The 72,089-nt window shown below is 37.3% G+C and overlaps 1 pseudogene; it reads left to right on the top strand.

Annotated features, from left to right (window-relative positions):
- Positions 1-22,885: 22,885 nt before the first annotated feature.
- On the top strand, positions 22,886-37,522 carry LOC149250090 (uncharacterized; annotated as a pseudogene).
- The last annotated feature ends 34,567 nt before the right edge of the window (positions 37,523-72,089 follow it).

The raw sequence follows: 72,089 nt of genomic DNA on the forward strand, positions 1-72,089 counted from the left end.
TGGTCCCAATCCTCTCCCTCAGGCAACGGGAGGTCTGGATCTCCAGTGAAATCAGTGCCCGCATAGGGCCAGTCCTCCACAAAAATCATCTGGTGTTGGAGCCAAATGAAGAACTCGGGCCTCCAAGCCATCTGCTGGCCCCCACCCCCTCTGGGCATAAGTGGTGCCCATCGAGCCAACCTCGGCTCCCATGGCACTGGATCTGCCACTATACCTCCTGGGATTCAGAATATCGGTAGCCACTCCAGGAAAAATGATACTATGATGGATCCATATCTGAACTGTTTATTGCCATCACGCTTACATTTGGTAAGCTGCCTCTTGATATTTGTTGTTACTGCCGTGGCCCAATCAAATAATGTAAGGTGTAGGCACTCAGTTGCCAGCAGCAAGTGATTCTTGCTGGCCTCGTGGGGTGCCTATACCCCAACCGTCCGAGTGATAGTGAATAGTACCACTCGTAGCACCAAATCTGGGACAGTGACAATGTCCACCTTGGCACTGTTGGATCCAAAATGGGCCCCAAGACAAACTCTGGCCATTACCTCCCCTATCTTTTCCCCAGAAGGTCTGCTACCGGTCAAGATGGGCCATGCACCCCGCCGTGATAATCCCGTAATAAAGTAGACATCAAGGACATCCAACTCCAATATCTGGTCCTTCAGGCGGAATACCTGATCGTCTATGTCCCAAGCATCCACAATAAATCTCAGTAACTCAGGTTGTGCTCGTAAGTATGAGGTAAGGAAGAATTTTTTCAAGCCGCAATCTCGCAGAGCATCCATGCATGCGTCATCTTCCAACGCCAAAGCATCTATGGCCTCATGTTCCCTTTCTCTCCATTCTATAGCCATTCTGACCAATCCTGCAACCAAAACACCAAAATGTCATCATAAGATCAATGGTGAAACCAAAAATCAAGGAAAATTGTAGGTTCAATGGTCAAAATTATGTGAAAATTGGTTCGCGCAATTGGCGCGACTGTTTTCCAAACAGTCGCGAAAATGGCGCGACTCCTTTTAGGAAAATAGCCCATTGGCGCGAACCCGCGCGGGAAACTCGCGCCAATGGGCGCAACCCTATTTTTTGCAATACCCCTTGCAGAGGATCATTCTGTGGATAGAAAACTAAATAAATGGAATAGAAATGGAGCTACAGATGAGGCCTCTTACCTGTTTCAAATGGCGGCTCGAATGGTCTCCTGGATTGGTCGCAATCAGCAGTGGAAATTTGCACCCAAAACCCTCCAATGGTAAACTCACAAGGTAAAAAGTGAAAAGTAATTTTATTTTTTACCATTTCACTATTTATAACTTCTTTTGGCTTAAAATATACATTAAAATCATGTTTTTGTGAATGTTTTTATGTCAAAGTAGGGTTTTACGCTGTTTTTGTATGTTGACAGGGATTAGTGCCACTCAAGCAACATAACGAGCTCCTTTTTTCGGTTTTTCGAGCTCGGTAAAACACGAGAAAAGGTTACTTCAAGGTCCGCTTTCAGCTCTTTTCTGACCATTTAAAGAGGAAAAGATTGCCGAGTCATTCCTCTTGACTCGTTAAATGTTAATAAGGGGCGGTCGTTTTAAGTTCTTTTTGTCGACCGTTAAAACATAAAAAGATTACCGGGTTTTTGTCGTTTCAAACTCGTTAATGGTTACGAAACGACGTGGTTTTGACCGCTTTTTTACTTTTTCATGTCGAAATCACTAATTATGAAAAGTACTCCTCGATCGTGATGATCAGGCGGTTCTTTCGGGTATTATTTTATACTTTTTCGGGCCCGAGAGACACAACTTTACGAAAAAGGACATCCCTGGAGTTTCCTTTTCTGCTGTCTTTTCAAACTCTCTAAACATGAAAAGGCGCCGAGTTCTTCCTTTGTCAGACTCGTTAAAACTTAATGAAATCGAATTTTGTCACAACACAAGCATATGCTATCCCCATCAAGCTTGTTAAAAATAACTGGGGTACTCGCCAGAAATGGCGGGGGGGGAAAAGAAAATTTTTGAACCATAATTATTACCGTAACGGAAGTATGTCGCTCTTGAACATGGCACTTTTTGCTTTCGTGTCCGAGGTGGGAATATTTCATCTCATATCTTTCACTTGCTTCCATGGACTTGGGTACCCTATTTGACCTCTCATCCACTCATTGCCTCGTCATCATGACCTTTGATACATTGATGTCAAATACTGCCAATTCCGTTAATGTGCCGCTGATATGTTCAAGAGAAGTTGACCTCTGCAAAGAAACAACCTCCCTCTGATAGTTCGCACAATATTGATTCACAACATTATCTCTCTGTCTCGTGTCGATGATGTGGGAAACATTATGGCCCACCTTCGATCAAGGTCACTCCCTGTCGACTTCAACTCATTATCCAGGAAGTTGATCTAGAGACTCCTTTCTGGTGCCTTGGAGCCTGCATGCCTCAATGGCAGGTTCTTCATGTTCGACGTGAGGTTTTCATCATTGGCCTCCGATCGAATGATTCTACGGGTGTTCGACTTCAGATCATTGATTCACACACCGTAGATTGTACCTATAAGTACCTTGAGGGCCATTTTCATTATTGGTGGTACCTCTCGCGTCTGTTAACAGTTTCCACTATTGACTGGTAATCAGACGATGTTCATGCATGTTCGACTTCAGCTCATATATTCACATGCTTGAACTTGTACTCTTGTTCGGGGCGAGATGGAGCGCAAGACCCTGGATTATGTCTGTTGTAATCCAGGCGTGATTCTTGATACTTGACTCATTCACTGGATGGCTGCGACCATACCTGAGTCAATTCATTGATCCTAACCAGATGGCTGCGTCCATACTATGGATCTAGATTATTTATGTACTCTCTTATAGATGGTTGCGACCATACCATGTACATCATGTAATTGAACTATCAGTCATGTCTCTTAATACAGATCCTCGGCGGCAGTAACTATATGTGCTCTTATGTGTTCTTGTGTGTTCTTGTAAATCATTTCACCCCTCTCCACCTCTTGGACTTCATGCTTTAGGGGACATCTGTTACACAGTAATTTGTCACCATCCCTGTTACTCCTCTTGTCGTACCTTGGAGGACTCATCCCGGGAGTTATAAGAAGTGACAAAGTCTAAAAACACTTACATTATGTTCCCCTGAGTATGTACTCCATGTTCCCTGAAGACACCTTCTGCAGATTATCCCTGAAAAGTGATCTTTTTCCATTGGCGCAAGTCCACAGTATATTACCCGCGCCAATCATGGATATCCTCGAAAGAGGGCGCGACCATTGGCGCTCTGTCTTAGAGCAACAGTCGCGCCAACCAAGTTTAGTCATGCTTTTTGCCTTAATGCACGTCCGACTGTTGTTTCCTTCATTACATGGAGCTTTTCTGAGGATAAAAAATCAGCTTTATGTCGAGCTCTATCCTATCTCCATCTTTAATGGCTTTTGGGGATAATGTTAATCCACAAAAGGTGTCCCGGTTCATCGTATCCTCCTCCTTTCTTCATCTATATAAGCTTGTCATTATGCATTGGACAAGCTAGTGATAGTAGTGATAATCGTTAGTCATGGAGTGTTAGATGTTGAGTTCTTGAGTTCTTGGAGGAATGCTAGTGAGTGCTAGAGAGGTTATGCTGCTGGAGAGGAGATGCATTGCAAGACACATATAGTTACTCGCCCAGCCAGGAGAAGGGTCAACGTCAGAACAATGGTTGTAACTTTTCCTGTTTATTATTAATTGATGAGCGACTGCTATTATAGTTCCAATCTCATTGTCTATTATGGTGATGTGTTGATTTATTTCCTTTCTGACTGAAATATAGTTGTGCCTTGGTAGTTTTTATGTTGGTATACGTCTCTTCCTTTGCATGTGCAGGTGTTCGTTTATGATCTGTTGGAGCGAGGGAGCGGGGATATCAACTCTGCGTCAATCATAGCGTTAGACTCCAGGTTGGTCTTCTTGATTCACCTTTGATGCATAACTAGGAACTTGAGTAGCAGCATGGTCTGATTGTGGCTAGTTCTGTTATAGGCTAGTGGGATCGCCTCTATCCGCAGAGGGGATTTACTTGACCAACAGTCACAACAACTTTTCCAAGTGAAATACTACAAAAAATGAGCAATCTTATGTTAACCAACTAAAAACTACTAACATAAATCACTAATTTAGTCGTGGGTTAAAATATATGACTAGCTAATAAGAAATACAACTAAAAATGACTAACATGAATGTTAGGGTCCCACCCTAACCCCCTTATTTATGTCTTGGGATCACGTCATAGTCAAGAGTCAATAAAGCCCATATTAATATTTGTAAGTGGTTAACTCGCAATTAATGACGGGACCACAGTTAGTTGCAAATGGGCGCAAGTACTAGATAGATGGTAAATAGGCGGTAGTATTAGATAGATGGTATTAATAAAACCCACGATATTGGCTCGTGGTATTGCATGTATGAGTCATATATAAAGGATAGAGACTCCCTGCGAGGAGCATTGTGTCTTGTTTTGTAATCGAGCTCTGCTCTATTGGAGGTTGCCCCCTCGAAGAGGCCTGTGAACATTTCTCTCTGAATAATAAAATCATTGCTATTCTGTGTTTTGGGTATATTTTCTTCGCATATTCTGTGTTCTCGGTATCTTTTCTTCACTTGGGTATTGCTTTGTAGGTTAAGAGCATAACAAGTGGTATCAGAGCACTTTCCAGGGCTCGGTGGGATCTCCAAATTTTAGCAAAATTTTGTTTTTGGCTAGAGACGTGTTCCGGCATCTTGAAACCACAAGATCTGTCGCTAAGCGCATAAACCTGCAGATTTGGGGAGGCATGCACGTAGGAAATACAAGAGGTGGTCACGTCTGTTGGACTCCCTTGTAACCCCTGTGGGTACCCCTTCGAGTAGTAGCGCATTAGACAGAACTGCGCATAGACTGTCTTCCACGTACCCTCTGGGTATATAGGAAGCCCCCTAGCTCCCTTGAAACCTCGCCCTAGATAAACCTTCGGCCGTCTTGTGGCTACAGTACACCAAGAACAACACTCAGAGAGATTACTCGCCTGTACGATAGGGTAGTCGGGTTGTACGGCTAAGGGTACGGTCGATCCTCCTTAGTTAGAGCCCTGAAACATTGGGCCGAGTACTACTGTCGGACCCTTATGTATATTGCGATCTGTAGCACCTGACACTCCCCAAGACCATAGTTCCCTTTCTATCGGGGGATCACACATCATCTATTCCAGATCAGCAGCAGCAGTTGTTCCACCATTCAGATCTCTTAGATCCACCAGATTAGATATTCCAGATCAGCAGCAGCAGTTGTTCCACCATTTAGATATCTCAGATCCACCAGATCGGAGTAGTTGTGAAGGGTTCCTGTACCTGGATATAATTTTCGTAGGAATTTTGGCGGCATTGACAGTTTGAGGATTTGGCGACTACAGTATTGATCAGGAAGGCGTAAAACTTCGTTAGGAGTTTTCCAAAAAAAAAAAAAAAAAGTCTGAGATCTTCCGAAGTGCTTATTTGTGACCTAGCCCATCAGCATCATGACAACGAGCTGAGCACGGTGGTACCATTCAATTTCTTAGAAAAAAAAATTTGGCGGTCCCAATTTTTCATCAAGTTGGTGTATGGTAGAAACTAGAGCTCAAGCAATGGCCAATGAAAGACTAGACAAACTTGAAACAGATATGAACGAGCTCAAAAATACGCTTGATGACCTATCGAGCCTGGTACGGCAAGCACTTGATAAGGGCAAGGAGCCAGCTCTTGAGGTACCCTATAATGACCATATACACCATGAGGGTGAGTCTAGCCACTCTCCTCACGTCTGGTACACCCATCCACCACCTCCCAAGTTGGATAGTCAACGACCTCCCAAGTTGGATATGCAGAAATTTGATGGTTCTAACCCGTTCGCATGGCTAGCACAAATGGAACAATATTTCAAATTGAATCGTCTCCAAGATGATTGGACTAAGATTGGAGTGGGGACCATGTACTTGGACAATGAACGATGGCAATGGGCGGAATGGCATCAACGTCGCAATGCACCTTTTTCGAGTTGGGCCCAATTTGCCAAAGCTCTTCGAGATCGCTTTGAACAGGGAGACTCCTTTTTGGGCCATCTCACTAAACTCCGACAGACGGGTACAGTGGATGAATATATCACGGCTTTTGAAACCTTGGCCTTCTGCACTCAGCATCTCTCAGATGAGTTCTACACGAAATGTTTTATCAATGGTCTTAAAGAAGCCATCAAAGCTCAAGTTCTACTCCACCACCCTCCCACATGGACGGAGGCTTGCCAGGTAGCCCGTAAGGTGGAGCGTGCCATAACAGCGCAATACAGCTGCCCCAATTTCCCCACTAAAGGTCGTCCCCCACAAGCTCATACCACGACTCAGACACTTAAGGTCCAAAAGGTGTCACCTCAGGAAATGGCCGAGAGAAGGAAGCAAGGACTATGTTACTACTGTGATGAAAAATATTCCCCTGGGCATAAATGCAAGGAGCCCAAGTTTTTTCAAATAGATGCCACTGACTACAGCTCCACCGAGGAAGATCCACCTCTTGAGGAACCAGAGGCGATCGAAGAAGACAACCAAAAAGAGATTGTATCTGATGACCCAGTTATTTCGCTCAATGCGTTGGCAGGAATCTCTTCCCCTCAAACTCTCAAAATCAAGGGTTTTCTTAAACATCGCCCAGTAATAGTCTTGATTGATAGTGTAAGTACCCATAATTTCATCCATCAAAAAATCGCCGAAGCAGCGCATTGTTATGTACGGGCAGTCTCTAACTTCCAGGTCCAAATTGCAGATGGGGGCACAATGAAATGTGAAGGCCGCTGTGAAAATGTCAAACTTCAAATGGGGGATTATCAGTTGAAAACCCACATGTTTGCCATACACATGGGGGGATGCGACATTGTCCTAGGTGCTGAATGGTTCCGCACCCTTGGGCCAATCACAATGGATTTCCAGGAGTTATATATGAGTTTTAAGCAGAACAACTCCACACATACCCTCCGTGGACTTCAGGCAGGAGCCCCCTCTATCATCAGCTCGCATAGGATGGAAAAATTGTTAAAAAAGGGCCATCATAGAGTTGTAGCTCAATTTAATGCCATCCAGGTAGTAGACACCATGTCTCCGCCAGTTCATTCTGAGATGCAACAGATTTTAACTAAACATCGGACGGTCTTTGACAAGCCTCATGAGCTTCCACCCTCGCGAGGGGAACATGATCATAGCATCACATTGGTTCCGGGGGCCCAACCCCCAAATGTGCGGCCATACAGATATCCGTTCACCCAAAAGAATGAAATAGAAAAAATCATCAAGGAATTGTTGGAAGCAGGTGTCATTTGTCCCAGCATTAGTCCTTATTCATCCCCAGTGGTCATGGTCCTCAAGAAATATGGGGAGTGGCGGATGTGTCCCGACTTCAGGGCCCTCAATAAGTTAACAGTCAAAGATAAATTTCCCATCCTAGTGGTTGACGATTTGCTGGACGAACTCAATGGGGCTCAATTCTTCACTAAGTTGGATCTTCGCTCAGGCTATCACCAAATTCGCATGAAGGAAGTCGACATTCCCAAGACAGCTTTCAGAACTCATGAAGGCCATTATGAGTTCCTCGTCATGCCATTTGGTCTCTGTAATGCCCCCTCTACTTTTTAGAGCCTTATGAATCACCTCCTCAAACCATATCTCAGAAAATTTGTCCTTGTCTTCTTCGATGACATCCTCATCTATAGTGGCACTTGCGCGGCACATTTTCAGCATGTAGATCTACTCTTGCAACTGCTCCGAACACATAAATTATTTGTCAAGATGTCTAAGTGTTCGTTTGGCATGGAAGAAGTTGAGTATTTGGGCCACATTGTGGGGCGCGAAGGTGTCAAGGTGGACCCCAAAAAGATCCAGGCAATGCAAGAATGGCCTCAACCTAAGACCTTGAAAAGCTTGAGAGGATTTTTGGGTCTCACAGGCTATTATCGTAAATTTGTCCGCAACTATGGCCGCATAGCGAAGCCCCTAAAGCAACTCCTAAAGAAAAATTCCTTCTTCTAGAATGAGGAAGCACAACAGGCATTTACCGCTCTAAAAACCGCCATGTGTTCCACTCCTGTCTTAGCACTACCAGACTTCACCAAATCATTTGTCATTGAATGTGATGCTTCGGGAATAGGTATTGGAGCGGTCTTAATGCAGGAAGGGCGACCATTGGCCTTCACCAGCCAACAACTGAGTGGGAAGAATCTGGGCCAATCTACCTACGAGAAGGAAATGATGGCCATCTTACATGCAGTCGAGACCTGGAGACCTTACTTGTTGGGGCGACGTTTCCAAATCCGCACAGATCATCACAGTCTTAAATATTTTTTGGAGCAACGCCTATCTTCCCCTCAACAAAATAAATGGTTAGCTAAAATGCTGGGATATGATTATGAGATCATTTACAAGAAAGGGAAAGACAACAGGGTAGCAGATGCATTGTCGCGCCAATTTGAGGAGGAAAGTACTTTGCTCGCAATTTCCCTCCCCATTCCAGACTGGATTGAAGAGGCTCGCAGGGAATGGTTTTCACATCCAGGGCTCTACCAACTCATTTCTCAATTGCAGGTAGATCCTAATTCCAGCAAGGGCTACTCGTGGCAGAATGATATTCTTCGCTACAAGGACAGAGTCGTAATATCGCCAACATCCACCCTCAAAAGTCGCATTTTGGCAGAATTGCACTCATCTCCCATTGCAGGACATTCGGGCTTTCAGAAGACGTATGCTCGCACCAGAAGATTATTTTTTTGGACCGGAATGAAACAGGACATCCTTACTTTCGTAGCAGAATGTGACGTCTGTCAACGCCACAAAGGGGAAACCGTCAACACACCAGGCACATTACAACCATTGCCCATTCCGGCGTCAATTTGGACAGAGGTTTCCATGGATTTCATTACAAGTCTTCCAAAGTCTGGGAACAAGTCAGTCATCATGGTGGTTGTGGATCGACTGTCAAAGTATGCTCATTTCTGTGCCCTACCCCACCCATTTACACCAACCTTGGTTGCTCAAACTTTCATGGATCAGATCTTCAAATTACATGGCATGCCCACTTCTATTGTAACCGACCGTGACCCAATCTTCACCAGTAATTTTTGGTAGGAGCTCTTCAGAATACAAGGCACTCAACTCAAACTCAGTACTTCATATCATCCACAAACAGATGGTCAAACCGAAGCCGTCAACAAATGTCTAGAAACCTACCTTAGGTGTTTCACTTCAGAAAAGAAACACCTTTGGGTACAGTGGTTACCTCTGGTGGAGTGGTGGTATAACACCAACTATCATGCCACCACCAAAATGACTCCCTATGAAGCAGTCTATGGACAACTTCCGCCTTCCCCTACTTCTTATCTCACGGGGTGCTCCAAAGTACAAGCCGTGGATCAACTCCTACAACACCGCGCAACCATTGTTGCCCACCTGCGCGAGAATCTTCATCAAGCTCAGAACCGTATGAAGCAACAGGCTGACCAACATCGCTCAGAGCGCCAATTTCAAGAAGGGGATCAGGTCTTTTTGAGGCTGCAACCATATAAGAAAACATCACTCAAAGGCAGGGGTTGTCAAAAGCTCTCCCCAAAATTCTATCGACCATACCAAGTACTTCAGCGCATTGGAGAAGTGGCTTACAAGTTGGCTTTGCCACCTACAACAAAAATCCACCCAGTTTTCCATGTATCGTGCCTCAAGAAAGTGATTGGGAACAATTTCCGAGTTCAAACCAGTCTACCTGAATTGGATGAAGAAGGGTCAATCTGGCTTCAACCTAAACAGGTTCTAGACACACGAGACAAGCACCTGCGCGGCCGCATGATTAAGGAGGTCCTCGTCAAATGGAAAGACACCTCTCCGGAAGATGCAACTTGGGAACCAACCACTATTCTTCAGCAATTTCCGCAGCTTCAGCCTTGAGGACAAGGCTAGTCTTAAGGGGGAGGGCATGTTAGGGTCCCACCCTAACCCCCTTATTTATGTCTTGGGATCACGTCATAGTCAAGAGTCAATAAAGCCCATATTAATATTTGTAAGTGGTTAACCCGCAATTAATGACGGGACCACAGTTAGTTGCAAATGGGCGCAAGTACTAGATAGATGGTAAATAGGCGGTAGTATTAGATAGATGGTATTAATAAAACCCACAATATTGGCTCGTGGTATTGCATGTATGAGTCATATATAAAGGATAGAGACTCCCTACGAGGAGCATTGTGTCTTGTTTTGTAATCGAGCTCTGCTCTATTGGAGGTTGCCCCCTCGAAGAGGCCTGTGAACATTTCTCTCTGAATAATAAAATCATTGCTATTATGTGTTCTGGGTATATTTTCTTCGCATATTCTATGTTCTCGGTATCTTTTCTTTACTTGGGTATTGCTTTGCAGGTTAAGAGCATAACAATGAATGACTAATTTAGTCTAGGAACAAAAATATGACTACGTAACAAGTACTACAATAAAATGAATCAATTTTTTATGTTAGTCATTTTAATTTTGTCAAGCAATTTAAACTTACAAGTGATATATGATTGGAAGGTTGTTAAAGACTGGCTTAAAGGTTATCATTCCTTAAACATTTCTTCACCCTCACATGGTGTATAACTGAGCCAACTTTACAATATTTATCTCTAATAATTTTTAATTTTCAAAATATATATTTTTAATAAAAGAAATAACTGTTTTTTGTATTTTTAAAAAATCTATTCATTGAATCTAATTGGATCTACTTCCAATTTGAAATTAATTTGAAGAGAAATTTTAACTTTTAAGACTATAATATCAAATAAAAACTACTTTAATTTCATATTAACTAGCCTAGATCCATCTTAACCCCGGATCTATCAAGCACCGAGAGGGATCCAATCTCTCAAGGTGCAAACTTTTTTTTTAGTGCAAAACTTGAGGAAAGGTTTGCACCTCAAGATATTGGATCCCTCTCGGCACTTGATAGATCTGGGGTTAAGATGGATCTAGATTGGTTATATAATACTATATAATATCTATATTTGTATTTGTGTCTCTTTTTTATTCCCTCTCTCTATCTCACCCCCCAAACATACACACTCTCCCTCTCCCTCTCTTCCCCTTCTCTCTCTCTCTCTCTCTTCCCATTCTCTCCCTCTCTATCTCTCTCCTTCTCTCTATTGCCTCCCACTCTCCTCTCTCCCTCACTCTCTCTCCATGGATCCCTTGTCACCCCCCCTCTCTCTCCACCTTTATCCCTCTATGTTTTTCTTGTTCCCTCCCTCTCCTGCCCCCTTCAATTCCATCTCTCTCTCCTCATCTCTCTCTTCCTTCCTCTCTCTCCCTTCTCTCCCACCTCCCTCTATCTCTCCCCCCTAATCACTCTCTCTCTCTCTCTCTCTCTCTCTCTCTCTCTCTCTCTCTTCTGTCCAACTCTATCACTATCTCCCTCCCCCTCTCCTTCTCTCTCTCCCCTCCATCTTTATGCCTCCATCTCTCTCCCTTCCCCTTCTCTCCCTATCTCTCTCCTCTCCTCTTCTCTCTCTTCCCTCCTCTCCTCTCTCCCTCACTCTCTCTCCATCTCTCCCTTCTCACTCCCTATCTCTCTATATCCACCTCTATCTCTCTATGTCTTTGTTCTTTCCTCCCTCTCTCTCCCCCTCCAATTCTACCTCTCTCTTTGTGTCTCTTCCTTTCTATCTCTCTGTCTCTCCCACCTCACTCTCTCCCCCCCATCACTCTCTCTCTTTCTCTATCTCTCTTGCTGGCCTCTAAATTTTTCACTATCCCCCTCCCTCTCTCCCCATGTCTCTCTCTCTCTCTCTCTCTCTCTCTCTACCCTCCAACTTTTTCACTATCTCCCTCCCTCTCTCACCCTTCCCCCAACCCCCAACTCTCTCTTAAATTTGATCACATTGTATTGTGTTTAAGAAATTATCTAAATTAAAAAAACTTAATTGGTTGTAAAATATTAAACCGATATTTTGGATCAATCGTGTAAAATAAAATAATTAAAAACTTAAAAAAATCATGCACTATATTTAATCTATTATTGCTAGTCACTTTGCTTTCTCTTATCCCTTCGATCCTTATCTAAGATGGATATGTGTTGGTTCTTTATATATATTTAGCTAAGATGGATCTATATGGTTCTTTAACCAACATAGTTCCATCTTAGCTTAATTTTATTAAAACCTTAATTTAATTTATATGGGAATATTTTTAGTAGTTGTTAGGATAAAGGGTTTAGATATATCTCAAATTGTAACATTTTCCCTTTAAAATTCAATTAAAAAACTGTTATAAAATTAAATTAAAATATTTCTTTTACTATGAAATAAATTTATGGTTTTTTGGCATGTGGTATTGATAAGTCATGGTATTGGTCCATGGTATTGTAACAAAGCCTATTTACAAGTTAATATCCATGGTAAAGTGAGGGTGAATATCCATGGTTAACAATCTTGTCATATAGTTATAAAATATTTCAATTGTAAAAGAAATTATGATATTTGGGAATGTGGCATTTATAAGCTATGGCATTGTAACAAAGCTTATTCACAAGCACATAATATCAATGACAAAGTACGGGTGAATATCCATGGTTAAGAATCTTGTCATATTGTTATATAATATTTTGATTTTGAAATAATTAATGTTTTTTTGGGCATGTGGTATTGATAATCCATGGTATTGACCCATGGTATTGTAACAAAGCCTATTTTTTACAAGTTAATAATATCTACAGTAATGTGGGGGTGAATATTGATGATTAAGAGTCATGTCAAATTGTTATAAAATATTTTGGTTGTGAAATAAGTTATGGTTTTTGGCCTTGTGGTATTCATAAGCCATGGTATTAGACCATGGTCTTTTAACAAAGCTTATTCACAAGTTAATGACAAAATAAAAATATAACAAATTGAATTTTATTATTTTTATCATTAATTGAACCAATATTTAAATGTTTGAACTCGTCCCCAATATCACTTGAAACTTCTTCTTCTTCTTTTTAATTTAGTCTCTAACACAAAAATTTAAATTTCTTATTAAAAATAAATCATTTAACCCCATTACAATTTATATCTTTTATTTTTCTATTATAAATATTTCTTTTATTTTTTCCATTATAAATATTTCTTTTCTTTTTCATTTCAAGTTTAGCATTGGGTTCAAATAAAATGTTCACAAGTTATAACATTACATTTTAGCATTGCATCTGTGTGGAAATGCCAAAATAAATATTTCTTTTCTTTTCCATTTCAAGTTTAGTGTTGGGTTCAAATAGAATTTACACAAGTTATGACTATCTTGATCTGGTTAGGAAGTATCTCGGCAGGGTTCAAATGTTCACAAATTTAGGGAGCTATGAACAACTTTCCAGTAATGGGGTAGTTGGTTGAAGGCCACTAAAGTCCAAACCATGTGGATATCTGGAGATAGATCTGCAGGGGTGGGATAAAGTTCGTTTGGATCAGACTTCATTAAGTCCTTTCTTAAAGGATTCCTCCCTACGTTGGATCTCACGCTCAAAACCTCAGATCCATCACCCTTATGCAATTTTCTTGTTTTAGTGGGCTTGAAAATTAATTTATGTGTGGAAATATGGGTCTCAGTTAGTGTGAATATTCCCATTTTGATAAATCACACTTGTGTAGTTGTAGATCTACGATTAACTCTATGCATTTATAAATGTTGGTCGACTCAACCAGAAGTAGCGGGCACTCAGCTTGATTTGAATGGCAATGGATTAAACATGTGAAGATATGTGGAGTTCTGGTACGTGATTTGGCTAAGGTTTGAGGTTCTTGTACATATATTAATTGTATATCTTCACATTGCGTAATTTTTTACATTCAAAATTGTCAAATATGTAGAAGTTACTTTGCATGTAACTTAGATGAGAAAAAAATTGTCTTAATATAAAATGTAAACTTCATATTACTTACAACTGATGCTATTGTATCTTTCTGTGCATATGTTAATTATATAACTTTAGTCTAGGTAATTTTTTACATTTAAAATTGTCAAATATGTATAAGTTGCATTACATGTATCTTAGATGAGAATCGTTTGTCTTAATATAACATGTAAACTTCATATTGCTTACAACTGATGAATATTGTATCTTATTGTGCATATGTTAATCATATAAATTTAGTCTGGTTAATTCTTTACATTTATAAATTGTCAAATAATGTGAATTTACATTAAACGTAGCTTAGATTACAAAACATTTGTCTTAATATAACATGTAAAGTTCATATTGCTTACAATTGATGCATATTGTATCTTATTGTTCATATGTTAATCGTATAACTTTAGTGTGGGTAATTTTTTACATTTAAAATTGTCAAATATGTAGAATTTACATTATCCGTGGCTTTGATGAGAAAATGTTTGCCTTAATATAACATATAAACTTCATATTACTTACACCTGATGCATATTGTATCTTATTGTGCATATGTTAATCATATAATTTCAGTGTGGGTAATTTTTTACATTTAAAATTGTCAAATATGTAGAAGTTACTTTACAGGTAGCTTAGATCTGCACACAAATAAAATATCATAAATATGGCATGGGAATGAGTAAGAATTTTCACACTAGTTTAAAATTTCCCCTTGGTTGGTGAATAGAACCAATTTAAAACTATTGTTATTTTTGGTGGAGTATTAAGTTATTAACCCAAGATAAAAAAAGGTTAGTCTCTTAAATGATTGAAAAATTCTATTTCGAATGTTATATAGAAGTTACATTTCAGGTAGCTATATCTACCCTGATGTAACTATAATATTCCAACTCCATTTTTTTCACACTTTTCAACATTTTAAAGGTTTGTCTAGTTTAGTGTGATTATGCAATTAAATAGTCGATATTGTTTAAGTCATCTCCTATCTGCAAAATTTTGAATTCTTAAGTGGGATATTGGGTAGGTAGTTTTAACTAGATGGGGTTTTATAATTCGGGCAAGAGACCTTAAGAGAAATCTTGAATTGCATGCTTGTTTCCATTATGCATATAATATTTGCAACTATTTCTAGGTGAATAAATTAACATCCCGTGTTGAACATGAAGAAAGTACCTCAAAAATTGGAGAAGATTAGTTATTTTATTTCCAAAGGGGGATAAATCCATAGAAGGTAGCGAAAACTACCATAAATGGATTTCATCGGGTTTTATTTAATGAGATCTCACTAGAATTTTCTACTGAAGTAAATCAATTGACGAGTTTAAAGCTTGAAGGTAGTGTTGAATAAGTGTTGCAAGGTCTCTCTATAACACTATCTATCTACATGATTCTAATATCATGATATGGTGTCTCAATAAAACTATTGTCCGCTATTGGGTGGTAGATGTAGGTAGATTACTCATGTCCTATAGGCAAATCATATCATTATATTTATATTTTCTATGAAATACAGAAATGTGTTAAAAGTTTGTCTCAGATAAGGAAATATGTATGTACTCGTGAATATATCTATTTTATAATAAGATCAAGTTTAATTTTTTCATTGAAAAGAATTGGGATCTACCATGTAAGTTTTCTTTACTACATGAAATTCTTGATTTGTTAGATCCCAACTAGTTAGGGCTGAATTTGTTTTTGTTGTAATGAGATTAATAATAAAGTTTTCATTTCAATCATTGGAATCAACCATGTCAGATTTATTCACTACATGAAATTTTTTATTTGTTAGAGCCCAACTTATTAGGATTACGAAGGGTCCTCTTTCACGAGAATATTTATGAATGCTCTATTCTTGCTTAAAGAATTACACATTACAGAAAGGTGGAAAATAAATGAGATGCAACTAAAGGGTTTCTGCCTTAAAATACGTGGAGGGAGTATAAAATCATTTTTAATTGCCTTCAAATATTTTGGAGCACCCACTAAAGTGCTTCATTTTCCTCCTAGTTAATTCCCTTTCTACTATCCCAGTGCTTCTAGAAGCCCTTCTCCAAAGTGATCTCTTAACTATCTTGGAGGGAAAGTGATTACTTGATTGGAACCCATAGATTACAATTTGATTAGGACCAAGGGATGAGAAAGATTCATATTATTCGATCTCTTCTGCAAGTTAAAAGCATATCGAACAATTTCCTTTTTGTTTAATTGATATGACAACCACTCCAGCATTTGTTAGGATTTTGAGACCTTTCTCAATGAATTTTTTGTCTTAATGAAAGTTGTGTTCTCAATTAAGGAAATTAAAGAAAAGGTGAAAATGATGCAATGGAAGGATTTTCTGTTTTAGTGCCTAAGAATGCCTTACTAATGTGAAGGGCTTGGTATTTTCTTGACTCAAGATTAGTCGCATTTGACTTCCTAACATTCCTTTTAATTTCATTTTTTTCATGTTTATATTGCTATCCTTGAAGTTGGTGATCTACTATGTGTGTAATAGGAAGTATTAACTATTAAGCACTCTCAAAGGTGATATTGATGGATGACTAACTTTAAATGTCCCTACTTGACACTCTAGTATTACATGATCATGCAAAAAAATTATCAACCAATAGTAAAGGGAAGATGATTAACATGCAATGTTGTTTGGCTTGTCATATAATTACTACATTTTGGCCCCCAATAATATATTTGAGGCTACTTATTGGTTGTTACTTGTGGATCTTCCCTTTGGCTCAGAAAAACATCCAGGATAAATGTCTATTGCATTGGCAATGGAAATAATAAAAGAGGACTTCACCAAAAGTAGTAGGGGACATGGCAGAAATTGGTACAATGAGCGGATAACCACTAGAGAAACACCGATGCACCATAATTTCTTGTGTATTTAGATTCACTCAAAATTAACTAGTCACAAAATTACCTTTTTTCAAATATTTTCATGTATACATAAATGCTCAAAACACAAATTCAGCCTAATTATTCAAACTAATAATTATCTAATAGTCATAATTTTATAATTAAATAGTATAATAGCATTAATGTTGTAGGACACAACTATAGGGTCTAATTGTGAGGGGAATTATGACAATATATGTACACTTCTCATTGTATTAGACAATAATCTCTCAGAGTGTGATATCCATCCAACAAAATGTACTACCAGAGGCCATTGTGGGATAGGAATCTTTTCTTTTAGTTGATTGTGGTGATATATTTTCTTGGGCCTTAGTGTTCTTCTTCCCTAAGGTTTTGACACTACTCATAGCTAGCTCAACCAAGTGACGTACTCATCTTGGAAAGTTAAATAATTTTTCCTCCACAATCCAATGTGATGTTGTATCAATCTCATGATCCTAAAAGCATAGGTCATAATATCCTAAAAGCATAGGTCATAATAGACAAGAAATTTTACCGTGGGCAAGAGCATGTCTAAATTAAGGAACATGACTCTTTTAGGACAAGAAATAACGAGATCTTTTACACTGATATTTTTTTCCATTTGTTTTCACAAGTTATCTGCTATATAATCACTAGTACAAAATGGCTAATTAATTACTAAAAAAGCGTCTAAAATTTGCATATAAACGACCATTTTTCAGTCGGTGACTAGTAGTAGCTAATTTACAGTATCTTATAACGTGACCAAATTTTAGTCGTTTTTAGCTTAGTCATTAATTGGTTATCTCAATTTTATCATCTAGTAGTATATTTAGTCATTGATTTAGTCCTTGATTTATTCATTAATTGCTACAATTAATGACCAAATATACAACAAAATATATTACTATATTGTCACCCGAGAAAACCAATTAATGACCAAAATGCTGGTCATGTTATAAGATACTGTATATAGCTACTAATAGTCATATATATGCAAATTTTAGTCATCATTTGAAACCAATTAAAGACCAGAAAAATATGACTAAATTTTGGTCATGTTATAAGATACTGTAAATTAGCTACTAATAGTCATATATATGCAAAATTTAGTCGTCCTTTGGAATCACAAATTTACCATTTGCAGTAGTCATTTTTTTTTTGTAGTTTCATATTTATTATATAAATGACTAATTTAGTAGTTTATATTCATTTCATTTACTTTCATTAATAATCATTATAGATGACTAATTTAGTCGTATATTCATTTTATTTGTGTTCATCATTAATTAATATTAACTACTAATTTACTAGTTTTAAATTGATTTTATGTGTTCATTATTAATCAACATAAATTAATTAGAATGGTTTTGCAACTAAATTTAAAAATTGTCATACAATGTGCATGTTCATCTAATATGAAAACACAAAGTTTCATATTTTAATTATAATACTAAACAATATCAAGTGCATCTATAAATAATTTCAACCACATAAATTATACTATATGAAATGTTAAAGAATTACAGTATGAGTTTCCAACTTAATTTTGTTTGAACTACAATTTACACATGAAATGATGTTTCATCACTTCAAAAATTAACATTGTGTTTCCAAGGCATTACAGGTGAATTCACCAACTATGAATACTTGACCATCAATCTCTATGTGTGCGTCTGATGTGGGATATTTAATCCAAGAATATCACTAGACCGGTTCTCTTCTCTCTCCCTTGTTGCATTTGTCACTCCAGTTTTATTGCTCTCAACCTCTTTCTTCAATTCCTGCTTCTTAGCATCAATACTGAGTTCATTTTCTAAAAACAAAAGAAGATACAATGCAGAGTGTAAGACATGAAATACAATGAACAATAAAATATAAACTAAAGTAGAATATAAAGAGTTTATATGGCATATACCTCAACATTTGTAATGTCAAATCCATTTTCCCCATACAGCAAGAAACTCGAACAAGTTTTCTTTAGTTTGATGATAGTGGCAGTTTGATGATAGTGGCCAAATGACCTGTATAAACAAAGAAAATAAAATGTCACCATAAAAAATAGCACCTTGGTAAATTAGTATTCAACCTTTAGGGAAAGCTTAAGCACAATCATGCCAACTAAGTTACATGCTAAAAAGTTCAAGCTGTAGGTAACTTGTGAAAACAAATAATCTAAGATGTGATGTTTAATCCTTGTCATTTTATTCGCAACAATATTTGATTTTCTAATGCATGAACTTGGTCAAGTATATAAACAACATGTGCTCAAATAACAACATGAATGTAAAATTTTCTGATATTCATGAAAATCTTTTAACACAAAATAGTTATAAGGATTCCAATCAATATCATGTAATACTAATTTCATCTTAAAGCTTTGGTTGTTGTTTAAATTGACATGATACCAAGTATTTTCAATTTCATAGTTAAAAGAAAAAACAAAATCATAAGAAACATTCAAAATATAATCAAACAATAAACAGAGGATATCATGGAATGGACACTGTAATTATAAAAAAATTGTTTACTTATCTAGTGATGTCTTGTCTAGAATTCTTAAAACATTTGCTTTCCCAAAATAACCATGAGGTGAAAGAATCACAAGATTAAAAACCATATGAATCCCTACTAGAAACATTTCCAAAATCGATGGCTCAGACACCTGGAGGACCTCTAACATCAAATGAATCATATCCAATACATGCTCTGCATTGTCTCCCCATCCTTTTTCCAATCACATTTCCTGTAACATGCCCACAACAGAGTCAAGTAACAATCAAACAAAGACATTGACATTTGTTTTTATATTTTCTATCTATAAAATTTGAATCTGATTTGTTTCGAGAACATATTAATTCATATTTAAAGTCTTCCTGACATATGAGAAGGTACCAATCAAGCATGACATCAGAAAAATCGACCTCAATGAGGTCCTCTAACAATTTCTACAATATATTTTTCTTGCTATGATATCTTGGGTATAAAAAAGAACATATCTGCAAAAGAAAAATCCATATATTACTTACGTTCAAACTATGTATATGGTGAATTCTTAGGCAAATTTTTAAGAAGTTCCTTTGCCTTTACCAAAGTGAATTGTAGTTTGGTTAAACTCGGTATCCTTTCATTCATCTAGATGCATTCATAGAATATCCAAATCTTGAATATGAAGTAATATGATGTAAACATTTTGACTTGATTGTAATCCTTTTCGCAATTGTTTCTGTGTAGTAAGTATAGAAATTGATACATTCCATTACTTCTGGATTCCTTTGAAGTATACATTGACATTTACTTGAATTTGTCATTGTTGGAAACTCATGGTAAACCAGGCAAGCTTATATTCCATATAATGGGTTGGGTGCAGTTTGTATTAGTTAAGGGCACTGTTCAAAATGGTAAGCCTAAACCATAACACCCCCAACAAAAACAAAAAACATCATCCTATTCATTGTTAATGGATATCGTAAATTTCAAGTTTTGCTAGGTTAGTTATTTTTTTATGTTTGTTTTTCAAGGTGAGTGGGGTGGGGATCAGTAGAGCTTACATTAAAAAAGTTGTGGGCATACAATACAACTTAAGTTTACTAAAAATATATAGTCCTGGGAAAGTATAACATGGAATCCCTACTTAAGGATGAACCAGTGAAAATACTATGGAGGCCTACCTATATCTACCTCTTAGAATTCCATAGGTATACTACATAACATATTGGCATAATAAAAAAATACTCAACAAAACATACTAGGTTACTAAAAAAAAAGGCAAAAATGTAATGCCCATTTTGGGCTTTAGTTACTTGGTCCACATGACTTGCTAGGGCTTCATATTTCACAATTGTGGAGCTAGTATCAATGTAGATATCCAAATAACTGTCTTCAATGGGGCTTTCTAGTAGCTTTGAGTTATGACCACTTAGGGTGTATCCATAGAATGAGGTGGGCCAGAGGAGGTAGAGTCTACAAAGGTGTTGCTTAAGTTGAGAGTGGGAGATCGCTTAACCTTTAGGTGGAGGTTGAATTGAACCAATGTGCACCCAGCCATCATTTATAGAGTCTCCATAATTGAAGCCATTTTCAACTGGTTCCCTCTAAAATGATCATGGAGGCCCAAGGTTCAGCCTCCCATTTCCTCGAATTAAAAATATGATTGGATGTTTCTGACATGAATTATATAATTGGTCTTGGTGTATATGGCTATGGATTGAAATTTGGGGTAAGCATTATTGTTGAAATAGGTCCTATAAGTCAAATTGTTTATGCCACCATTGTCAATGATGCACCAGCCCAAGAGAATTTTAATTTGATAGTTGTCACTAAATAATGCCTCACTATTTATGCATGAATAGTCATTCATCATGTTTAGGATGACAATTATTAACCAATTGTTTGGTCTTGATTCATCTCTTCCTTCATTGTCATAATGAGTTCAAATTTTCACACTTTTGTAGATTTAGACATTCTCCACTTGAATGCAAGAATTAATAAATTGTTACATTTCAACAAAAATACAGAGGTGGGCACCAAAAACATTGTTCCCAACATGTTATTGGCACGGGTGTTGAGTCTCATTTTCTAGGATATTACCAGCAGTAAGTGAATTGTTTCCTGCGTGGAGAAATAACCAACACAAAGAAGAAGTAAAAGAGTTTATCTTTATGCAAATAAAAGATGAAAACAAGCTACACAAGGAAGCATTGTATGCAACTATAAGACAACATACAACCATCTCCGAGGCATTGGAAATACCAACATATCTGCATTACTCTGGATAATTTAATATGTGAAACTTAAGGGTTTTGAGGTCTTTACACTAGTTATTTTTCCATCCTTGTAAGGGATGTCCCATTTTCCAGGCTTCAGGGTATAAAAAGCACCATAATATGAAAACCAATGCACCATTGCAACTGTCTATACATAATTACATCACTTATCCCATCCTCTTCTCAGGATTCCATCCAAAACTTTCCATAATTGATTTTATGCACAACTATTCTATGATTGGTTGTGTAAGTGGTCGTGACTACCACTTAAGGAAGTTCTGTTTTACCTTACTACAGAAAGCTTGACCAAGGAACATCACTAGCTAAGGGGGGGCGGGGGAGGGGGATTATTTGTAGAATGATTGTTGAACTGAAATAATGTCCAAGATTTGTTTCTGATCTGACCTTATTGTGTTAGCTTTTATAATGATGTGCAATCTATCAACATGGATACACTTTGCTAGAAATTGTTCACTTTGTAGCTTCTTCTAGCATCTCTTTCACATCAACAAGAGTAGATAGAGAAGTGGATCCTGTGGACCTTTTCACATAGTAAATTTTTTTAGTTTATGCCATCACTCCTGTTTTATCATCCAACAAATGGAAAATTAATTCTATGAGATATTAACAAGGCCAACATATAGTAACATGGAAAAAACCCTTCTTTAGAAGGGTTGTGACCCCTGTCAGGTCTATAATCATGACTTAGGGGTGCTTACAGCCTACAAAAATGACTTACAAAGTTAAAGGAGTTACCTTCTTTGGATATTGGTGAAAATATGCAGAGGTGTTAAGAAACCCTTATCATTGCCCTTATATGATGATATTGCAGACATATTGTTTTCAACCAACAGTTATATCAGAACACTGGTTCAGATCTGATTTCTATACCCAGATTTGAAAAGAACATTTTCATTAGGTTGCAAACGCTAAAATCATGTTTGAAAGTTTGTTATTTTTTAAGGTTGGTTGGTTACAAATCCAAAAGGACCACATTAGAGGAGCACTCCATCATGTGCGCATGGATCACTACTTTAATGCACCTCTTTTGGAGCCTGGAGGTGGCCAAATTTTGAGGAAGCTTTAGCTTTCACTTGAGATCATTTTTATGAGGACATGGTTAACATGAAGAAGAATACCCAAGATACAAGGCAGTTGACATATTATCCAAGGTCAAAGAGTCAATAAGAAGTAAAGTTCTCCATGCCTGAGCGATACAAGGGTAATTTAATATTAATATATCATTGGAGTTTTTTAAGGAATGCCCTAGATATAAGGATGACTATAACCTTTTTCAGTTGTTAGCACAAATGGGTTTTGTGGAGAAGAGAAAAGATGAGTCAAGGATTAATAAAGAAGTTGTCTTGGATGAAATTCCTGATGTTCCTAAGCATCCAAGGAAAATATCCTGACAGATTACAAGTAAAGGAAATGAAAATGTGACGAGAGATATGAAAAATGATTCATCTAGTTTGGTTTAAGTTCCAACTCTTATGGGTTTTTCTGAAAAAAAAATGTTCACCAAACAGGTTGACAGATACTTCTCCATATGTGTGCATTAATACTTCCCTGGAATCTTCCACATCTAGTACCAAATCTTCATGGGATTACAAAACCAAGTTAAGCTCATCCTTGTCATCTTCTTGTTGCAAACCTTCTGATTCACCTGAATATGGAAACAAAGTAGTTGCGAAGACAATTTCAAAAACGTCAATGTTGAAAAGTGTGCAACAAGAAATGCTTGTTGAGAGTGCAACAAGATGATGGAGCTTAGTGAAAAGAGTCGCCTTCACTAAGTGGGCCCGCAGGCTATTTTTGGCGCAAGTCTATTTTTAGACTATGTCTATTTTTAGACATATGGATCATGTCTATGGATTGCAGGTTGTTGTTTATGGATGATTGGTCAAGTTGGGAAAAATAGATGGACTTCTATTTTTGATCAAATTGTGAATGATCACAGTGTGAGTGATCAAAGTCTATTTTTAGACTGGCTGTCAAAAATAGAAAAGTCAAATATTATTGTCTCATAATAATATTTGGACTATAAACTTGATCTTATTCTCTTGGAGCACTTCAGGATGAGCTACGGATGTGGTACATGCAGATCCCAGAGGGAAATACATGGTTACCTATGGGATGACTAATATTTGCATGCATGACTTCAGTTAGAACTCAAGTGAGTTGAGTTTAAACAATGTAAACTTTGAAACGGGAACTATAAACTCAAAACGAGAACTCTGGCCCAAAAACCCCAAAAAAACCACAAAAACAGTGCTCAAAACGAAAAGTGTGTACTCTGGAACGATGTTTTTTTTTTTTAGGTGTCAATTTTGCGGTTGTTTTAAAAATGGCAGCGACTACGAAATTTTCTACGAAATTTTCCTGCAAAATATAGCTTCAGAAAAAAAGTGTTGATACTGGAATAATGATTTTTTTTTTAGGGGTCAATTTTCATACTTTTTAAACAATGCTAATAAAACCAATTTTTTATGTCTCAAACAAAGTTAACTTTTAAGGAAAAACACATTAATGTTTCTGGTAGAATATCATTTTTCTTTCTTAAGTATAAATTTAACATGTTTTCAACCACAAAACTAAAAAAACATGACATTATGAACAAATTATTTCACTGAATGAATTCAAAAGTCTTTATTTGTACACTGAATAAAAGAGACATTATATCTCTAATTTGATATTGCATTGTAGATATTTAAACAATAAGATTTATCATACTTAAGACATAATCCAACAACATAAAAATGCTTCATAACTTCTCATTTAACAAAATATGGAAAACATCCATTTTATTTGAAGATACGATGCATACATCAGTTATATAAACTGTCTTAAACAATTATTCAAAATCACTCATATTTTCTTGCACACCATCAGAATTCACATCTTCAGATGAGTGACTGGATGCTGACGAAGATGTTCCATATTCTTCTCTGTCATCAACTAGTGCCCCATCTGAGTCCACATGCATGCCCAAGATTCCAGGTTTCAAAAGTCTTCTAGATCTACGACTGGTTTCAGCAGAGTCCCATGTCAACACTGTTCCTTCTGGTAACAACCTTTTCAGAATCTCTGTCGTCTTGAAGCGAAGAGTTCCTCTCTTTGTTAAATTGAAGTCATAAACAAGTATGTCAACATCCTTCAATTGTAATATGTCTGTGCGGCGGCGATTTATATTTGTACCCTTTCTTTTTCTTTTTCCACCATTTTTTTTGTCAACTACCATCTCTGGCTTATACACACCATTGAATGGGTGTGTATTTGTGGCATACCAATGTACTTCAACACCTGTAACATCCTCATTTTCTGTAAAGACCTTTAAAACTTTAGCAACCCAAAATGGATAGCCATTAGGATCTCCATCTGCTAGCACTGCAATCATGCAACCCTCCTTAATATCCTGTACTGAACCCCTATAAAGGTCTTCCATGGCTTCACGTTGTGCACGAGATCTTCTGGAACCTATATACATCTCTCTTTCCTCTGCCTGTGAAGAATTAATAATACCCTGAGATTGTTGTTGTTCAACAATGTTCACTTCCTCATGTTCATTCGACACATTTTGTGGCCAAATAAATGGATTTTTCAAAGGTATATCTTCATTTATTGTTGTCGAAATGAGATCACTTTGATTATTGAAAAACGACTCCCACCAAACTGAATCAACAATGTCAAAGTACTCATATGTATATCTAATACATTTTTTAATTTCTTCCAGGCAATCAGAATAATTTATAGCCCTGTTCTGTCTACGTGCATTCTGAACTTCACCAACTGATTGTAATGACAATATTTTTGATGCAAATATTGGATGATCTGGAATGAACTTCAAAAATTGCAATCCTGATGACGGTGCCCACTCTGTAGTAGTTGAATACTTCTTGCCCCATATTAGTGTTTTCCCATCAATTTTTTTGATACGAAATTGATGTTGGAAGCTAATGTCATTAAGTTGTTCAATGCATTTCCCCTCACCATATGATCCCAGAATAAACCTTCGCATGTCAACAGTTTCTTCCAACACTTTAAAAGCAGGCTCTGGCATGTATGATTTCTTAATACATTGAATTAGTGATGGCAAGCTCCCAACTTCCTTCCTCCTCAATGTGACTGAAAAACGACTGAACATCTGATCAATATGGTCATGAGTGTGCCCAACAAGAAGGAAACCAACCTTTACCTTTTGAAAAATTCTCAATTCAACAAGCATGTTCAGATACCCAAAAACAATCTGATTTTTGTTTTCACGGCAAGTGTTGTCCAATTGTAGATACAAAACTTCAGGAAGATTACCAGACCAATGAGAAATGACATCATGAATTATGGTTATGGTCAGATTTGCATCATTATGAATATTTGGAGCTGTGAAGTACACCCTTGGCAACATTTTCCCATTGAAGACCATACAACCGACCAAGTGAAACTGAATAAAATTTTCCTCTTGTAGATTTTTGGGTGTGCGAACAAAATGTGGTAAAAGTGTTTTCTTTTGGTCCATACCATCAATTATCAAACCCAAATATTTATTTGGATTATCATAACACTTCTTTCGATGCTTGTACAACTTCTTCCTTTCATTTGTTTGTTGTTCGCGATGCTCCTGAAGTTCTTTGACAATTAAATCTACACAACATAAAAGAAATTCATTAAGAAATATGTTTTCATAGTTGATGACTATACAATTTTAAAAGTAAAAGTTATGAACACTTACCTCTTTCTGAGCCTTCACATTTGTCCCTTTTTGATTTAAGAGAAGCACATGTACTGCAAATCCCCATCCTTGTCTTCTTAGGAATACGAACATTATTGAATTCTTTCTTCCATAGCTTCACAAAATATTGATATGTAATAAAGTGGCCCTGTCCCTCAACACTTTCTGCATATTCTTTGTATAAGTTGTAGATTTCTCGTCTTGAAAAATTATCTGGAATATGTATTGTCTCTCTATTTGGCATACACTCTCCATGCTTTGAAAAGAAATCTTTCATCCATGACATTGCAGTATTTGATAATGGCCCAAACTGTCTTTTATAACGTACTTCTGAATAAAATGTGGGATCCTTTTCCAAATTTTCTTGAATTCTCGAGAGACGAAAATTCCCAAGTGAATGAAACATTTTGAAAGCTTTTCTACACAATAAAAAATTCCTAATATGATAATCATAACCTGACAATGTAGATTGCATGCAGCCAACTAAATATGAGTTTTGCATGCTTTTATTCATTGACAAATATCTCTTCCTGCTTTCTAATGCAAATGTGAAATCCATACGTTTCAAGCAATTTTTTTGGCAACATTCACTTGAAATGAGAGCGCTGATAGAACTTCTTCTCGTCAGATATTCTGCTCTACCCCTTGTATAACTAGAATAGCTTGCATTGATACGAAAAGGTCTACTCCTACTCCTTGATACAATATTTCTTGGCAACATCTCCATCATTGGATCTTCACTTTTATAAGGACTTTCATCATTAAGAGGAACGTTATCCACACTATGATCTGCTCTGATTTTCAAATTTTGACTGAGAGGATACCCTTCATCTTCCCCTTCTTCAGTGCTACTATCATAGTCCTTAGAATTCAGACTAAATGGAAAATCTGACTCGATGTTTAATGGATATTCTTCCTCATGTACATTATCAGTGCTGCTCTCATAGTCCATAGAATTAGGACTATGTTGAAAATGTGGCTGTTTACTTATTGAAGATGCTACATCCTGTCCTTTGTCACTGCTACCTTTATACTGATTAGAATTAGGACAAACTGCATCATCCTGTTCTTCATCACTGTTGCTCTCATAGTCCTTAGAATCAGGACTAAGAGGACATTGTGATACTCCAATGTTTTGAGAATCATCATCCTGCGCTTCATCACCGCTGCTCTCATAGTCCTTAGAATCAGGACTAAGAGGACATTGTGATACTCCAATGTTTTGAGAATCATCATCCTGCGCTTCATCACCGCTGCTCTCATAGTCCTTAGAATTAGGACTAAGAGGACATTGTGATAATCCAATCTTTTGAAAATCATCATCCCATGCTTCATCACCGCTGCTCTCATAGTCCTTAGAATTAGGACTAAGAGGACATTGTGATACTCCAATCTTTTGAAAATCATCATCCCGCGCTTCATCACCGCTGCTCTCATAGTCCTTAGAATTAGGAGTAAGAGGACATTGTGATACTCCAATCTTTTGAAAATCATCATCCCGCGCTTCATCACCGCTGCTCTCATAGTCCATAGAATTAGGACTAAGAGGACATTGTGATACTCCAATCTTTTGAAAATTATCATCCCGCGCTTCATCACCGCTGCTCTCATAGTCCTTAGAATCAGGACTAACTGGACACTGTGACAATCCATACTTTTGAAATTCATCATCATGCTCATCATCACTGCTGCTCTCATAGTCCTTAGAATTAGGACTAAGTGGACACTTTGACACTCCATTATTTTGAAATTTTCCATCATGCACCTCAAAACTGCCGCTCTCATAGTCTTCAGAATTAGGACTAAGTGGACATCGTGACCCTCCATTCTTTTGAACTTCACCATCACATTCTTCAAAACTGCTACTCTCATAGTCCTCAGAATTAGGACTAAGTGGACATTGTGACACCCCATTCTTTTGAACTTCACCATCATGCTCCTCATCACCGCTGCTTTCATAGTCCTTAGAATTTGGACTAAGTGGAATCTGTGACTCTTTAAATTCTCCATCCCCTCTTTCATCAGTGTTGCTCTCGCAGTCCTTAGAATCGGGACTAAGTGGAAGAATTGACTTTCTATTCATAGTGGAAGGATTCCCACTATATTCATCAATATGAATAGAGTTGTTACGCGATGAAGATGTTGATGGTGTATAAACCGAAACTTCACCATCAGAGCAATCCATCACTTTCAAATAGAAAATGTTGAATGACACAAATGGAGTCTCCTGAGCGTATTATATAGCTTAAAGAATGAAATATTCCCTCCAAAATTATTCCCTCCAAAAATTTTTGCGAAAATATTTCCCTCCAAAAATTTTCGCGAAAATATTTCCCTCCAAAAGTTTGTTAGATTTATTTACCTTTATTATTTTATTCTACAATTGATTGAAAAACATAAACTAATTTATTTTTATGAAATAAATCACTAAAATTCAAATTGTAAATCACAATCAGTTATACATTAATTATTGTAATAGTTAAAGTATATCATATTTACTTAACAATTTCTTTTTTTTCTAATTTTTATAATATATTCTCAAACATATTAATCCCACATTCAATTCGTTGTAAAACAACTCTACAATATTCTCTCTATACTAATGTAAAACAAATTATCCCACATTAATCGTATGGAAAAACATCTTCGTAATTTCACTTATATAATAAATTTCGCTATCACTATTACTCGCCTCACATCTAGGTTTTCTAAAATTCCTTGAAAGACTCGTGAATTTGTGGAGCAGCGATATTGCTATCAACAATATATACAACGAAGAATTGTCGCAATTGAAAGGCAAGTACAATTATTTTTTTGAAATTTTCATATTAAATTACGCTAATGAAAAATATTTTTTTTTTAAATTAAAAAATTTTTCAAGCCAATTTTTTTTTTTATACCACATGGTGAATCGGTAACTGTGAATCGGGCTGGGTGGGGCGGGCGGGCGGGCCGGGTGGGCTGGGCTGGGATGGGCGGGCCGGGTGTGCCGGGTGGGCCCGGGTGGGCGGGCCGGGTGAGCCGGGCGGGCCGGGTGGGCGGGCCGGGCGGGCCGGGTGAGCCGGGCGGGCGGGCCGGGTGAGCCGGGCGGGCCGGGTGGGCGGGCCGGGTGGGCCGGGTGGGCGGGCCGGGCGGGCAGGCCGGGCGGGGCGGGTGTGCCGGGTGGGCGGGCCGGGTGAGCCGGGCGGGCCGGGTGGGCGGGCCAGGTGGGGTGGGTGGGCCGGGTGGACGGGCCGGGCTGGGTGGGTGGGCCGGGTGGGCGGGCCGGGGTGGGCGGGCGGGCCGGGTGGGGAGGGCGGGCGGGGGGGATGGGCGGGGTGGGCGGGGCGGGGCGGGCGGGTGGGATGGGCGGGGTGGGCGGGTGGGCTGGGCGGGGCGGGTAGGGTGGTCACACCCCGCCCGCCCCGCCCAGCCCACCCGCCCACCCCGCCCATCCCACCCGCCCGCCCCGCCCCGCCCACCCCGCCCATCCCCCCCGCCCGCCCTCCCCACCCGGCCCGCCCGCCCACCCCGGCCCGCCCGGCCCACCCGGCCCCGCCCACCCGGCCCGCCCGGCCCCGCCCACCCGGCCCGCCCACCCGGCTCGCCCACCCGGCACACCCGGCCCGCCCACCCGGCCCACCCACCCGGCCCACCCGCCCGGCCCACCCGGCCCGCCCACCCGGCCCACCCGCCCAGCCCACCCGGCCGGCCCACCCGGCACGCCCGGCCCGCCCACCCGGCCCACTCGGCCCGCCCGGCCCGGCCACCCGGCCCACCCACCCGGCCCGCCCGGCCCACCTGGCCCGCCCACCCGGCACACCCGGCCCGCCCGGCCCGCCCACCCGGCCCACCCGCCCGGCCCACCCGGCCCGCCCACCCGGCCCACCCGCCCGGCCCACCCGGCCCGCCCACCTGGCACGCCCGGCCCGCCCACCCGGCCCACCCGGCCCGCCCGGCCCACCGACCCGGCCCAACCACCCGGCCCGCCCGGCCCACCCACCCGGCCCGCCCACCCGGCCCACCCACCCGGCCCGCCCACCCGGCCCACACCCGGCCCGCCCACCCGGCCCGCCCGGCCCACCCGGCCCACCCGGCACACCCGGCCCACTCGGCCCGCCCACCCGGCCCGCCCACCCGGCCCGCCCACCCGGCCCGCCCGCACAGGGCCACCCCCGGGCCGCCCCGCCCCGCCCGAGGGCGGAGCGTCGATTCCGGGAATCGACGCTCCGCCCTCGGGTGGGGCGGGGCGGCCCGGGGGTGGCGCTGTGCGGGCGGCGCCGCCGGCGCAGCGCCACCCCCGGGCCGCCCCGCCCCGCCCGAGGGCGGAGCGTCGATTCCCGGAATCGACGCTCCGCCCTCGGACGGGGCGGGGCGGCCCGGGGGTGGCCCTGTGCGGGCGGGCGGGCCGGGCGGGCCGGGTGGGCCGGGTGGGGCCCGCCCGCCCGCCCCACCCGCCCACCCCGCCCGCCCCACCCAGCCCACCCGCCCACCCCGCCCATCCCGCCCGCCCATCCCACCCCGCCCCGCCCGCCCATCCCCCCCGCCCGGCCCGCCCGCCCATCCCACCCGCCCGCCCACCCCACCCGGCCCAGCCCGCCCCGCCCACCTGGCCCGCCCACCCGGCCCCCCCACCCGGCCCGCCTGGCCCGCCTACCCGGCCCACCCGGCCCCCCCACCCGGCCCACCCGGCCCGCCCGGCCCCCGCCCACCCGGCCCACCCGGCCCCCCCACCCGGCCCGCCCGGCCCGCCCACCCGGCTCACCCGGCCCGCCCACCCGGCCCGCCCACCCGGCCCACCCCACCCACCCGGCCCGCCCGACCCGCCCACCCGGCCCACCCACCCGGCCCGCCCACCCACCCGGCCCACCTGGCCCGCCCACCCGGCTCACCCGGCCCACCCGGCCCGCCCACCCGGCCCACCCGGCCCACCCGGCCCGCCCGCCCACCCGGCTCGCCCACCCGGCCCGCCCGGCCCGCCCACCCGGCCGCACAGGGCCACCCCCGGGCCGCCCACCAGGCCCGCCCCGCCCAGCCCACCCCGCCCAGCCCCGCCTAGCAATTTTTTTTTTTACTGATTTATGTGTTTTTTTTTCAGGAAAATGGCATCAAGAAAAATTTCTGTGAATCTTTCTGGAGCAAGGAGTCTTAAAGGTGTATCTTCAGAAAGCGTTGGTGAACGAACTCCACCTGAGCTCATACCTACAAATATGACAACTGTTTTAAGTGATAAGAAGCTAATATCAGATTGGAAAAGTTCAAAAGAGGTGAAATTTCCATCAAGAGCCTGGTATGTGAAAGAAAGAGAGAGCACAACTGTGAATATATATCTATACATTGATACACGCAATAATACTGAAAATTTGGAGGTGATGGGAAAAGTCATGGATATGTGTTCGGTACCAAACACTGAAGTTGTTTACGTACTTACAAAAACTGCCAAGTCACATGAAAGGATTAAATACCGACTATCATATTCATTATATGATAGGAGAGAGGTATCTACAAAGTTGTGTACACAAATCGTAAATGATATGACACAAAACACGGTAAGTATTGTTATTTGTATTTTTATTTTGCGTTTTGAAAATGTCTCGCTATATTTTTTAACTTTGATTATATTAACATATGATATTTTGTTTGGCAGACTTTTGTTGAAAGCTGTTCAATTATGGTGGGAGGCATTCATTACATAGAGAATGATATCATGAACGTTGTCAGCCATTTTTACTCAGTGTCAGAGGAAGATATGCAAAACATGGAAAATGTAGTAATTGATGATGCTACAAAACTACATCCAAAGAATCAGAAAAAAAGGCCTCTGGTGGATAAATCTAGCAAGGGTAAACAAGTTACTTTTGAAGACGATGAAGTTGACAATGAAGCATATGTTGCCATTACTGAAGATGACATTGAAATTGTGGAAGGTCGTAAAAGACCAAAAGTAACAATGGCCAAGAATAGATCTCTTCAGAATGTTAAGACGAAAAAAAGTAGAGTTGAAGATCTTGAAGTAGTCATTACCAGCAGTCAAGAACCTAGTGAAACTTCAAAAGAAAGCAGAGAAATCATTACACCAGGAGCTGATTTAGGTGATGGAATTATCAAAACAAAACAAAATGCCATTCGACAGAATTTGACAAAGAGAAACCTAGTTGATGGTGGTCGTACATTTCAGTTAAATGTGACACAAACCTATAAGGCAAGTGAAGGACAATGCCAATATCAAGTCAGAAAGCTGCACCATCTGCATGTTCACAACTTGAAGACATTGATGAGGTACAATCCATATGCTCATGTGGTTAGTTATGTGCTTCTTGTTGATCCACTTCAAGTTCCCAACAAAGAAGCATTTGATAAGTCAAAATGTTTTGAATACAATTATTATGTGCTTGGGGGGAACCATTCTGTTGAAGCTCAAAGACAATTGATGGAGGAATATCCTAATAACCCACGTTTTGAAACGATGAAATGTATCATTTATGCTGGTTTAAATGAAACAGAAGCAAAGCTAGTGGCATGGGATCATAATTCAGATAATGAATATAGGATGTCTATGACTTTGGTCCAAAAGGTTAGATTTATTCATAGTGAATTCCTAGAAAAATGTGGTGGGGATAAGATCAATATTACTACAGATTTCCGAAAGGAATGTTGTATGGAAATAGGCTATCAAATTGAAGATAAAGGCAATTCAAAAAATGGAAAAGACAACAGATCTAGCGATTTATTCAGAGGTGTTGATAACATTTTCCAATTGGCATTTAGAACTGGAGATATTTGGAATTTGATTGATGACATTTTTAGCATGTGGGAAGACATTGGCATTAAAAACCAGAAGGTCAGAAAGTCTAAGCCATTGATATGTAGCAACAATAAATCAGCGCCTGAACTGAAGCAACTTCCAGACGATATGACCATCACGCCTTGGAGGGCGATGCAAGGAGTGAAAGATGAAAAAATTGTCAAAACAATATTATCTCGTGTGAAGTCGGGGGAATTATCATTGGAAGAAATGTCTGAAGAATTTCAAAAGTAAGTTTGCTGAATTATTTTTACTTATTTCCAGGATTATAGTTATCTTTTAACTAAAACATGTTGTTATTGGTAGTATTTGTTATACATATCAGTATATTAACTTTTTCTTTATCTATGCAGTCACAAAGTTTACATGAAAATTCAGGAACAAATGGTTAAATTGTTGAATGAAGATAGTTGGGATGATGTTGTACGCAACTATCCAGATTCAAGTTCTACATCAACATTGAAAGCTTTTTATCTTGCATTTAAAAAGGTAACTTGATTTATACATTCAGTTTTAATCATCTGTGTACTATTTTTAATTTAAATTAAAACTTACACATACATTTGTTTGTTTGGTAAAAGATGAAGAAAGAAGATAATGGAGCACCAGACAGTTTCAAGACTTTTATTGAAAAAATAAAGATTGAAAGACTGAGAAAGCAACGTATTAAGAATGTTGAACTTGATCCAACTCTTAATCATTTCATTTGGAATGGGCTAGACACTATTCAATATCAAGTAATACAAGGCGACTGTGAAGACATTGCGAAACTCATACCAAAAAGGGATTATGCCCTCGTTATTGCAGATATTCCCCATGGTTTCAATATTCCAAACATTTGCTATGATAATGACCCTTATACTTATCAAGCTTTTAATAAAGTGGTGGCAGGATTTAAGGAAGTGACGTCATCACCATTATGGAGATTTGTGACATTTCATTCAGAGACACAGTTGGCAATGTTATTGTCAAGCTTCAAGGGAAAACAAATTCAAGGATGCAGCTTACATGGTAAGATGTTTAAAGGTATATTTGATTAATGTTGAAAAATTAATTTATGTACAAGTTAATTGAAATTTTACTATTTTATGTTACAGGCAAAAGTCAAATCTTCTTGACAATGAAGATCAACAATTTATAAATGACTGTGAGTTCATTCATATTGATAGTTGGGCAAAAGATGATAGCCATATGTCTATGATTTTTAATCGGGTGGACAAAAAGAGTCATAGCCAAATACTGTCTTATGATGCTGTTGTGAGAAAACTAACATATGAAGACAAAGAAATGAAAGGAGAGATAGTTAACATTTATCAGAAACCACAATTATTGATTAACTATCTTATAGACATATGTTCAAATGAAGGAGATTGGGTTCTGGATTTATTTTCTGGCTCAGGTACGTTTTGCCACATGGAATTGAATTTCAATATGTTCTTTTTTTTAATTAATATGTCATTGTACTAATTTACTTCATTATTTTTTTGTGCTTGATAATTAGGTACAACACTAGCATGCTGCCTTCAAAAAGGAAGAAATTGCATTGCAATTGAGAAAGATCCATTACAATTCAATTTCATTCAGCAAAGAATTAATGCTCTCCAATTTCTTCCAGATGCAATGCAAGAAATTGGGTTGAAGAAAGGGGACTTTAGTGAATCACGTGTGGCAAAAAAGGCAAAGGAACCCCAACCACCATTACATGGAATGTATGGAAAGACACATATTGGGGGATTTGCAGACATGAAAGACCCATTAGAAGAGGAAAATGAGCAAAATGAGCAAAATGAAACAGAAAATATTGTGGAAGAGGACAATGATGAAACTCTAGAGGACGAAGAGTTTGGATTACGTGACATTCTTGATTAAATTTAAGTTGTGCTTGTAACTCAAGCTTTGCAATGTTTTGACTTTGACATTTTATGAGAAGAATAAACACTCAATTAGGGTTGTTATACGTTCAATATTGGTAATATGTGATTTTTGCATTGATTTTTAAGTTAATCATTTTTTTTTGAAAAAAAAAGTAGTTATTATTATCCTTTTGACATGAAATTCATAAAAAAAACTATTATTTGACCATTTTTAGTTAATATTTTTGTATAAAATTTGTGATTTTGAGATGTTAATTCTAGCAAAAAATTATCAAAACGTTTAGTTTTTTTGTTATATTTATGTTAAAAATGGTTATTTTTTATGTCCATTGTTAAAAAATGTTGTTTTTTAGAAACAATTATTTCATGTCGATTGAAAAATTAATTAAGGGGGTTGAAAAGATGTCTAAATATGTAGATTATCTAAAATTCAAACTATCGACTTTATAATTTAAAAACGCAAAACAATAAAAAGCCCACTAAAAAAAAAAAAAAAATTAAGATAGAGAACAAGAAAATATGAATACAATGACGACTTCAAAAACTATCAAATTTAGAAAATAATTTTTTACATTTCACACACTAAAAAATTTAAAGTCAAAAAATAGGTCTTTTAAAAAAAGGGTGTGATGCAGAATACACACTTTTTAAAATCAGGATGAAAATCACTACCATTCACCGAGCCTCACCCACTTAATGCACATGAAAAAAATTAAAGTTCCAAAAAACATGTTCTTAAAAAAACATGTGTATTCTGCATCAACACTTTTGAAAATCGGGTCATTTTTTTGCCACCTCTACAAAACGGGTAACAGTATCAGTTCCCGTTTCAAAGTTTACATTGTTTTTAGTGGACTGGAGGTGCAGTTGATGGAGTTGTGTTCAGTTTAGCTTTGTTAAACTGGTTGTATTTAGTCTAACTGATCAATAGACTAGAGATGAGTTGGGTGAATTAGTTATTAATTAATTCACAAGTTATTAACTCATAATGCAACTATAGAATACATCAGTTAACTCAGTTTCATGTCAGTGCATGTTCAGTTCAGCAGGGACAGGTGTTAGAGAATCAGATTGCTATCAGTTGTGACTATAGTTGTGCACCAGATCTTGCACAATAAAGGGATTGAGTATGCCAATGACTTTGCTCACGTATTTGCCCACATTATAGCTTGTGCTCACGTCCAAAAAAGTGTGAATGACTATTTTGCAGGTGAAATACGAGTTTGGGAAGCCATTCTCATCAATTCTTGAGCAGGTATTGAGCAGTGGAATAGATTTGGAGATCAGATCTTAGCTGTATTGTGTGTAACAGGTGGAGCTGGTACTGGATTGCTTGTGATAAGCATTTTACTTTGTAATGTTACATGATTCAATCAATATCATATACAAATAGTGTGGGGTTTTTAGCGAGATGCTTTCCCCGGGATACATACAGTGTTAATGAGTTTGATTGATGCTTCTATGTGTGCCTGTGAATGTTTCTGCTTCTGTAAATTGATGATCAATGTAGAGGAGATTATTTATTATACATGTTCCACTTATAATTGTATGATCAGGATAATCTCTGTGAATATGTGTTAAATTATTTAAAATTTCTACAGTCAAGAGCTGCTCAAGAGCATGAAGAGAAGAAACACAATAGAGAAATTCAAGATTCCTTAGGGAAAGTCCTTTCTTTTATTGATGAAAATAAACAAGTGTATCAGTAAAAAAGATACCAACAAAATAATAGAGCTAACGTGAGTGATGAGGAATGTTATGAATTCTTTTGTGATATGCATGAACCAAGTAGCAAGATTAAAAGGCCTAGTAGATGGGACATGCATGCAGAGTGGGATGGATATAATTAGACAACAAAAATATGGATAATAAAATAGATATTTCACCCAGTAGCCTGTTGAGATCCCAGTCTCTTCCAGTATCTGCCACAAGTTTTGAGAGGGGTAGTGTTGGGAAGAATGGTAATGCTTCTTGTGATAACAAGGAAACTGAAAATGGAATTGACCGTGACATACGAGGTGACACCCTACCTATGGAATAAATAAAATATAGGAGAAAAATATCTAGGTTTAAAGCTAAAGTTTTAAATTTGAAAGGTAGATTTCTGCTGAGAAAGTGGAGGTCAAGCAACAAGAAAATGGATTCTTTGTGTACCTTGCAATCAAACAATTATCTTGAAATTCACTTGGATAAGGGATATGATTTAGTGCCCAAAGATCATTTTGAATCAAGAATTCTCAAGGAGAGATTATCTAATCTCTCGGTTGTATCACAGTAGAAAACTCCTCCACAATCAAGAGATGTTCCAAACATGGCAACAGAACAATTGCAGAGCACATGCAACATACATAAAGTCTCACTTGTAGATGAGAAAGGATTTGAAGAATGTGTTCTTGAAGCATCAATTTTGGTCCCTACAACAATAGAGAATGAAACATTGTCTGGTATTGGTGTTGACTACATGATAGGTGTAAGAAGCATTCCATTGTTCTATTTGACTCTACACATTATCTATGCATTTTATGATTTCCACTTGAACTATCAGGCTTATTTTCTTGAATGATCTGACTGGTATATGTATTCTAGGAAATTTTACCTAGAGAGTTGTTGGGTGTTCCATCTTGTTGTGAAATAGATGAAGTTCCTAGAAATGAATTAAATGAATCATGTGACTTGGAAAAAACCAAAACAAAAGGTGGACGTCCAAGTCCAGTATCAGATATGGACTTTCCTATCAAAGAAGAAACTCCTAGCCATAGGGGTTTCAAAGAAATAAGTTCAAATATGAAAGTTTGGTGGCTGAGGATGTTGCTCTTCACAATCAGGGGTTGAGATTTAGGGGTCCAATTAGTTTAGATCACATGTTCATCTGCTATTTTTTTTATATGGGCATAATGTTTTTTGAATTGACACAATATTTTTGATTTTCATGTTTTTTTTTAGAATTGCATTTATGCCTTGACCTTCTCAAGTTTCATGGCCCTAGAAAACCAAGTCATGCATCTAGAGATGTTTTATTGTGGCAAAGATTAGAGTTGGAGGACCTCAATACTGAAAAAACTAACATTGATGATGAAAAGCAATGTAACTTACAATCTGAGACTAAAGGTTCACCTTTGTTAGGATTTCTAGTTTCTATAAATAAGAATGTAGATATAGGATTTGTGCTATTAAATGAGATTTCATGTCCAAGAGAGAGACGCGTTGATTTGTTGTACCTCACAAAGTACTCGTGGCTAGTGGTTTCTTTGGGAATGCTGACATGATTTTTGCACAATGGTACTCGTCAACTCATCCATTGGACCCCTCTCTATATGAGAAAATAGAAGAATGTTACAACGATGACATGTAATTTTAAACAAAGGAACTTGATACTGAACTGAGCCACTTATGTTCCATCTATGATAGTGGAATTCATGAGAGTAAATCAGAAAAATGTCTCTTTTTTTGCTACATAAATGAAGTGTTGTTGGAAATGCTAGCTCCATTCATTAATGCCCTTCCATGGGTGAGACAATAAAAAAAGAGTGTTTGTCACATGCTTGTTGGTAAGCAGCTGCTGGAAGAGACATGGAGGAAAATTTCCTATTATCTTTACCTACAATCAAAATTTCAGTGTACATTTGAGAATCTTGTAGCAAAGGATCTCAATAGAATTGACATGGCCAGAAATGCAGGATGATATTGAAACAATGGGCATTGAAGTTGATAGTTTAATCTTCAATGAGTTGATTGAAGAGGTGGTTTGTGATCTGGTCCATTGAGAATGAGCATCTCATATGTATAACTTGTAACATAATATTTGTTTCCATTTTATGTTGTAGTCATAGTGTTTATTTGTGGAGGCCTCAGCACTGGGCCATTGTAACATATGCCTCATTTTAGGGTGTGAATTTGATATTGTTTTTACCTCATCTGACTTCAGGTTCAAACATAGCTCCACACTTATTACACTTATTAGGTGTCCATGCGTGTTAGGGCATGTTCCAAATCCCTGAAACTAAGTGTAGGATAAGAAAGATAATAAAGATAAGATTAGGGCATGTTCCAAATCCCTGAAACTTATATATTATGATAGGAAAGATAATTTTAGCATGGAAAATACTTATGTTCCCACCTAGGCTCTGAAAAGTAAATACTAAATATAGATTACAACAAGTAGGTATCTTCCCAACAAGTCCTCTGATAACTAAGTAGATTCAATAATATCATATCAAGACTAACAAATGTACAGAGCTCTAGAAGTATTATAGACTTGGAATACCTTTTGCATAATCAATAAATAGTAAATACCATTGCAATAGGACAACACCAATATGTAGAAAATATTAAACATCGCTTCTTACTTTCAATTCTTTATAGATAAAGAAAGTGAAAAATAAAGAGGATTGATTTTCATGCCCAAACCAACCACAAGGTTGAAAGTACAACAACACTTTATCTCCTATAGTCAAATTTGTAACACCATCTCACCTGGTCAATCAATCCAAGTTCGTCCAAAAATTAGGTTATGAACTTTAGATGGAGGTAGCACCAAATCTAGAACCTCTCCAGATTTCTTTAGCACCAAACATCCTGAAAAACCCATGCATACACAAATTAGCAAGTTCTATCACCATAAAAATCATAGGTTGCAAACAAACACCAATTTTCCAAGTCAATTTAGATAAGATATTCATTGCCTCCAAAGTGTAATGCAAAAATTATCCGTTAAATGGCCTCTTGGAGTGTTGCATAGCCCTTTGGAGGTTATCTCCAATCTAAAGCAATATTATGATTCCATTTTTAAATGAATGTCATTATAGTTAACATTGCAGAGAGAAACTCAACTTATGATTAAATTTTTCCCTTCTAGAACAAAATAGTTGGCTTGAAAATACAACTCATTCATTTTTTATAACTAAAAGAGATTGCAAATATCAATTCTCATGAGAATATCACCTTTTTAATATCACAGTGAAACAAATAAATGTTGGTTTGACTTTTTCATTGGTCAAACAAGTCCTCTTATATGATTTGCAAATGACAAGAGATATTCTAGAATGATGGAACTTGAGATCAAGAGAAGTACATAGAGCATTTCTTGTAACTGACTATGCCTTGAATAATATAATCAAACTCAAGCTTGTATACATGAAAATTATCCTTCTATATGGTTATGCTATCCTTTAGACAATTCAAGCCATACTCAAGAAAAGCTATAAAGTTCTTTGCAAAGAAATAGGCTTAGTGGACTTAATAACTCTATCATGTATTTCCAAGACTTTTAGAACTTTTTACAAAAAAATACCATTTTTGAATTTCATCCAAGCAACAACCTCAAGGACAATTTCGTAGCTGAATACAAAAATGGAAAATAAAGCTAGAACCAAGGTATTGTATTTATTAAAAACCAAAAATAAAGAAAAATACCACTTCCAATTGTAGATTGGGTCTAGCCCAAGTGGTTGCATGGTAGAAGGTTATACTTCCCACCTAGGTTCTCTTCTCCTAAGTGACATGACAAAGCTCCAAGCTTTTATAGAATCTGGCTTACCCTAGGCATCATCCTCAGAATGGGGGGAAGTAGCCAATGGATTTTCCCAAGAAATGCATTACAGAATAAAAATTAAAAATTAAAATTAAACAAAAGAAATACCACTGCTAGTCAACAGAAACAACCAATTTACAAACATGCATGATACATATATCTGAAAGGATGATTATCTAATCAGAAAAGAGAGAAAAATATTTCTGAGAAGTGACCTTCCAGGTGGATAAATACCACAAAGTTTCCAAGAAACTTTGTTTTTACTTGAGGACAGAATGTATGCAAAATGTATGTTTTCTGCATAGGCTAGGCCCATTGGAGGATGGTGGCTAGCCTATTTAACTAGAAGAAAATTTGTATCTCTTGAATTAACAAATTCTAGGAAGCAATGAGATTTGAAAAAAAGAGAATTGTATACTACATCAAGAGATACCTAATCATCCAGACCAACCTGGAAGTCTTTTCTAGATAACTAACACCTTTGAGAACAAATAAAGCCCCAAACACCTACTCTGTGATAAATGTTATCCCTCCATGATTGACCATTTCATAAGTTTCCCCAAGAATATGGTTAAAACATTTCCAAGTCCTCTAGTATGCAGGATAGACATAAATTTCCCATGATGCCAACAAACAATAACATTTGAACCATGTGAGCCTAGTGACAGACTCGATTTACAATAAGATGTCATATTGAATAAAATATTTTTTCATTATCTTCACTATTCAAACACATGTCAAATACAAGCTAGGCTTTTTGAGAAATCGTGCCTTCATTTCCTTGTGAGCGCACAATAACTTTAAGGATTTCATGACTTCCTTTGTGAGCATTTTTTATGTCGCTGCATCAGAAGAAAATGCTAGATTGACCACAACTTTGAATACTTAAATGAGTTCTGGAACATATGAATTCAAAACTGATTCAATAGGCTGCATTATGCCAGTTTTCATTAAGAACATTGCCAAAGAAGTATCTGATGCCAAAGATGAAAGAGTTGAGCAAGAAATCATTTGAAATAATCTCTAAATGATAAACTTTTGTTGAGTTTTCTTGGAAACCACATATATAACATTATACCTATTTTACTTCAAGTTTGCACATAATAATAAAAAATTCCATCATTGAAAATTTGGAAACCTCTCTGTAGCCTTAACACTTCAGAACAAGGAGATAACTTCATACACTAGTTGAATTTTCCATTAGAGCATCGATTTCAACTAGTTCCCTCCAAAAATAAAGCAATGCCAGATGCAATTTTCTCCTTTCAGTAAATAACCCTTCCTATGTTATATATGACCTAGACATTAAAATTGATGATAGAAAAGTAGAATTAATCTAAAAACATCTCTAACTTTATGCAATTTTGGCACACATCTTTGAATGGGAAGAAAGAAAAACTAAACATCAAACCCCTACAAGTAGAATTATAGAGAGAAAGGGGAGGTAGAGGGGGGAATGAATACTAACCAACGAGAAGTGTGCCCTTGCTATTGGATATCTGGGACCCAATTAGTGTTCTAGTTTCAATAGAAATGGAAGCAGGTGTGCAAGTGACAAGTCTTCCAGACTATCATAACCAATGTAGGAGCCATCTGGCATGCTTGTGCTTGCTCACCAAATGCTCGATAATGGTGCACTCGCCTTTCAACTTACTTGAAAGGAGAAAATTGGTTCTAGATTGAAGATAGAATGAAAATAGTCATTAATGGGGCCATTGTCTACCTAATCAGTATCCAGAGAGAATGGATGTTTCTTACTTGCCACCTGAGAACCTTCAAACCATTCTTGGCTCATAGGTGAACACCATAAATGACAACAACTTTTCTAGATGCGAAGAAGTTATAATAGGATAGGAAGACTGCTTATTAGCCCTCATCAATGAATTATTAGGCTTATCTAAATCTTATATTAAAGAATCTACTCAACAAACTTTCTCAAAATATATTTATCATTATGAAGAAGATCAGAGGATATGACTCTAAGAACTTAGAATATTATATAGAAAGGAAATATTTAGGTTATTAGGAACATGTAGGTGTTGTTTAGGACTATAAAAATGAGTTTATCACCATAGTTCACAACTCAAATGCTCTAGAATTTGGCAATGCTTTATAAAGAGGCTCACAAAAGATGCTATGAACTTGAAAGTTCTACAGAATTGGAATTAGTAGGTGATGAGGAACATGTAGGATATATTGAGGATTGTAAAGATGAAGTCAACACCCCAGTTCACATCTCGTGTGCTCTAAAAAGTTGAAAGTGTTTTCTCAATGCTTCTTCAAATTTTTTTAACGGTAAGGATGGAGAAGAGGATTCTGCTGAATAATCAAGCATTATTGTATTGCACATTGGAAATGATGTTGTTAAGCAAAATCTTTCAATCACTAATACAAAATCAATACTCTATAACTGTAATTTTGGCTTGAATGGAGCTAAAACTAAATCAGTGCCTAGTGAAAAGATAATAATTCATACAATTAATGTTAATAAGTCAAAGAAGGGATCTACAAGTTGTGTTGAGAAATTTGGTACTAGTAGAGTCATTTGTTTATGCCTTGTTGCAACTATTTGTAGTACGATAGTGAAAGTTAAGGACTTGTTCATTTAGTAGTAGTGTGCAACAATACTAAATAGGAACATAAGACTTCATGCACAAGTCCTCTTAATAGCATTCCACAGTGTACATCAACATGCACCATGTAGTCAGCATTGCCAGATTTGAATGCAATGGTGGCACTAGCATCAATGTCTGTATAAAATCCATTCATGTATTCACTACAAGTACAATTTTTTGCAGATATTCTTATGTAGATATCCTATTCAAGGATTGCTACCATAATACGTGATCATGGTAACAAATTTTGATGATATAGAAGCATCTCAAAACGTAACATTCTTATTAACTAGAGATAGGATTTTGTGAAATAACGTTTTCCATATTGGTGTAGATTGGATTGATAGGAAAAGCATATTCATTCATTCTTCTTATTCGAGCAAACTAGAAACAAACTCTGCAAAATTGGTGAAGGCGTGAAGACTCCAAGTCTTGCAACAAAATTTATTGTCAATGATGTAAAATTTATATCTTCCTTGACAATGAAGTGGAGAAAAATAGAGCATGTTGTAGCAGTCCATTATTTCCCAAGACAATGTTGGGTTGCGTTATATTCTTTCCACGACTAGCCCACGTAGTTAACCGGGGGGTTAGTAGGGGGCGGAGCCCCCCCTTTGTTGTGCCGATTGCATAGCGAGGGGAGTCAAAGGGGGTTTGAGGGGTGCAGGTAACCCCGCTCTATGGAAAATTTTGGTTTTGGACCCTATGTTAGGTTGGGAAAACCTACCTATGGTTTTGTGCATGATTTTCGCACATGGTTTGGATGTGATGGTTTTCGATCCATGTTTTTGGACGTGATGGTTTTTAGTCCATGGTATTGGATGCTTTGGCATGTATAAATATGTATTGTAACATTGAAGGGGAAGCAATGAAAAATCAAGCTCGTAGTCACGGTTTTTGGGATCCAGGCAAAAATCTTTGTGCATATGTGTTATGCTCTCGCATTATTTATTTTCTCTGTTTTAGAATTTGTATGCAGGTAATTTATGTATGCGGTTAAAACTTACATTTGGTATCAGAGTAGTATTGGCTTCAGGGGGACGCCTTTGTTGCTGAGGGGTTTCGCTCGGGCCTGTGGTAGACCCCGTTCAATGGGAGATCTACGAGATCAATTCTGGTGGTGAAAGAAGATGGTGAGCAATGGAAAGATAGAGATTGAGAAATTTAATGGTCAGAGTTTTGAGTTGTGGAAACTCAAGATGGAGGATTTGTTAGTGGATAAAGATTAGTGGATCGCGGTAGATCCGGGTACTAAACCAACGGGAGTGTTTGATGAAGAATGGAAGAAGTTGGATCAGAAGGTGAAGAGCACAATACGATTGTGTGTCTCAGATTCAGTATTGTTGAATGTATCATGGGAAGCTATGGCGAAGGCTTTAGAGGACAAGTTAGGAACTTTGTACCAATCTAAGTTTCTTGTGAATAAACTATTCCTACGGAAAAAGTTGCATAACCTAAGGATGAAAGATGGAGACTTGGTGATAGAGCATCTGAATGTGTTTAATACTGTGGTAAGTCAGTTATCGTCTATTGATATCAAAATTTTAGATGAAGATATGTGCATTAGTTTGTTGTGTTCTCTACCAGATTCTTTGGATAGCTTGCTTATTGCAATAGGTAGCAATGCAACTACCTTGCAATTTGATGAAATAGTCTCATCCTTGCTAACAAAGGAGATGAGATGGAAAAATATGGAGAGCCGAAATGGTGATGCCTTGTGTGCATGAGGATGGTCCTAGAACAAAAACAAAAATAAGTCATCGAGTGGGAGATCTAAATCTAGAGGAAGACCTAAATCTCCAGAAAAACTTGTAAAGGTGGTGTGCTGGAAATGAGAAAAGGAAGGGCACTACAAAAGGGACTATAAATCTAAAGCTCCTGAAAAAGGAAAGGGATCTGATGATGCTCCGTCTGCAAAGGCGAAAACCACCTTAGATGAAGGTGGGGATGTGTATTTGGCTTCTTCAAGTACACATGTAGATCATGAAGCATGGTTGATTGACTCAGGTGCATCCTTTCAGTTCACTCCCCATAGAGAGTGGTTCTGTGAATATGAGAAATATGATGGTGGTGATGTCTTATTTGGGGATGACAGGAAGGCTAGAATCATTGGTCACAGAAAAGTAAAGTTGAAGTTGCAAGGTGGAAGGTTTAGAACACTTCCAGGTGTTCTTCACATTCCTGCATTAGCTAGAAATCTGATTTCTATAAGCAAGTTGGATGTTGTAGGTGTAAAATCAGTGTTCGAGAAGGATACCTAAAAGATGGTTTGGGGGGCACTAGTATTAATGCGGGGAGTTTGAATTGGAACTTTATACAAGCTACAAGGTAGCACTGTTGTTGATGGGTGCAACAGTTTCATGGTTCCTGAAAGTGGAGCAGAAAATCTAGTGGCCTCTGGAGAGAAGACCATGTTGTGGCATCAAAGGCTTGGACATATTGGAGAGAAGGGCCTTCGAATACCTCATGGTAAAGGTATGGTGGAAGGTATGAGTAATAGCTCTCTGGATTTTGATTTCTATGAAAATTGTCTATATGGGAAGCAGAATCGAGTGAGTTTCCCCTCTGTTGGTAAGAGGGAGAAACAAATATTAGAACTTGTGCATAGTGATGTGTTTGGACCTATGAAGGTTCCATATTGGGTAAGTCTATGTACTATGTATCATTTATAGATGACTTCTCAAGGAATACATGGATATATTTCCTTAAGAAGAAATCTAAAGTCTTTGACAGGTTTAAAAAATTTAAGGCTCTAGTGGAAAACTAGATAGAGAAGAGGATAAAGGTGTTAAGGTCAGATAACGATGGAGAGTTTTGTGAAAAATAATTTGAAGAATTATATAAGAAGTGTGGTATAGCACGGTAGAAGACTACTCCATACACACCTGAGAAAAATGGAGTTGCAGAAAGAATGAGCAAGATGTTGATGGAAAGGGCAAGAAGAAAGTTGAGTGATATTGGGTTAGGATAGGAATTATGGGCAGAGGTGGTGGAGACAACATGTTACCTGGTCAGTAGATCACCTTCATCAACATTGGAGGATAAGACTCCACAAGAGGTATAGACTGGTAAGAAACCCTCTCTTTCACATCTGTGGGTATTTGGATGTGATGCATATTCATGTACATGTTCCAAAGAAGAAAAGAACCAACATGGATAGTAAATTTGAATAGTGCATCTTTATTGGGTATAAGGATGGTTTAAAGGGTTATAAAATTTAGAACCCAGTAACAAGGAAGGTTGTGTACAATCGAGATGTGGTATTTAGAGAGGTGAAAGATGTTATTAAACATGAAGTCCAACCAAAGGAACCTGAGAAGATAGAGTTTGAGCTTAAGGAGGAAGAATTAGACTCTACACCAGAAGAGGAATCAGAAGATGAAGAGCCACAAACTCCGGGTGTGAGAAGATCAGTTCGAGAAAGAAGGAAACCAGAAAGGTATAGTCCATCTGCTTTCTATTCAAATTTTTCTTTATCTATTATTGATGATGATCCCAGAACTATGAAGGAAGCAATAGATTCAAGGGATGGAAAACTTTGGAAAGAGGCCATGGTTGATGAAATGGCATCTTTGCACAAAAATGAGGCTTGGGATTTGGTGGAGTTGCCGGATGGAAGGAAGCAGCAAATAGGTGCTCAAGAAGAAGACAAATGTAGAAGGAAAGGTGGAGAAATACAAAGCTCGGTTGGTAGCAAAAGGTTATTCCCAAGTGCTGGGAATTGATTTTGGTGATATTTTTTCTCCTCTTGCCAAGGTAGCTTCTATTAGATTACTGTTATCTGTTGCTGCTGCTTTTTATTTTGAGGTACAACAAATGGATGTGAAGAGATCATTTCTTCATGGGGATACAAAACAGTCACCAAGGATGTGGTATCAGAAATTTGATACATTTATACGGGGACTTGGCTTCACCAGAAGTAAAGCAGATCACTGTGTGTATTTTAAAATAATTGGTGACCATGTTATTTATCTGGTCTTATATGTGGATGATATGTTGCTAGTTGAAAATGACAAAGAAATTATCCAGGAATTGAAGACCCAATTGTCCCCCAAATTCGACATGAAAGACCTTGGTGCTGCAAACTATATTTTGGGCATGGAAATTAAAAGAGATTGGGCGAAGAGGAAGCTCTGGTTAAACCAAAGGAAGTATGTCGAGACAATATTGTAGAGGTTTAATATGCAGGATAGTAAACTGATGAAGGTTCCTATTCATGTAGGTGTAAAGTTATCTACTGAATAGTGTCCCAAGACACAAGAAGAGGAAGAGGACATGTCCCGTGTTCCGTATGCAAGTGCAGTTGGTAGCCTAATGTATGCGATGCTCTGTACTAGACCAAAGATTGCACATGCAGTGCGAGTATTAAGCAAGCTTATGTCAAAACCAAGGAAGGAGCTCTGGCCAGTAGTGAAGCGGGTTTTCAGGTATTTGCGTGGCACTAGTGATTATGGTTTGTGCTACCAATGAAGACCAGGATTGGACAGAGTGTTGGATATTCGTGGCTTTGTTAATGCAGACTAGGCTGGAGATCTCGATCAAAGAATATCTACAGGTGGGTATGTGTTTAACCTATTTGGAGGTGCAATCAAGTTGGATGAGTAAGAAACAATCTGTAGTGGCACTATCAACTACAGAGGCAGAATACATGGCAGCCACTCATGCAAGCAAGGAAGAAGTTTGGTTGCAGAGATTGTGTTCAAGTATGGGGGTAGTACAGGGAGCTATAAGGATAGGCTGTGACAGCCAAAGTGCAATTTTCTTGGAAAAGAACCCTGCGTATCATCAAAGACAAAGCACATTGATTTTAAGTATCACTTTGTGAGGGATATGATTGAAGACAAAAAGTTGTTGCTGGTAAAGGTGGACGCTTTTAAAGAATACTATAGATGCATTGACAAAACGTGTGAGCTGTGAGAAGTTCTCTTGGTGTACAGAACAATGGGCATTGCAGGGCTAGATAAATGACTAAGCTCTCTTGTGGTCCCCTGTGGAAAGAAAACAACAAATGGGAGAATGTTGGGTTGTGTTATATTCTTTCCACGACTAGCCCACGTAGTTAACTAAGGGGTTAGAAGGGGGTTGTAGGCCCCGCTTCGTTGCGACGATTGCATAGCAGGGGGAGTAACAGGGGGTTTGAGGGGTGCGGGTAACCCCACTCTATGGGGTCTGGGCGGACCTACCTATGGTTTTGTGCATGATTTTCACACATTGTTTGGATGCGATGGTTTTTGGTCCATGGTTTTGGACGCGATGGTTTTCAGTCCATGGTATGGGATAATTCAGCATGTATAAATATGTATTGTAACATTGAAAGGAAAATAATGAAAAATAAAGCTGGTAGTCCTGGTTTTGGGATCCAGGGGAAAATATCTATGTATATGTGTTTCATGTGTTATGCTCTTGCATTGTTTATTTTCTGTGTTTTAGAATTAGTATGCAGGTAATTTTTGTACAGGGTTAAAACCTTTAGACATATGATTCTATGGAGGAACTAGAGTATGGGATCTTAAGATCTCCTGGACTACTGTCGGATCACAAAAGAGATCACACCATTCATTGAACTAGGGTCTAAAAGTTCACTAGCTACCTCTAACCACCAGACCAAGTCCACCAACTACAACTTAATATCATACACCCTATGACTAAGATAAAACTTTGATAACTAGCATAAAACATAAGTAAAATGAAAAATTTGCATTTAATTGCTTTGATTGTGTGCCAAATTGAAAGCTTTAGAAGGTGGTGTGAAGATAGTTATAAGTAGATTTTACTTGGATGGCTTTGTGGAAAATGTCCTCATAGACATGCATGTGAAATGTGGAATTACAAAGAAGGAATGGTAATTGTTTTACGAAACGTGGTCTGATGGAACACTATCACTGCTTGATATGCACATAATTGACATTCTCTTGATGTCATGAAACTGTGAGAAGATACAACATAAAGGTAGTGAGCTAGAATCCAAAATATTTTATACGGTTCTTCATGTGTGCCACTTTGGAAACTTTAGAACAGGGCATGGTGATTCATGAACGAATCAAGGAAATGGTTTTGAGATGAATATGTTTGTATGGAATGCATTTGTAAGCATGTATGTGAAATGAGGAAGCATATAAATTGCAAGTTATATGTTTGACAAAATCCCCTAGCAAAACATTGTCCCATCTTCTAGTTCACCTGCATAAACTTCATAAAAACTTCTCATGCCAAGTATAAAATTTTCATCAAAGTTGTTGGTGGATTATTGTATCTCTGCAAATGTAAAGAACTGGCCCATACTTGAAGGTGTAGATGAAACATAGCTACTAGTACCACTCTTGTGGGAACTTGGGGAAACTTTGCTAGCCATAGTTTCTGAATTCCCACCATGCAAAGGAAGAGGCAACCAAGTTGGAGGGGAGTTCTTTCACTTCGATTTTGGGTGGATATACATGCAATACCTTGTTTCTAGTAGTCTCAGTGCAGAAAAAGCTCCAACAATTGATCCAATAATAGGTCCCATCTTCCCATTTTTTCCTTTGGAGTTCATAGGACTATTTCCATGAACAGGATAGGGCTCATCCAAACTTCTAGCAGGACTGCTTATGTTCATTATTTGCAACCCATTTGTTATAGGATTAACATTGGTATTATCATAAATAGGACTTGTCGACCCAACTTGGATTGGACCAGCTTTGCCCCAACTGAAGTGTTGGCAACAAAGTCTCAATAGAAAGACACATCCAACACCCTTGCCTTGCTAGACATATCAAAGTCCGCTAATGAATATTCTCCATAGATATAGGCACTACAAATCAGCATATATATATATATATAGCTCATCTACCAATATCATAGAAATGCATTCGAATAAAATATGTGATAATAAAGTCCACACTAAATGTCCAAGAAATGTTTAAATTTTTGGTTTGCAGTACTGGATGCACTCACAACCATTTCTTGTGTTGTTGCATAGACCATGTTACGAGAAATAACGTCACTAACAAGAGCATTGAATTTGATAAAGGTGGGATTAATAAAAGCACTCTTAGCAATAGTTTTTATCTTGAAATACTTCTAAACATTCTCCAAAACGCTTCACAAAGTATCATTCCTAGAATCAATCTTAGTTCCTCCCATATTAATTGTATAAATTGTCTCGAGAGCTATACCATAGAGTGCATAGCCATCCACAAGAGGCCGAATAGAGAGAGCCCTCATTGGTATCAATCCATAAGGGGCCAACACAACCTCAATGGCATTGAAAAATGCCAGAGACCTTTGCCTTTGCCAACATTCTTCCATCCTGTAGTAACATGGCAACCCTAGAACTAGGTGTGGGAATACATAAAGAAATAATTAGAAATGGATTTATGTATGATGTGGTTGTAGCAAATTCCCTCACAAACGTGTATTCAAAATGTGGAAGTATATGGAAGGCATGTGAATTGTTTAACAAAATTCATCAACAAAATGTTGTCTCACAAACAACCATGCTTGCAAGATATGCACAGAATCGACTCATTGGTTAAGCCCTAAAGTTCTTTAAGGAAGCAAGCGTGTAAGTGACAAGTCTTCCAGACTATCATAACCAATGTAGGAGCCATATGGCATGTTTCCGATTGCTCACCAAATGCTCAATAATGGTGCATTTTCCTCTCAACTTACTTGATAGTTAATTTTCCTTGTTCATCATCTCCAAGTTCTTCTACAACTACAAATAGCCCAATGCACTAGATAACCTTTCATAAAAGACAAAAGAAGTCAATTGGAATGCAATTAGATAACAACTTTGTTTCTAGTCTATTTAGTGGAAATCCTACTGTTGTAGTTCTTGAAGAAGGATAAAATTGGTGTTAGATTGATGATAGAATTACAATACTCATTAATGGGGCCATTTTCTACCTAATTAGTGTCTAAAGAGAATGGATGTTTCTTACTTGCCACCTGAGAACCTTCGAACCATTCTTGGCTCATAGGTGCACACCATCAATGGTAGCTTTTCTAGATGCAAAGAAATTATAATAGGAGAGGAAGACTGCTTATTAGCCCTCATCAATGAATTATTAGGCTTATCTAAATCTTATATTAAAGAATCTACTCAACAAAGTTTCTCAAAATATATTCAGCATTATAAAGAATATCAAAAGATATGACTCTAAGAACTTAGAATATTATACAGAAAGGAAATATTCAAGTTATGAGGAACATGTAGGTGTTGTTTAGGATTGTAAAAGTGCGTTGAACACCCTAGTTCACAAGTCAAATGCTCTATAATTTGACAATGCTTTACAAAGAAGCTTAGAAGAGATGTTATGAACTTGAAAATTCTACAGAAGTGGAATTACTAGGTGACGAGGAACATGTAGGTCATCTTGAGAATTGTAAAGATGAAGTCAACACATCAATTCACAGCTCATGTGCTCTAAAAATTTGAAAGTGTTTTCTCAATGCTTCTTGAAAAAAATTTAACGGTAAGGATGGAGAAGAGGATTCTACTGAATAATCAAGGATTATTGTATTACACATTGGAAATAATGTTGTTAAGCGAAATATTTCAATCACTAATATAAAATCAATACTCTAGAATTGTAATTTTGGCTTGAATGGAGCTAAAACTAAATCAGTTCCTAGTGACAAGATAATAATTCATGCAATTAATGTTAAGAAGTCAAATAAGGGATCTACAAGTTGTGACTAGAAATTTGATAGTAGTAGATTCATTTGTTTATGCCTTGTTGCAACTATTTGTAGTACGACAGTGAAAGTTAAGGACTTGTTCATTTAGTAGTAGTGTGCAACAATACTAAACAGGAACATAAGACTTCATGCACAAGTCCTCTTAATAGCATTCCACAGTGTACATCAGCATGCACCATGTAGTCAGCATTGCTAGATTTGAATGCAATGGTGGCACTAGCATCAATGTTTGTATAAAAGCCCTTCATCTATTCACTGCAAGTACATTTTTTTGTAGAGATTCTTATGTATATCTCACATTCAAGGATTTCTACCATAATATGTGATCATTGTAATAGCTTTTGATGATATAGAAGCATCTCAAAATGATAATTTTTATTAAATAAAGATAGGATTTTGTGAAAGAATGTTTTCCATATTGGTGTAGATTCCATTGATAAGAAAAAAACTATAGCCATCCCTACCCTCTCTGTCAATCCCACGGGCCTAACATGACGATAGAGCCATAAAAAAGATGGAAGGACTCACGAACATATTTCAGAAAATGCTCTTAGCCAGCAGCAGGAGGAGCTGTACATGGAGCATCACATATTTGTTACGCCTATTCATCGTCATCCCTATCTCCATCGTCCGAGCATCATTACTCACATCTTTGGAATACAGGGAAAAAATACCATTCAAGCAATATCTCCAAAGGAGTTGCAAATGGATTTGTTGGTTCACCAATCATTGAGCTGGCTTGAAACTCACCGATCCTAGACCATATCTGTGGGGATAAATTGTACCGGTTGTCCATATCTCTCACCTGCCTATAATTTGCACACACACCTAGAGTTGGGTAGGCTCCTCACCATTTGAGATCAGAAACGACTGAAGCAATGACTGCTACTGTAGGCTATGACTCGGGATATGCTTTTGGATCTGATTCAAGCTCTCGACCTAGTTAAGATGCTGTGCTTGCTTCTGCCACTAGAGGATCTGCACCTGAACTTGTGGAACCGGATGTTGACTATCTATACAATAGAATAACTTAGTTAATAACTACTACGAGTAAGGACAAAAGAAAAGGCTTTCTACATATGCGTCGTTAATTCATTATTTCTTCTTGTTCAAGAAAACTAGAAACAAACTCTACAAAATTGGTGAAGGCATGAAGACTGCAAGTCTTGCAACAAAAGTTAATGTCAGTGATGCAAAATTGATACCTTCCTTGGCAATGAAGGGGAGAAAAATAGAGTAAGTTGTACCAGTCCATTATTTGTCAAGGCAGATGATTCTATGGAGGAACTAAAGTATGGGAATTTAAGTCCTCTTGGACTACTGTTGGATCACACAAGAGACCACACCATTCATTGAACTAGGGCCTGAAAATTCACCAGCTACCTCTAACCACCATTGACCAAGTCCACCAACTACAACTTAATATCATATACCCTATGACTAAGATAAAACTTTGATAACTAGCATAAAACATAATTAAAATGAAAAAGGTGCATTTAATTTCTCTGATTGTGTGCCAAATTGAAAGCTTTAGAAGGTGGTGTGAAGATAATTATAAGTAGATTTTAGTTGGATGGCTTTGTGGAAAATGTCCTCATAGACATGCATGTGAAATGTGGAACTATAGAGAAGGCATGGTAATTGTTTTACAAAACGTGGTCTGATGGAACACTATCACTGCTTGATATGCACATAATTGACATGCTCTTGAGGCCCTAAAACTCTGAAAAGATACAACATAAAGGTATTGGGCTAGAATCCAAAAGATTTTATATGGTTCTTCATGTGTGCCACTTTGGCAACTCTAGAACAAAGCATGGAGATTCATGAACGAATCAAGGGAGTGGTTTTGAGATGAATATGTTTGTATGGAATTCCTTTGTAAGCATGTATGTGAAATGGGGAAGCATATAAATTTCAAGTGATATGTTTGACAAAATCCCTTAGCAAAACATTGTCCCATCTTCTAGTTCACCTTTATAAACTTCACAAAAACTTCTCATGTCGAGTATAAAATTTTCATCAAAGTTGTTGGTGGATTATTGTATCTCTGCAAATGTAAAGAATTGGCCCATACTTGAAGGTGCAAACGAAACATAGCTACTAGTACCACTATTGTGGGAACTTGGGGAAACGTTTCCGGCCATAGTTTTTGAATTCCCACCATGCAAATAAAGAGGCAATGAGCTTCGCGGGGAGTTCTTTCACTTTGATTTTAGGTGGATATACATGCAATACACTATTGCTAGTAGTCTCAATGCAACAAAAGCTCCAACAATTGATCCAATAATAGGTCCCATCTTCCCATTTTTTCCTTTGGAGTTCATAGGACTATTGCCATGAATAGGATAGGGCTCATCTAGACTTCTAGCAGGACTACTTATCTTCATTATTTCCAACCCATTTAGTATAGCATTAACATTGGTATTATCATATAGAGGACTTGTCAGCCCAACTTGGATCTGGACTAGCTTCGCCCCAACTGAAGTGTTGGCAACAAAGTCTCGATAGAAAGACACATCCAACCCCCTTGCCTTGCTAGACATATCAAAGTCCACTAATGCAGATTGGCCATTGATATAGGCACTGCAAATCAACAGATATATAGCTCAGCTACCAATATCACAGAAATGCATCCGAACAAAATATGTGAGAATAGAGTCCACACTAAAAGTCCAAGAAATGTTGAAATTTTGGGTTTACAGTATTAGATGCACTCACAACCATTTCCTGTGTTGTTGCATAGACCATGTTAGGAGAAATAACGTCACTAACAAGAGCATTGTATTTGATAAAGCTGGGATTAATAGAAGCACTCTTAGCAGTAGTTTTTATCTTCAAATACTTCTAAACAATCTCCCAAACTCTTCACAAAGTATCATTCCTAGAATCGATCTTAGTTCCTCCCATATTAATCGTATAGATTGTCTCCAGAGCTATGCCATAGAGTGCATAGCCATCCATAAGAGGCTGAATAGATAGAGCCCTCGTTGGTATCAACCCATCAGGGGCCAAGACAACCTTAATGGCATTAACGAATGCCAGAGATCTTTTCCTTTGTCATCATTCTTCCATATTGCAGTAACATGGCAGCCCTAGAACTAGGTGTGGAGGTCCATGAAGAAATAATTAGAAATGGGTTTCTGTATGATGTGGTTGTAGCAAATTCCCTCAGAGACATGTATGCAAAATGTGGAAGTATATGGAAGGCACGTGAATTGTTTAACAAAATGCATCAACAAAATGTTGTCTCACAAACAACCATGCTTGCAGGATATGCACAGAATCAACTCATTGATGAAGCCCTAAAGTTCTTTAAGGAAATGCCTCAATGGAATGTGGTCTCATGGAATGCCATGATTGTAGGATTTACACAGAATGGGCATTGTAAGGAAGCCCTAAAGCTATTTTTTGAAATGAAATTGATGGGCATAAGAGCTAATTCAAAAACATTTGTTAGTCTTCTTCCAGCTTGTGCTGGCTTGGAGCAGGGTATGGAAATCCATCAAGAAATAATTCAAAGTGGATTTCAATTTCGATGTTGTGGTGATGACTGCACTTATTGATATGTATGATAGGCAAGTCATGGTAATTATTTGGAAAAATGCATCATAGAGACCTCATGTCATGAAATGCAATGATTACAGGTTATACACAGAATGGACTTGTTCAAGAAGCCCTGGAACTCTTTAAGGAAATGCCTGATGTGAATGTAGTCTCATGGAATGCATTGATAACAAGATTTCCATAGAATGGGCATGGTGTAGAAGCCTTGGAGCTTTTTCAACAAATGCAATTGGCAGGTATGAAGCCAGACTCAAAAACATTTGTTAGTATTCTTCTAGTATGTGTCAATTTAGAAGCTTTGGAACAGGGTATAAAGATCCATGATAAAATAAGTAGAAATGGATTCATGTTTGATGTCATGGGGGTGCATTCCTTGATAGAAATGTATGCAAAATGTTGGTGCATTCATAAGTAAGTTGAATTATTTGAGAATACACAATGCATGACTAGGGAAAGGAGGCCCTAAAACTCTTTGAAAAAATGAACCATTATGGGATGAACCCAAATCATGTGACCTTAGTGTTTTATCTGCATGAAGCCATGAAAATTTAGTTGATGAAGGCTATAAATATTTTTACTGCATGAGAGAACATTATCAGATCACACCTGCAATGGAGCACTATATATATATGTATGTTTGTCTAATCGGCATGAACTTAGCATTGATAGAAAATCTTCCGTATCATGTTTGGAAAGCTTGGGAATGGAATGAAGGCCCTTCCATATGAAGAGGAACAGAGCCCAACTAAAATGGAAATACTCACATGTGTTTCCTTATCTTTTGTTGCACTAAAGGATGGACTCACCTAAGGGACCACTACAGCAACCTCCACTAAAAACATCTAAATGCAAAGCACCCTCAACTTATACCGTAGGCAGGGGTCGATCTACTTGCACTCTTCTAGGATGACGCTAGCAATGGAATCAACAAGATTGAGGATTTTATCGAAGAGATGAGGATTCAACCTAGATGGGATCACAATGTGATGGCAATTTCAGGTTTTTCGATTTGGTTTCCATAGAAAAATACTTTGGAGTGTCAGATTGGGCTCCAAATGGAATGCACAAAAGTGATCTTTGGTATTTATCTACGGCTTCATGTCTCGAAGCAAGAATGGGATAGTTTTTATAGTATAAATCAAACTCTAATATGTACTAGAATGGTAGTCTCATGCTTTTAAAGATGAACTTAAAGCTGGGAATGACTCACCAGGTTTTGAATATATCGAAAAGAGGAAAGTTGCTTCAGGAAGATGGATATTGCCAATGACAACAAGAATATATGTCTCTGAGTTTTTGAATGATAATGGTTCCTAGCTCTGGAAAACCCTACAGAGCTGCCTTATTTCTCTACAGAGCTCTAGAAGTTTAGTTATTTGGCACTAAACACAGTCTCTGTAAGTTGGTCGATAGAACTGAGACTCTCTTGGAGTCGATCATGTGACCTGAACTTTGGATCAAACTGCATACAACAAACATGCCCGTATCGTTCTTGGACCGAACTCCATCACCAATTTCCGAAAATCGCACTCCTCTACATAGGGTTCATTGTAATTTCTTGTTCCAATGGTAGTTTGACTCGGATGGTAGTTTAGAAAAAAAGTGAACAATGTTTACCTGCAGCTATGATGTGGAGAAGAGAGATACCTGAAGCTAGCAGATAGAGATATCTAGCTAGCTAGGTCCAGATGCTAAAGTATAGTATGAACAAATCCCCTTAGTATCCTCCACCAGAATCACTTCTTGTCCATGAAGATTCGATGGTGGTATTCAATATTGCATCTGCCCCAATGGATTGAAGATTTGATTGTAGCATTCAATATTGGGTCTGCCGCCATCAATGCACTGAAGATTCAATGGTGGCTTTCCATATTGGGTCTGCTAGTAGTAAAACCATAATTCACAATTCTCTCAGATGTCATTTTCGGGCATTATGAAAAGTTTGTTGGGATGTCATTTTCCCACGGGCATTATGAAAAGTTTGTTGGGATGTCATTTTCCCGCACTGTGAAAAGTTTGTGGTTGGGAGGGGTATTGTAAAACAAAATTAATGTTTAAATTTTTAAAAGTGTTAAATTTTCCAATGTTCAGAAAATAGATATAATATTTTATTTGCACTTTTACATATTTTAGTTGTATTTGAGAAACTAATAGGATTTTACATGTTTTTGGTTGAAATATTAGGTGGTATTTGTTATAATAATAATAATAATAATAATAATAATAATAATAATAATAATAATAATTTAATTTTAATGTTATGTTTTTGTGTAATGATTTTTTCATTAAATTTTGGAGGAAAAATGTGAGATGTTGGAAGGAAACAAGTGTTTTTAGCCTAGTTGTATTGAAAACATTTAGGTGTTCTTGCATATTAAGTGGGTAAAAATAAAATAGAGTATATAATAAATAGATTTAATAGTTAAAAACAAGTGTTAGTTTATTAAAATTCATATTTCAAATTTGGAAGGAGTAGATTACACATATTATTTAGGTCAAATATATTCAACTTGTTGCTCCAATGGGGTTGTAAGACACTATGCTTTCATCTTGAGAAAATGGAGTTCTCTCCTAGTCATTTGCATAGTTTAGGTTGTTATAAGAAAATTAGGTGTTTTTCCTTGAGACGTGAACATTTCATTTTAAGTAGTGTGATAATGTGGTTTCAATGAAGCATTAAAATAGGGAATGAGCATGCACATTGGGGATGCTAGTGTTAGGTTTTGCTTCAAGTATGAGTGCACGTCTAAGAAGACTCTAACAAAGGTTGAAGAGTTTGAATAATTATATATGTTGGAGGGTTGTAGTCTCAATTAGAGATTTAGAAAAGTAATTTAAGCACCATGAGAAGTCGTGAAGCAAACTTAAGACATTTGAAAAGTTGCATGACGGAAATTTTGTAGTGATACTAAGTGAACATTCTTTGATCAAAGTTCATACTCTCTCCTTAGCACTACGACTTTGTAAGACGAAAAAGAAATGTGAAATATATGTGCAACCAACTAAATAAGTTGGCAATGTTGTTGCAACATATATAGGTGGTCATTTCATGATGCAAAAGGAGGTGTTGGCCCACTCCCCTTTTCTATAATTTGTCAACCATTAAATTTAATTCCCTGTGAATGTGATCAAATGATATGACCCTAAAGATTCTAATAAGCTCCATAATTTTAATCATCCTTTGATCCAATAAAGAAGTGTACAAGGAAGTATAACCTTTCATCAATTTAAAACAAACTTTGAATCCCCTATGACTTGTAAGTTTAGATTGTTGAAGTGATGTAATTAAAATGACTAACATAAATGACTAATTCATATTATTGTAGTTTTTGTTAGGTAGTCATATTTTTGTTTGTAGACTAAATTAGTCATTCACGTTAGTCATTTTTAGTAGTATTACTTATTAGCTAGTCGTATATTTTAACCCGGGACTAAATTAGTCATTTATGTTAGTCGTTTTTAGTTGGGTCTCTTAATATTGCTAATTTTTGGTAGTATTTCACTTGGAAAAGTTGTGGTGACTAACAGTTTTAGTCACCTAGTCACTAATTTCACCATTTTCTACTAGTGGATATTCTTAGCATGTAACTTAGTTGGTATGATTGCGCATAAGATTTTCTCGAAGGTTGAATACTAAGTTCCTAAGGTGTTATTTTATATGGTAATGTTCTATTTTCTTTGTTTATACAAGTCATCTAGCCGCATAGTGGCCATTATCCCCTACCTAAAAACTATTGCCCAACTAAAGAAATTTTTTTGAGATTCTTACTTTTTTAGGAAAATAATTGCATTGACATTATTGATGTTGAGGTATATGTCGTATAAATCCTTTATATTCTACAATAGTTTATATTCCAATGTTCATTGTCTTTGATGTATTATACTCTACATTGTATATTCTTTCATTTTCAGAAGATGAACTCAATATTGATGGTAAGAGACAGGAATTGAAGAAAGAGAACAATAACACTAGAGTGAAAAATGCAAAAAGAGAGAGAATAGAACAAGTCTAGTGATATCCTTAAAGCCAATACCTTGCATGACACACACATACTGACTGATGGTCAAGTCTTTAGAGTTGGTGAATTCACCTACAATGCGTTAGGAAAATAATGATAATGTTTTGAAGTGATGAACCACTTTTTCATCTGTGAATTGTAGTCCAACCAATATTAAGTTGAAAACTCATATTATGATACTTGAAATTTCATATAATATAGTTTACGTGGCTGAAATTATTTATAGTTGTATTTGATATTATTTAGTATTGTAATAAAGACATGAAACTTTGTGTTTTCACATTAGATGAACATGTGCATTGTATGAAATTTTTTTAATTTAGTCACAAAATCATATTAATTAATTTAAGTTGATTAATAATAAACACATAGAATCAATCTAAAACTACTAAATTAGTAGTTCATATTGATTAACGATGAACACAAATAAAATGAATATATGACTAAAGTAGTCGTTTATAATAATTATTAATGAAAGTAAATGAAATGAATATAAACTACTAAATTAGTCTTTTATATAATGAATATGAAAATACCAAAAAAAGATAAATGAATACTGTAAATGATAAATTTGTGATTACAAATGACGACGAAATTTTACATATATATAACTGTTAGTAGCTAATTTACAGTATCTTATAACATGACAAGAAATTAGTCATATTTCTTTGGTCATTAATTGGTTTCAAACGATGACTAAAATTTGCATATATATGACTATTAATAGCTAAAAGAATGTAAACTTTGAAATGAGAATTAATATGATTACCCATTTCATTAAGGTAGCAAAAAAGTCAATCGATTTTGAAAAATGGTGATGCAAAATACATTTTTTTTCAGAGCATATTTTTGACACTTCAAACTTTCTTACATATCAAATATAAATATTTGTTTTTAAATGTTATTGATTTTCATGCTGATTTTGAAACATGTTGATGTGGTATCAACCCTTTTTTTTAATAGGGCTTATTTTTTACACTTTAAATTTGTTGATGTATTAAGTGTGGATATTTTTTTTAAATGTTACATTTTTTGATACTTTAGATATTTTTATGTCCAATTTTTTTTTAAATCATGATTACTTAACAAATTTTCTAGTTGTCTTATTTCTCTTTTTTTAAATGTTTTTTACTTAAAAAGCAAATACAAAAATATATATAGAAAAAAGGACAAAAAAACATAAAAAATGTAAAAAAAGAATTATCTTGTAAACCACAAATTTTTTTTAAAAAACTATAAAAATAATAAATAAAAATACAAAAATTTAAAAAAACTATTAAAAAAAAAATTAAAATATAACAAATCATTAAAAATATACTTGATTAAAAAAAAAAAACTAAAAACTTACCAAAAAAAATAAAGAGAATTAAAATGTTTTAAATAATTTAAAAACAAAATTAAAAACAAAAAAAAAAAAATACTAAAATTAAATTAAAAACATTTAGAAAAACATAAAAAAAAAAATTATAATAAACATAAAAAACAAACAAAACCAAATTAAAAGATAACAAATGTTATCACTAAACCGGCCTTAGCTCAGCCCGCATTTTTTTTTTTTTTGGTTAATTTTAATCGTAATTGTATTTTTTTTTCCGTTTTGATTTTTGTTTGTTTTTTTAGGTTTATTATAATTATTTGTATGTTCTTTTAAATATTTTTAATTTAATTTTAGTAGTTTTTTAAATTTTTTTGTTTTTTTTTTTTAATTATTTAAAACTTTTTATTTTTATTTTCTAGTTTTTTTTTTTTTTTAATCAAGTTTGTTTTTAATTTTTTTGTTTTGTTTTTTAATGGTTTTTTAAATTTTTGTATTTATTTTTACCTAATTTTATGGTTTTTTAAAATTTTGTTTTTTATTTATTTTTTCTTTTTTTTTTTATCATTTACCAGATAAATTTTGTTTTGTTTTTTTTTTTTTTTTCAATTTATTTTTAATCGTTTATCAGAATCGACCTTCAGCCCACCCATCGTCCCGGGGGGCACAATTTTTCTTTCGTTTTCTCTTCTTTTTTTTTAATGTTTTAATATATGTGTGTATGTGTGTGTGTTAATTTTAATGGTAATTTTTTTTTTTTAATTTGTTTTTTGTTCGTATTTTTAGGTTTATTATAATTTTTTTGTGTTCCTTTAAATGTTTTAATTTGATATTAGTAGTTTTTAATTTTTTTTTTTTTTTTTTTTTTTTAATTATTTAAAATGCTTTAATTTTTTTGGTTTTTTTTTTGTAATTTTCTAGTTTTATTTTTAAATCAAGTTTGTGTTTTTGTTTTTTTTTTTTTTTTCTAAGTTTTTTTAATGGTTTTTTAATTTTTTGTATTTTTATTTACTTAATTTTATAGTTTTTTAAAATTTTCTTTTAAATTTATTTTAATTTATTTTTTTACATTTTTTATGCTTTGTTTTTTTAGAATATATTTTTGTTATTATTTATTTTTTATATTTTTTAATTTTTTAATTATTATCTTTTATAGGTTAATTTTGTTTTTCTTTTTTAACATTTTTATGATTGATTTTTTTTTTTTTGTCTTTTTATATATTTGATTTTTTTGTCTTTTTTAATTTTATGTTTTGTTTTTAATATCTATTTTTATTTATTTTTGTGATTTTTTTTTATTTTTTTTTACTTTGTTTTGTTTTGTTATTTTTCATTGCTTTAATTTTAAAATTTATGTTTTCATTACTTTTTTATGCCATTATTTCAAAATGTTGAAGATTTATAGTGAAAAAAAAGTAGATCTTATTTCAACATTAACACATATTGGAAATTTACCCTAGAAAAAAAAAAAGTGTTATTTGAGCATCAACACTTTTCCTTTTGAAGGTGCTTTTGCACAATTTTTGCACAAAAAATTGATTTTCATTGCCATTTTTAAAACATGTTGAAAATTTTCCCTAGAAAAAAAAAGTGTTATTCTAGCATCAACACTTTTCATTTTTAGTACTATTTTTCATGCTTTTTGAGGGTTTTTTTGGCTAGAATTCCCATTTCAAAGTTTACATTGTTCTAATTTACAATATCTTATAACACGACTGACATTTTGATCATATTTATTTGGTCATTAGTTAGTTTTCTTGGATTATCATATAGTAATATATTTTGTTGTATATTTGGTCATTAATTGTGACAATTAATGACTAAATTAATGATCAAATATACAACAAAATTTACTACTAAATGATAAAATTGAGACAACCAATTAATGACTAAGTTACAAACGACTAAAAGTTGGTCGCGTTATAAGATAGTGTGTAAATTAGCTACTATTGGTCACCGATTGAAAACTGGTAATTTATATGCAAATTTTAATCCTTTTTCTGGTAACTAATTAGCCATTTTGTACTAGTGAAATTATCTCATTGCACATTCTTCTTGGTTGCCTATTATTCCTACTAGGTTTCCTTGTAATATTCTTAAATTCGATGGAAATACTGTAGAAGACTCATCCATGCATATAATGACGTATCATTTGTGGTGTTCTTCGAACTCCCTCAATGATGATTCAATTCATTTGTGTCTTTTCCAACATACACTCACTAGTATGGAAGCTAAATTGTACATCAAATTACTTCTAGCTTCGTTTGATAACTTTAGTGCGTTAGTTACTACATTCCTAACACATTTCGAGTTACCCATCATATATGATATTGGAACAGAACCCTTATCTAATTTCAAACAAACCATAGCCACTCACATCTCTGATTATATTCATGACTGGTGATGTTATCTTCGTTTGGTTAAGACTTTCGTTCCTGATCAATTTTTAGCCAAATGGTTCATAAATTCTATATTTCCATCTATTACAGAAGAGGTAGCCAAAGGATGAGTCGTAATCGAAGAATAGGCGATTGCTCGTGCCTAGTACATGGATCTCATCTATACCCAATTTGGCATGTTGTATGATAAGATAGTTGATGCTCCACGACCTACAGATATTGTTTCTCAAAAACTCGGTAAAGAATCACATGTTTTTGATGGCATGATTGGTTCTACCAGCCAGTAGTCAATGGGTAAACCATCTAGCTCAACTCTCATTGTCCTTAATCAAAACCCTCCTTCCACTCCTCTGGCTTCTACTTCTGAGATCAATGTCATTCAATCATCTAAAGGAAAATATCTCCAACCAAGAAGTAAGAAGAAAGCCAAAGGAAAGAATAAGAAACAAAATGCTTCATACAATAAAAAAATAATCAGTCTCCTAAAGGTAAGAGGAAACCTTGTTACCTGTGTCTAATTTGTAATGAGGAGCATTTCACTCAAGTTTGTCTGCACTGGGTAGAGGTGAATCAATTCCTTAAATCCTCTGATACACCTGTTGTGTTGAAAAACCCATTTCCAAATCGGGAGACCAATTTTGTTGCCAAAGATCCTACTTCCTCTAATTCGGTTTTAATGCTTTCATCCACTATGCCTAAAAATGATATTTTGTGGATACCCAAAGTAAGGAAAATGGTAACGTGAATCTTTTGAGTGGTTAGGCTACTGATCAATTTAACAGTTTGACCGCATCTCTATCGGACTATACTCCAAATGTTGTATCTACTGAGTTAATGATTAAGCCTCCCAAAGGTTTTATTCATAAATTTAAATTCAATCCTCATGCAAGAGCTACTCAAAAATATAACATACTTGAGGACGTATCTCAAGCTCCATCAAATATGTCCACTCTTGATGTGTTGCAAAATTTCCCCACCCAAAATAAGGCTTTGCTCTCAACAATTGGGTGTATTGAACCTTCGGATTCCAACCTAGTAGTTTTCAACCATGAGAGACATACACCTTGACTTGAAAGCCAGTTATCCTTCATGATTCATGTTATTGTTCATGGCAAAAATATTCATTGTTCCATTGTGGATGAGGTTTCCTCAACCTGTATTATGTTCCTATCTTGCTAGAAGGGTATTGGTTCTGCCTAATTGAGCCAGTAACCAACCATTTTGAAAGATTTTGTTCGAAGAACTTATAAACGGTGTGGGATTTTGAATTCTCTACAAGTAAAATTAGGTGGAAATATTGTATCACTAGAAGTCGAAGTTATCGACATACCTCTATATTATAATCTTCTACTGGGTCACACGTGGGTCTATATCATGGTTGTGGTTGTTTCCACATATTTTCGAATAATCATTTTTCCTCATAAAGGCGATATTGTAGCCATCGAGAAACTCACTTTCTTTGCCACCGATTCTTCAGTTCCCTCACCTGTATCAGCATGTTGGAGTTGGACTACTTAAATATTCCTCTCTCATGGGAACCTTTCTGCTTCCTCCTCCCCAACTGCCCAACAAATCCACTTTGGTTTCTTATATTAATATGATTTCTTCTTGTGTTGCTCTATTTTATCCATGGGTAGTATCAGATCAATCTAATATAGATAGTTTTGGTGACCGTATGCCACTCAATCATATTGAGTAATATTATGAAGCCATCTATTCGGCTTGCGCGACTTATTTTGATCTTCCCTCCTCGATTAATTGGGTTGATTGTTATTTATATTATGGTACATCATCTAATCCTTTCTCTCGTACATTTTCCACCAATGAGAGCATCGTGGATATCATGATGTCAAATGATGCACCATGGAATGATCATAATCATCATTCTGCCTTGTCAGATTCCTTCGAGGACAATATTTATGAAATTTATCTGCCCAATATCATAGAATTATCTATGAATTCTGCATCCATTTATGATGTTAATTCTGAGAAGAAATTGTCAAACATTGAAGATACCATTCCTCTCAAAATTTCAATTAAAACTGACATTGTCAAAAATCTACATATTTGTGTGTCTTTCTCTCTCGATGAGGTCAAGACTTATAAATTCCTATTATAGGAATTCAGAGATGTTTTTTCCTGGTCTTACGAAGAAATTACTTGTATCGATCAAAACATCATTGTGAATGATATTAAAATGTATCCTAATGCCAAACCAGTATGACAACGTCTTCATCCCATTCATCCAAAGAAGGTCGTTGGTATCAAGGCTGAAGTTGAAATACTTCGATGAGTTGGTTTCATCTATCTTGCACCTTTAAGTGACTTTGTGTCTAATATTGCTCTATTATGAAAAAGCAGGGAATAATCCACCTGTGTGTCGATATCGAGACATCAATCGTACTTGGCTGATGGAAAAATATCCCACCCTGTTCATCGACTAGATCTTCGATGATTATGTTGGTTGCGAGACATTTTCATTTATGGATGGTTCTCTGGCTATAATTAAATCACCATTCTCCTGACGGACCAACATATGACTGCATTCTTTTTCCCTGGGGCGCGTTTGTGTACAAAAAACTCCCTTTCGAATTAAATAATGTTGGGGCTATGTTCGAGAGGGCCATGAATTACACCTTCCACGACATCAAACATATTGTGCAACCTTATTTGGACAATTTTCCTGCTCATTCACGAAATTAGGTTGATCACCTGTTACATCTTAGGGCCATCTTCTTATGATGTATACATTATAACATTCGACTCAATCCACACAAATGTGTGTGTTGTGTTAGCTTAAGTGGCCTTCTCGGATTTAGTGTATGAAAACAAGGAATTCGTATTGATCCTTCAAAATTTTAGGCGATCATTGATTTGCCTACATCTTCTCCCCTCCTTCAGATTCAACGACTCCAAGGGAAGGATAACTTTTTTTGGAGGATTTACTCTCTTGCTAAATAATGGGGTTCCCTTCCATTGGGATGACGCTGCTCAAAAAGTGTTTGATGCCCTCAAATATGTACTGGTTCAAGCATCTTTATTATACCCCCCAAATTACCAACGTGATTATTTCATGTACCTTGCTGCCACAAGTACTACCATTATTATGGTATTGGTTAAGGAGGATGATATAGGAATTGAACATCCCATTTATTACTTGAGTTGGAATATCAATGATATTGAAATTAAGTACACTCATGTCGAGAAGTTAGCTTTGGTAGTTGTCTAAGTTGTTCAAAGGTTTTGCCAGTACATTCTACTCCATAAAACTATGGTTGTTTTGGATTGAAACCCCATGACATATATCCTCTCATGACAGTTACTAGGGGGAAGATAGTCTAAGTGGATTGTCATCCTACAAGAGTTTGATTTGGAATTCGTCAAATCCAAGTCAAAGAAATCCCTAATTTTTGCTGAGTTAATTTGCAACCTTTTCAATTCTGAAGTTGAAACGACATCTAGCAATTCTATTCCAAATGAGTCATTATTTTTTATTTTTTCATATAACCCATGGTATGGAGACATTCTCATATATCTCCATACCCCTACTTTCCAATCTAATACCTCTCGCTCTAACCAACGACGTATCTAATATCAAGCTAAACATTACATTATAATCAATGACACACTTTATCACCACGTATCGATATCATTTTTCAGACGTACCTCACTCATGAGAAGGTTGAGAAAGTTAAATGAATTCCATTTGGGTGGATGTGGCATTCATTTGTATAGATATGCCACCGCAAAGAAGATCCTACATGCTGGTTACTTTTTGCCCACCATATTTCATGACTATATCCTCATTGTCCAAAAGTGTTATTCATGTCAGATTTTTTATCAAAAGCTATACACTCCGTGTGCTCCTTTCCATATTGTTATCCTCGTTGGTTCTTTTGAAAAATGGGGCATTGATTTCATGACATGTAACCCTCACTTGGTTGGGGTCCATGGCTATATCATTGTAGCAGTTGATTATTTTACCAAATGGTTCGAGGTGATGCCCACATATACTAATATCGGTGAAACAACTGCTTTATTTTTCTTTAAGCATGTCAGCACATGGTTTGGTGTTTTGCAAGTTGTAGTTACGAACCATGGAAAACATTTTCACAATCACATGATGTCAAAACTAACTCTCAATTTTGGACTTTCCCATGAAATTTCTGCTCCTTACTACCCTCAGACGAATGGGCAAGTTGAGGCGATTAATAAATTTCTCAAAATAATGCTTCAACGCATGATAGGGGTCAATAAATTGGAGTGGCATATCATTCTTTATGCGGCTTTGTGGTCATATCAAAATTTTGCTAGGACTACTACCAGATTTACAACTTTCCAATTGATCTATGCTCTAGAAGAAATCTTTCCAATTGAATGCGAACTTTCATCCCTCAAACTTGTTTTCGAACTACTCCATACTACTTTCGCGGAGGAGGAAAGTTTCTTACATTTGACGCGCTTAGATGAAACTCGATGTGATGCTGCTATGGATAATGAATACCATAAGAAACATATCAAGATGAAATATGAGAAGAGTGTCAAGCCTTGTGTCTTCTCAGAAGGAGACCTCATTACGTTATATGACCAAGAGTCTAATAAATTAGGATCAGGGAAGTTCAAGCGAATGTGGCTAAGTCCATATATCATCAAACATTTTCTTGCTAAAGGGGCCTATGAGTTAGTTTATTTTGATGGAGTTCCCTTGGCACAACCTAGAAATGGCTTGTACCTTAAAAAATACTATGATTGAGTTTTGTGTAGTGCACTATGTACACACTGTATATAGGTGTGATTGAGTATGTTTGCAGTGTGTTCCCTTCAGATTTTCCTAGGTTTTTGTTAATTTTTTTTACATTTGGTTTGTAGATGTTGGAATCCCTAAAACCATATGTTGGTTATGCTGGTGGTGCTCATCGTAGTACTTAGAACCAAGGATAATTTTAGGGGCGAATGTTCGCCCTTTGGCGAAATTAATGTTGGCATTATGATTCAGGTGTTGTCCTTGATGGCAAACCCATTCAGGTGATAAATCAAGAAGGACGCAGGAAATATGTTCAGCAAGTGCGTCCCCGCAGGTATACCATACAGAACCCGCGTCCAGGGACGCAGGCCAGCCGTTCAGGAGGTGCGTCCGCCCAGTGCACACATTTCAAGGCAGAGAAAAGCACGTGGGGGTTTCTTGTGTGGTATCTAGCCGACGGTTTTGTGTTTCTATGGTGTCGGCTCGTGGTATTGTTCCATGTTTTGGGGAGAAGCTTGCCTATATAAAGCAAATGAGTTCATTTGGATTAATCATCATCTTGGTTGAATATCTTTTGGTGAGATCTAGTCCAGATCTATGAGGGCGAATCTTCTAATGGACTGTGATCTCTATGGCGCATGATCAGATCTGTGGATCTGAGTGTTTGGGTTGGTTCTGAAGTCCTCATATCTTTTATATCTGAAGGGACGCAGGCTCAGTGAAGGGCAAGTGCGCCGGGACGCAGTACAGTAAACGCTCAGGTGCGTCTCTGAGGCAAAGGACGCGGCACGACTGTGTTATTGGGTGCGTCTCTGAAGCAAAAGACGCGGCGCGATAGTGTTTCTGGGTGCGCCGGTCGCAGCAAAGCATAGAGGAATAGTGCGTCTGCACGCAGAACAGCGGAAGGTAGACTGCGTCCAGTCGCAGGCCACAGAAAGAAAATATGCGTCCCTGTCTTGAGATGATCTGTTGACTGTATATTTCTGTTCATAAGGTGTTCTGGGTTGTTTCTGTAATTACTGATCTGATATCTGTAGTGGACTGTATCTGTTGTATACTTGTTGATCATTTGATTCTTCATGAAAAGAAGTAGGGGGTTGTAGCTCCCTTCCAGGAGAGACTGGAAAACGAGAGAGAGTTGTAGCTCTCTGCAGGTTGCAGCCTGCGTGCTGGTAAAGGACTGCACCAGTACAAAATCATTGTAAAAAGAATTTCTTGAAAGAAGATAGAGACATATTGCAGCAGGTGGTTTTCTCCCGCATTGGGTTTCCACCTTACATCTTGTGTTCTTTGGTGTGACTGTCTATTTTCTTTATTCATGCTCATTATTTTATGGTACTGATATGCAAGAATAATTCAAAAGATCAAATAAGGAAGATTTGGTAAATTGCTTGATAATACTGATTCACCCCCCCTCTCCGTATTATTTCCAACAATTGGTATCAGAGCAGGTCCTTCAGAAAAGCTTGATCGCTTGAAGGTAGATCGTTCATCATGAGCAACTACGAGAGAGAAGCATCAATCAGGCCACCAGTTTTTGATGGGACAAACTTCAATTATTGGAAGGTAAGAGTTACTGCATATCTTCAATCTCTTGGTACTGAAGTTTGGGACATTGTAGAAACAGGCTATGCTTTTCCTTCAGCTACTCCTACAGATCCAGCTGAGAAAAAGAAGTATGAAACAAATGCAAAAGCAGTCAGTACTCTATTAGGAAGTATATCCCAAACAGAATTCATGAAGGTAATTCACTTCAAATCAGCAAAAGAAATATGGGACAAAATGATCACAAGCTATGAAGGAGATGAACAGGTAAAACAAGCTAAACTTCAAACTCTCAGGATTCAATATGAGACTCTCAAGATGTATAATGATGAAAGTGTGGCTAATTATTTTCTTCGGGTAGATGAGATTGTAAATTGTATGAAAAATTTGGGTGAAGAAGTAAAGGAGTCTATAGTAGTTCAAAAGATTCTAAGATCATTATCCCCCAAGTTTGAATCCAAAGTATCTGCAATAGAAGAAAAATAAAATCTCCGTGTTCTTACTATGTCTCAGCTACATGGAATTCTAACTGCTTATGAAATGAGAAAGGGAGGACCATCAGACAGAAGGGAAGCTGCTTTTAAAGCATCAGGCAAAGAAGACTACTATGAAGCAAGCCATGATCCAGAAGAAGAGGAAGAAGAATCAAATTTTGTCAGAAATCTTCAAAGAGGTTCTGGAAGGTTCAGAGGTAAGCTACCTTTCAAATGCTTTGCTTGTGGAAGAGTAGGTCATTATGCTGCAAAATGCTCTTATAAGGATAAAGGAAAGGAACCAGTTAGATGGAACAAGAAACAAAGCGCAAATAAGAAAAGCTACTACACCCATGAAGATAGTGATGGCTTATCAAACAGTGATGAAGATGAACAAGGTAATAAATATAGGTTGTTAATGGCATTTGAAGATGATGATTATGAGGATGCTGTAGATGTGGATAACCTTTATGATGAAATTACTAGACTCAAGAGATGCATAGAAGAAAAGAACATGATTATTGATACTCTACAATTCCAAATTGATGAAAAGGAAAAACATCTTGAAAAATTAGAAGGTGAAATTGTTGGTCTTAGAAAAGAAATTGAGAAAACAAAAACTATTAATCTCAAGTTTGTCAAAGGATCTGAAACTTTGGATGAGATTATCAGTGTGCAGCGGTCTCCACTAAATAAGACAGGTTTGGGCTATAATGGAGAACTTCTCAAGCATCCACTTCAAAAAGCTATCTTGATGCAGCAAGAAGAAATGAGCAAGAGCACAAGGAAGATCATCAGGTAAAGCAGGGACAAATGTCAAACAGAAACTATCAGGGGCAATCCAGCTTAAGGGTGAACAAAAGCCACAACCAGCCACAGGTAAAATCTTCTCAATTTGGTTCAAGAATAGATGAAAATAGAAATTACAATCAGTTGGCTGGTAGATCCAATAATCGCAGAAGCTTCTTCAATGGACAATGCTTTTCTTGCCATAACTTTGGTCACAAAGCAGCTCAATGTGTTGCGTATAAAACAATCATGACTAGGGAAGCTCAAAAACAAAGAAGTATGACAGGGATTACAAAAAGGACCTATAACAACTTTTCAGCTCTTGAAAATGAAGTTGAATGTTCTATTTGCAATAATTTTGGACATAAAGACTTTGAATGCAGAAGCAGGTTTCCGGAAAGAAAGGTACAAGAGCAGAAAAAGGAACAAGCCTCAGGCACCAAAACATGGAGAATAAAGGAACCTCAAACAGAAAGATGTGGGATAGCATTTTATGCAGAAGGACAAGAAAATCTATGGTACATTGACAGTGGATGTTCGAAGCATATGACAGGTGATAAAGAAAAACTTGAGTCTTATTCTAATTTAGAAAAGGGAAAGAAAGTCTCTTTTGGAAATGATACTCCTGCAACTATAAAAGGAAAAGGTATTGCTCCTTTAAAAGAAGATGTTAAGGCTGGAAATGTTTTGTTTGTTGATGGATTGAAGCATAATCTACTAAGTGTCAGCCAGATGTGTGATCAAAGAACCGAGGTTATATTCAGATCAAATGGATGCCTTGTTCGTGATCTTGATACAGGTAAAACAGTTCTCAAAGGAAAGAGAACTCCAAATAATCTATACATATTTGATGAAGGACAACAACAATGCTATCTAAGCAAGGATGAAGAGCACTGGTTATGGCATCGAAGGTTGGGACATCTAAGCTTCTCACAAATAAGGAAAGCTTGCAAATATCAGGCAGTTCGCGATCTTCCAGATATCAAAATTCCTGACAACACCATATGCAGATCATGTCAGTTTGGAAAACAAACCAGAACTAACTTTCCAGAGAAAGAAGGATCAGCCAGCATGCCTCTTGAGCTAGTACATACAGATGTATGTGGACCATTCAGAAAAAGAACACCTAGAGGAGAGGAATACTTGATATTATTTATTGACGATTTCTCCAGGTTTGTTTGGTTAGGACTTATGAAGCACAAAGATGAAGCATTCGAAAAATTCAAATCCTTCAAAGCCTTGGTTGAAAATGAATCAGGTCACAAAATTAAGTGCCTCAGATCCGACAGAGGTGGGGAATTTACTTCAAATGAATTTTTCGATTTCTGTGATGAACATGGGATAAGGAGAGAATTTTCTACAGCTAGAACTCCTCAGCAAAATGGAGTAGTTGAAAGAATGAACAGAACAATCCAGCAAATGGCTCGTGCTATGCTTGATGAATCAGGAACT

The sequence above is a fragment of the Pinus tabuliformis genome, chromosome 7 (genome assembly GCF_031772625.1).
Source record: "Pinus tabuliformis cultivar Carrire ecotype Pingquan chromosome 7, CPIR1, whole genome shotgun sequence".
NCBI classification, from domain to species: Eukaryota; Viridiplantae; Streptophyta; class Pinopsida; order Pinales; family Pinaceae; genus Pinus; species Pinus tabuliformis.